Source organism: Muscardinus avellanarius, assembly GCF_963383645.1.
Source record: "Muscardinus avellanarius genome assembly, chromosome: X".
In the NCBI taxonomy this organism is placed as follows: domain Eukaryota; kingdom Metazoa; phylum Chordata; class Mammalia; order Rodentia; family Gliridae; genus Muscardinus; species Muscardinus avellanarius.
In genome coordinates this window covers 33,951,736-34,023,824 of record NC_137792.1, presented here as the reverse complement: position 1 = coordinate 34,023,824, position 72,089 = coordinate 33,951,736, and the positions used below count along the sequence as shown (strand labels likewise).

Genomic DNA, 72,089 nt, shown 5'->3' with positions numbered 1-72,089 from the left:
ACACGTCTAGAGAGTTGCGCATAGTTCTGATGGGCCAGCTGAGTCACGTGGTGGATCGGAGGCACTGATGTTTTATAGGCATGCCAATTTTCTCGCGATATCTGTAGTCTCGCGATCTCAAGTATGTCTCGTGGCACCTGTAGTCTCACGATATCTCCACTTCTGGCTTCCAGGGTTCTGCCTCCTATTCCCGCTGTGAGGTCACTTGGGGGAGGGAAGGGACCCGACTTATCATCTACCTGTAAGGATTAACTAGGTGGTGGGAGGTGAGGACACTAAGAGTCCTTTGGAAAAGTGTATCTCTCCCTGCTTGATCACAAGATTTTGGGACACATGCCTTAGAATTTGTTTCTTTTTCAGGCTTCCATCCTCATGGCAAAAGGACACAATTGTAGAGAGGCAGGGAGATAGAAGGCTCCTGCCCTCTCACTGATTAACTACGGCTATTCATTCAAGAAGAGGCAGAGGCAGAGGCAGAGGTAGGAGAGATAAGGAGCCCAAGGCAGCTTTTACTTGGAGCAAAATATTGAAGACAAACTTCCAGAAAGAGCTTTGAACTCCATTTGTGGGATTTAGAGTTAAATAATAAAGGTAAAGCTTGACATTGGCCACAAAAATGCCATATGACACATTTAATGCTTTCATGTCTTAAATAGAAAAAGTCTGGAAGCATAGGAATCAAACTCGTAACAGCTGTTGCAGCTAAGGCACAAAGTTTATATGTATTCAATATAGTTAGAAGATACATATCAAATAGACTTGATATATTACTTGTATAATTTATATATAATATACTAAATATAATATTTAGTTTTAGCAGGTATTTATGTATCTATATGTATTTAATAGACATATATTTAAATAGCTTAGCTTAAAATGTTATTTAAAGTGACTATGTTTATATATTTTTTGTGTGTGGTACTAGGGATTGAATTCAGGACATTTCTACTTCTAAGCTACATTCCTAGGCCTGTTTACTTTTTTTTCTTTTTTTGCAGTGCTGAGGATAGAACCCAGGGGAATTCTACCTCTGAGCTACACCCTCAGACCTATTTTTTATTCTTAAACAGGGTCTCACTAACTTGCAAAGGGCCTCACTAAGTAGCTGAGGTTGTCTGAGAACCTTGATTCCCTTTATCAGCCTCCCAAATGCTGGGATTACAAGTGTGTGTCACCACACCCAGCATTATTTTTTTTAATTATTTTTTTTTCAGGTATGGTGATGGAACCCAGGGGCATTCAACCTCCGAGCTACACCCCCTCCCCTATTTTTTATTCTTTTTTTTGGGGAGGTGGTACTGGGGTTGCTGGAAGCCCTTCTACCTCTGGGCTACACTCCCAGACCTATTTTTACATTTTTATGTGGAAACAGGGTCTCCTAAACCAGCGCGTGCGGCTGGCTTCGAACCTGCGCGATCCTCCTGTCTCCGCCTCCCAAGCGCCGGGATTACAAGCCTGCGCCACCATGCCCGGCTTTTATTCTTTATTTTGAAACTGGGTCTCACTGAGTTGCAGAGGGCCTCACTAAGTAGCTGAGGCTGTCTGTGAACCGCGATCCTCCAGTCTCTGCCTCCCGAATGCTGGGATTACAAGTGTAAGCCACCACGTCCGGCTCTTTTTTAAAATTTTAAACGGGGTTTTGCTAAGTTACTGAGGTCCTCAATAAGTTGCTGATGCCGGCCTTGAACCTGTGATCCTTCTGTCTCATCCTTTCAAGTACTGGGATTATAGGAGTGTGGCACCACACACAGCTAAAGAGTGACTATATTTTATAAAGCATATTAGTCAGAATAGGCTGGTTATAAGGACTGAAGTAAGAACCCCAAGTCGCAGTGGCCTAACACAAGGAAATCCTGTTTCTCACAGTCACCCAGATAGCCAGCAAGGCTATCAGAGGCTTCAGCATGTTATATCCACACTGCCTCAAATATGTGGCCTCCTTTGTCCCTCAACAAAAGAAGAAAAATCACATCTGGACTGTTCATCTCCTCAGCCCAGGAATGGCTCCTCCCCTCACAGATCAGAACTACTTGCATGGCTTAACCTAGTTACAAGGGGCTGGATAATGTACAGCAGAAAATGGACTATTTCATGAACATTAGTGGCCCATGAGGCTGCTTTTTGAATAGATAGATAGATAGATAGATAGATAGATAGATAGATGATGACAGATAGATTCACTGCAGTATTTGGTGCCATTGTATCTAATCTGCCAAATTGTTTTTCTCAGAGGTGATTATTTGAGAACGGGGTCTATATTACTAGAAAGCTAAAGTAATAATAGCACTCAGAATAAGGGTTTATGCAGAGTAAACATTGGACTACCACATATCTAGAACATTACCCACAGGCAAAGCATTGTGTTGTTAATTGGGCTCCTTAGGAAACAAATCTGAGGTGAAATTTATTGTGTAGGCTGCCTGTTAAGCACCCTTGGGACTAACATCTGCTGGAGTAAGGAGGGGTCCACAACTCAAGATTGACCGGCTTTGGCTAACCTCAATGGGGCACTTCAGAGATAAACTGTATCCTTTTAAAAGCTGCCAGCCTCGTATTTCTTAAGAGATATGGGCTTCCCTAGGAAGGGTGTGACCTTAGTAAATATATATGAAATTTGTTCATCTGCTCTTGGCAGCTGGGGCAATAGGTCCTTTACCAAAGAGGGATGTAGAGAGCACATCACAGTGTCCACCACACATTGCAAAATCCATCTCGTAGCTTGAGACTAGACATTCTCTGTACATTGAAGCATGGTTGCTATTGTTCTCTCCATAAGCATAAACATTATGGGACTTCTAGGAACATTCACATTACTTCAATTCTTTTTTTTTTTTTTTGCTTTTTTTAAGCTAAAAAGCCAATCCAATGGCTACTCATCACCTCCATTTTTTTTTTTTTTTTTTGTCTCGGTACTGGGGATAGAACCCAGGGGCATTCTACCTCTGAGCTACACCCCCAACCCTATTTTTTATTCTTCTTTTTGAAACAGGGTCTCACTGAGTTGCAAAGGGCATCACTAAGTAGTAGCTGAGGCTGTCCACAAACCTCACTCCTCCTGTATCAGCCTCCCAAATCCTGGGATTACAAATGTATGCCACCACGCCCGGCTCTCCATTTTTTTTAATATGCAAAAAGATGAAGTCTCAAAGATGAAGCTTCGGCAAATGAAATTATGTACATAATAGCTCTGTGGTTGCATATTCTAAATAACCCTAATCAGGGGCCGTTAAGTGAGTGTTAAGAGACTTCTGCCTCTGGGATTGATTTTCATCAACTGATTTATTTAAAGCAGAACAAAGCCATGGGAAAAGACTTTGAACACTATCAGTAACTGATTGGGTCCAGACATAGACTGAGATATCTGAAATGAACATTAATAAGTTACTCTGAAAGCTAGGCATGGTGGTGTACACTTGTAATCCCAGTACTTGGTAGACTGAGACAGAAGGATCACAGGTTTGAGGCCAGCCTCAGCAACTTATCAAGGCCCTCAGCAACTTAGACCTTGTTTCAAAATAAAAAATAAATCCAGACTGAGAATGCAGCTCAAAGGTAGAATGCCCCTGGGTTCAATCTCCAATCTCTCTTCTCCTCCTCTTCTCCTCCTCTTCCTCCTCCTCCTCCTCCTCCTCCTCCTCCTCCTCCTCCTCCTCCTTCTTCTTCTTCTTCTTCTTCTTCTTCTTCTTCTTCCTCTCTCTCTCTCTCTCTCTCTCTCTCTCTCTCACACACACACACACACACACACACACACACACACACACACACACTGACCCCAAGTTCCCTTTTTTGAGGTACTGGAGATGGAACCCAGGGCCATTCTACCTCTGACCTATACCCTCAGCACTATATTTTATTCTTTATTTTGAAACGGGTCTCACTGAGTTGCAAAAGGCACCCCAAGTTCCTTTAAAGGTAACTATTTCAAAGAAAGAAAGGGTTTCTTTGAAGAAAGATTTGTTATATCTGGAGAGGATGGCTGGCAAAGCTACAGTGTGATGGCTGTTACTCCCAGCCCTCTGTGCCCAAGTACACTAATGTTCTACTGTGGGGAGAAAGGTTGTTTATATATAAAGCCAAAGGACTGACCACCATGGCGACTGAGGGATCTCTGAGATGGCCCTGGTCTAAAAGCCTCTAACACAGAGCTCACACTACATTTCTTTCATTAATGCCATACCCATGCCAAGCTGAGGTCCTGGCACTTGCTGTGAGGAGAGCTAGCACCACAGGAGAATCCATGCGGAACAGGAAATGAGTATGGTGCTGTCACTGAGTTCTGGTACCTGTCCCAATTTGCCAAAGCAATTAATTGAGACAAGCCTTTGGGAAAAAGAAATGTATTGATTTGCTAGCAAATCGGAGAAACCAGTGAACTTAAGGGTTTAGGAAAAAGCCTTGGATTCTTGTCATGCTGGTGTCTTATCAGAGGGGACACAATTCATGTTTAAGTCTTGAGTCAGTTCTTATTCATATCCATAGGTGCCAGGTCTCTTTCCATCAGTAAACAGATAAGAACACATTATTGGTTAACAGAGGATGAAGAAAAGGGAGAGGACAAGGAAGAAAAATGTTAACTTTGAAACAGGCAACGTTTTAGCTTCCAGGGTCAGAAGCAGGCCCCTGTTACAGTGCTGTCCAATCAGATTCTAAGCTTGAAGAAACTACAGTGCCCAAGTACACATATTCCATTTGTAGATAACTGTAAGAATGAAATTAAGCCAGGAGTGGTGTCACACACCTGTAATTCCAGCACTTGGGAGGCTGAGACAAGAGGATTGCAAGTTTGAGACCAACCTCAGCAATTTAGCAAGACTCTCAGCTACCTAGTGAGAACTGTTTCAAAACAAAAAAATAAAAAAGGGTTTAGGGATGTAGGTCAGAGGTAGAGTGACCCTGGGTTCAATCCTCACTACCACAAATAAATAAAATAAAAAGTACTGGGGGTGTAGTTCAGAGGTAGAATGTCCCTGTATTTAACCCTAAGTACCACAAAAAGAAAAAAATATTGTTCTTTTTCTTCCGACTTCTGTGTGTTATTTTCCAAACAGATGGTAAGTTGTTTGGATCCAGTTAAATAAATGGAACTGTTAGGTATTTATTTTTGCTTCGGGGTACCATGAAAAAAGTACTAAGAGACTAAGACTCTGAATTCTGGGAGCCAGGAGAATGCAAGAGATTTAAGCAGTTCTTGAGCCCTGGTTGGTTTTGCTAACTCATGCGGGGATGTGAGCAAATGGGGCAGAGCAGGTTGATCAGAGTGTGTATAGTACACCATTATCCTTCTTCAGGGACTTTCAGGCCATCCTTTTTGGGATCCATTGAGACACAAGAGATGCTCTGAATTTTTGTTACTTGCCAGGAGACAAAGGCAACAGTATAAAGTCCACAAAGAGAAGCCTTAAACAACTCAGGTCCCCAAAGAGATTAGGGTGAAGTGGGGCTGCCATGGAGATCCCAGAATATAAAGAGAGGATTTGCAATGGTTATTCTCCCTAACTAAAAACATATGGGTACCACTAGAGAAAGATACAGCAATAATTGGCAATCTTGCTTAATAATAGCAATCACAAGTCTAATAAAAATCTTACTTTCTCACAAGAAGAAAAAGTCATTCCCTAAAAGTTACCAGAAAGTCAAGCTTCCATGGGAAATTTTCAAAACACCCTCCCAAAATACTTACTTTTCTGCATCTAAAATAGGATGTAAAATGTAGAATGAGATTTTTGCCACAGGGCCATGAGGTTCCCTAGGTTCTTGTCTCCCCCAAAGAATATTTCACTCAGGGGATACAGAACAGGTATGTAAGGCTTTATTGGGTAAATTCCACTGGAGGGTCACAGAGCTCGCTAGTCTGAGAGCAAAGAAGAGAAGGGTCCCAATATGCAGCATGGTAAGTCTCTCATACTGCCCAGAAATTCTACCCCTTCTCATTCATAGTAATTTGGGGCAATTGTAATTTGGATTTCGGGCCATGGCTTAGTGCAACTGGGCACTGGGCACTATTAAGTCATGTGGAAAATTTAAAGCTACAATGTAGTAGGCTGGAAGTTTCTGGCCACAGCTGGGTGGGGCAATGACTGTCCCATTTTTCCCCCTTGTTCTGTTCATAGCTAGCTACTAGCTACCTAAAAATTTCATTTTTGTCCTGCATTAAAGGAGCCAAATGTCAAGAGCTGCACTAAATTATAACTAATGTGTATGAATGGGGGAAAGCATTTTAACATAAGAGAATTATCCATTTCCTGTTTGATGAGAATTTATATTTTAGGGCTTGAGTAATGGGTGAAGAGAACAAAGAAAAAGTGCTTGAATAAGTTTAATTGATTTACAGTAAAAAGGTTATAGAATCATCAACTGATCTTTGACAAAGGGGAAAATTCAATACAATGGATCAAATATAGTCTTTCAACAAATGGTGCTGAAAACAACTGGAAATCCACATGCAAAATAGTGACTCTAGGCATGTATTTTACACTCTTCACAAAATTCACTAAAAATGGATCAGAGACCTAAATGTAAAATGTGAAACTATAAAACCTCTAGAAGATAATATAGGAGAAAATCTAGCTGACTTTGGCTTTGGTGATGAATTATAGAAAGAATACCAAAGGCTTAATCCCTAAAAAAAAAAAAATGAAGCTGGGCATGGTGGCAAAATAAACGTTTAACAATCCACTTCCTCTGGACTAACCTGGGGGAAGGGGCCTTATAAAGTCCCGATAAAAACCAGGATTAGGACTCTGTGAGGTCCAAGGAGATCATGAAGATCTGAGTGGGGTGTGTTCCTCCCCGTATCGGTCAGTGCTTAGGGAAGCCGGACAATTAATAGTCAGCACCCAGTGAGAAAACCAACAGGTTTTGGAGCCTTTTGGGATCAAGGGAGACTCACCAAAACAGCTGATGGTGGATGCGAGGCCAAGAGATTTACTTAGGCAACAGGGTCGAAAGGAGAAGCAGTCAGAGAGCAAGAGTGTGGCCGTGCTTGGGGTTAAATACAGTTTTAGGCTGAGTTGGTGCTTTGCCACTGACTAACTGGACTGGATGTCGCGTCCCATTGGAGGGTCATATGGCCTTTGAAATTAATGGTTGACAGAAATGGTGTGCGAGCAGTTTGTTCGGCTTCTGGGAAGGGGTTGGACCTTTCCAGGAAACCAAAACTAAGTATGGGGGCAGGTATGAGATGGCAGAGCTCGGCCCAGGTAGATGCTCCCTTAGAAAACCGATCTGACCCGTCTATCATTCCCTCCTCTTTTATATTGTGGGGGAATCAGGTGCCGTATCATTCTGACTACTTCCTGCTGTCACAGGGGGTGGCAGATTATAGGGGGAAGGTGGAGGAACAGGTGGACTTGGTTCTAGAGAGAGAAGGATTCCCAAAAACCCGGCACCAAATGCGTAGATTTCGGCTGGAGTGAAGTCCATTAGGGTGCCTTGCAGCCACAGGTCCACCAGCGTGGTTGTCCAGTCTGCAGCTACAGCAGAGGGTGGGATGAGCCAGCTGTCCCTGCACAGTGCATCCAGGAATAAGCACCATCTTTTATACAGCATTTTGTTGGTAAATACTATTAGGGAAGTGAAAGGAAAATTATTATATCCAGCAAAAAATACCAAGGAAAAGGGAACAAATGAGGATGTAACAGACTGACAGTAGGAGGCGTTCTGTTTTGTTTTTTTCCAGTCCTGTGGGCTGGCAGCACTTAGTCCAACAGAGAAGACAAGAATTAGGGGGATGTAAAGCCCCAAGATCCAGGGGTCAGAGCACTGTAAAGAATAGGTCAATACAGGACCCATGAATGCTGTATCCCAACCTGAGAGAAGGAAAAGAGGAACGGAGTGGGTGTAGCTTGGACATCCACCAAGGGTCAGGCAGTCTAAATAGGGTGTCCATTGATAGGATTGTCCTGAACTGAGCAGGTGCTTGTGGCTGGCAGTAGCTGGTACTCCCTGAGGAGAAGCTGGTTGAAAGTTTAGTTAGACATTTTATTTATTTGATTCTGCATAAATTTTAAAAGACAGAGGAGAAACATGCAAATGGAAAAACCCCCAACTAGAGGGCCCAGGATTGGTAAGAGCTAAGTTAGAATTGGGTGATTGAGGGTTTTCCATATACTGGAACCAGATACCCAGGAAGCCTCGAGAAGTCTTTTCCTTATTTGCTGGAGGTTTTTAACGTTGGTCTCTACTACCTGTGACTCGTTGATATAACAACAGTGTTCCTAAAGAAAAATGCAGGTTCTGCCTTTTTCAACTGTCAGTAAGTCAAGGGCTCTTCAGTTTGGGAGGGTGACCCCAGTTAGGAATGTAATTTGACACTGAAGAGTGACTAGAGATTGGGCAGTTTCCTCAATCGCGTTTTGCATTCTGGCCTGAAAGGTCTGAAGCTGTGAAACACTATATCCCAGGGAGTTCGCTCCCAGCCCAGTGCCCAGGAGGGTGTTCCCCAGTATGACAGAGAGGAAGACCACTCTTTTTTGTTGGGAGGAAAAAGCGAAAAGGGGGTCTGTCGAGCTGAATATGCTTGTCGTCCCTCAGTGAAAGAGAACAAGACAAGTTGTGGAACCAAGGCTGTAGGGACAGGGCATATGGGGAGAGTCATTCATGTTTTTATAGAGAGTACCATTGCAGCATAGAAGATGGCGTCTGGAGTTGGGGGGTAGGGAGGCAAATGTGTCTGATTGTAAATATGTGAGTGATTAAGGGAGGTCGCATAGCAGAGGGGAAAGATATCAGTGGAACATAGCGGAACACTGGGAATTGAAAATATGTTTGTTTTGTCTTGTGAGTCTAATGTGGGTGGCTTTGGTTTTGGTAAGTTGGTAAGGAGGGGAGGAGGACTGCAACTAAGGGGGGCTGTTCCATGTTGGCAAAAAGAAAGCAATCAGTAGAAGGGATGTGAGAAGAGTTTAAAAGATGAAGGCCCTGTCTAAGAAAGGAAAACCAAGTGAGGAGAGTAGGGGCTGAATTGGTTTGTGAGTGAAGGACCTGTTCCTCCTGTGAAATTTTAGTAATAATCTGGTTAAAAGACTGCTGGGGGTTAGATCAGCCGGTGTTTGAGGTGTCCATGGCTGTCCAAGAGGCTTCGGCAGATGTTTATCTGGGATATTATCTGGAGCATCATCTGGACCTTGACAGCTTTAAGTCTGTGAGAAACAAAACACGGCCCAAAAAGTAGGAGCCATGTCACCCATAAGGGATCACATAGATTTTTAGGCAGCTGTGATGAACTGGGATAGCTAAATTGACTGGTATTTTGTCTAATACCTATTTATACATTTTAGCATTTGGGAAGCACAAATATAGCATTACAGTTACACAAGAGTTAACTTTTACTTTAGAAGTGAAATTTAGATAACCATAGAAAACAAACAGTAGAAAACACAGGGAATTATCTTAATAGAACCTCACTGTAAACCTTTTGAATAATCTTTAAATATAACCATCTTTATCACATGCAGTATTTTTATAAACTTTATCCTACACAATCATTCTTTTAATATGCTCAACCCTCTACAACTTGCTTTTAGCCTTCTGATATTATCCTATTTCTTCCTATTTTATATGGGACAATCTTAGGATAAACTTTTTTTCTTTACCATGCAAGACACTTTACTTTTTTCCTTTCTTTTTATCCTTTTTTACCAAAAAATTTTATACTCATATACCTTTTTTACATCTCTCTCTCATTCCTACATACTTGTTTCTTCCTGCTATAATTTTCTGATGAATAAGCAGGTATAAGCTACACATGAAGGCCCTTCCACACTCATTACACATGTAGGGAAGATCTTTGCTGTGAATCCTCTGGTGAACGATGAGGTAGAAGAACTGGCTGAAGGATTTGCCACACTCACTGCACTTAAAGGTTTTTTTTTAGCCTTAGACAATAGTTAATGAAACAACATAAGAGTATACTGATGCAAGAAAATAAAATTTTTACCCCACTAAGATGTTAACCAATCATTTTTGCAAAGGGGGACATCCACCAAGGTAATTTAGATGAACTAGAGGTGGATAGTACACAAATTTTTTTTAGCTTTTTTTTTTTTGGTGGTACTGGGGTTCCTGGAAGCCCTTCTACCTCCTGGCTACACTCCCAGACCTATTTTATACTTTTTTATTTTTGGAAACAGGGTCTCTGAAGCCAGCGCGGCTGGCTTCGAACCTGCGCGATCCTCCTGTCTCCACCTCCCAAGCGCGGGGATTACAAGCGTACACCACCATGCCCAGCGAGTACACAAATTTAACAGGTACTTTTAAACTTATTCTGAATAATACCTTCAAATCCTTTAAATGCTCACAGGAATAGTGTTTACAGGGCTTGTCAGCATCTGAAGGCTTACTCCAGAATTTAGGGCCTTGATCCTGCAAAGTCTCCAAGAGGGACAGTTTTAATTTTAGACATATAAATACAGGAATTGTATCCCTGTAGTTAAAAAAAAACTGTAGGAGTGTTAAATTGGAAAGGACTCTTCCACTTTGGGAGAAGCTGATCTAAGGAAGAATTCCATTTTAGGTTTTGAGAAAGATGATCACTTGGTTATACTTTTGCCACATAGGTTAATGGGGAATATGCTTAACCAGATCTCCAAAGTATTTAAAGGAGGTAGCCTGTCTTTTTTATTATAACCTCCTGAAGGCTCACTACTGCATAGCCTGATTTTTCCTCACTTATGTAGCTGCTCTCATTAGCAACCCAATTTTTTTTTTTTTGGTGGTACTGGGGGTTTCTGGAAACCCTTCTACCTCCGGGCTATACTCCCAGACCTATTTTTATATTTTTTATTTGGAAACAGGGTCTCTTAAACCAGCGCGGCTGGCCTTGAACCTGCGTAATCCTCCTGTCTTTGCCTCCCAAGTGCGGGGATTACAAGCGTGCGCCACCACGCCCGGCTAGCAACCCATTTTATATCAGGGTTAGTTAGAGGCTGATCATCAGGATCAGCACTGCTAGCATACAAGAGTGGACTAAGCTACTTACAGGTTTAAGACATTACAAATTTATTTGGCCTTAGGGTGCTGTCAACCCCAGGCACAATGTAGGTCTCTTTAGAAAAGAACTCTAGGATAGACAAAGCAAGCAGAGAACTAAGCCCTGTATCTTAAAAAAAAAAAAAATCAATACTTTGCCTGTCACCTCAAGAGTCACCAGGCCTCTTTATTGCAATATCCAGCTGGTTGGAGGGCTGGTCAGAGGGGGCCTTGCCAAGCCTTGGGCATCCTCAGTCTTTTTTTTTTTTGGTGTTACTGGGGGTGGAACCCAGAGGCTTTCTACCTCTGGGCTATACTCCCAGACCTTTTTTATATTTTGTTTGGAAACAGGGTCTCACTAAGTTGCTGAGAGCCTCACTAAGTAGCTGAGGCTGGCTTCGAACCCGTGCGATCCTACTGTCTCAGCCTTCCAAGTGTGGGGATTACAAGCGTGTGCCACCACGCCCAGCGGGCATCCTCAGTCTTTAGTCTTTGAGGGCAGCCATGATGGGAGTAGATGACCTCACTTCCCTTCATAGGTAAGGACAACATGCTGTTTAATGTTTTCTTTTTGTAGAGGTGGCACAGCTCAGGTGCAGATGGACTCCACTTAGGGTAGTCCTTGATACATGCCCAGGCACTTTGCAACAGTACCAGGCCTCTAGATCCTTTCCCTCTCTATAGAATAAGCCTTTGGTATCTCTAAGGGGTCAGGGACTTATTACCCAATGCCAGAGCTATTAAATAGGCTTGTCCCTGTGTCTGTATTTGTCTCCCCTGGTGTTTAATTTTGCCTACTTCATCTCTGTTGTTGAGAAATCCCAAAGGCCAAACTTAAAAGCTGATTAATGGGAGCTTGAGTCCCAGAGATACAACAGGTTATATATCTCATTTTTTGTTAGATCAAACATTAATAAGTTTTGAAATATATTAATATATTCATCAGAGTTTTTTGAAAATTGATCCATTTTTTTTGGTGGTACTGGGGTTCCTGGAAGCCCTTCTACCTCCGGGCTACACTCCCAGACCTATCTTTACATTTTTATTTGGAAACAGGGTCTCCTAAGCCAGCGCGCGGGGCTGCCTTCGAACCTGCGCGATCCTCCTGTTTCTGCCTCCCAAGCGCGGGGATTACAAGTGTGCGCCACCACGCCTGGCGAAAATTGATCCATTTTTTAAACTGGCCTATCTCTGGTAGTCCATTCATCAATTTTTTACTGGATTATACTGGTAACTATAACTATAGTAAGCTAATAGTATTGACAAAAATCAGATAGCTCTAGATTTTTATAATTTTAGAGGACAGCATTAATAATAAAAAACTTGTTACCTGACAGATGATTGTATTTTTTATACAATAACAAGACATTTACTCAGTCAGGACAAACAGATGTAACAGGTCTTAATGCTGAATCTTTGAATCAAAATGACAAAAAAATCTTATTGGTCAGCTCACATACAAATATAAAATCCATACACCTTTAACTTATAACTTCTTAACTCTTCTGACACATTTAGATAAATCTAGATATACAGCACATTTAGTTTTTAGATATAGATACATTTATGGTCACAGGTATATATATTATATTTGGCTATTGATGCTTAGCTGCTTATTTAGACACAATTTGTTTACTTAAATTTGCCTAATTTACCCATTTTAATAGTCAGTCAGTAGCTTAAACCATCATTTAAACAAAATAAATCCTCAAAATGAACATTACAATTTAAACATTTACTAGGAAGACAATATAGTAATTGCCTTAGCCCGAGGAAAACAAAATATGCTAATTTTAGTGGCATTTTTTTCTGTTTTGATTTTACCAACAAACTTAAGCCACATGAACTAAGATGTAATAAGAATAAGCTTTTATACATAGGCAAAACAACAAAATCCTTTCTTTACCTCTAAGCTGTCAGCTGAGAGCTGCAGCCAGTATTGACCTTAGTCAGCTAAAAGTTGGCTGCTAGCCCAGCTGAACTCCAAATGTTAAAACACAAACACCCACACTTAAAAAAGTATTATATAGATTTTTACAAAAGTTTAGGCTAAAGTTAAAAGATAAAAAAGCAAGCTGTATTAACCCAATATTAAGTACTAATTATACAAAAGAGTTATAACCCAAAGCCTCCATACTTTAAAGGACTACATTCCTGTGTTTTTATCATTATAAGTCAAGCTTTTGAAATAATAAACAGCTTTTAGCAGATAGAGATGGAAAAAGGCTAAAAATTCAACAAGGACACAGGTGGACAGTACATGTCCCAAACTTCAAAGTGGGCATGTACCATGTAACCCCTGACCCTGTTAACCAAGTAGCATGTCTTTATCATTTATCCAACACAAGAGGCAAAAAGAATTGGCGGGCCTGAAGCTGCATTTGGGAAAAGAAAAACTATTAGCTAAGCAGGATGAGAGAGGGTAGATAATTAGCTAAGAACAAGAACCCACTCGACATCTCAAATCATTACAAAAACCCTATCTCATTTTACTATTATTATGATTATGATTATTATTTATTATTATTTTGTGGTACTGGGGTTCCTGGAAACCCCTTTACTTCCTGGCTACACTCCCAGACCTATTTTTTTATATTTTTATTTGGAAACAGGGGCTCTTAAGCCAGGGCGGCTGGCTTCGAACCTGCGTGATCCTCCTGTCTCTGCCTCCCAAGCACGGGGATTACAAGCGTGTGCCACCACACCCAGCGTCTATCTCATTTTTTTAGTAATTTGAATCTTATAACCTCATAAATATAAAAATATGATAGCAAATAGTATAAGAAGCAGTATGAACAATTTTTATATAATTTGTAAATCTCTCTTTTGTAATTTTAAGGACATTTTCTAGCTGAGATTGTAGAAAGGAAAAGGCCTGAACATAGGGAATCTCTGTCCATTTTGCTGATTGCTTACAGAAGGTATATAGGTCCCTGAGAAGAGCAGGACTGAGAGACCCATATTCGAGCCACTTATTTTGGTATCTAAGGAGTAGGTGGGCCAGTCCTGAGTACAAAGTTTAATGAGTCGTTAGAGTTTAATATCAGGAGTAAGGCTGAGGATGTTTAAATTGCTGAGGAGGCACTTTAAAGGGGAGTCAGCTGGGAGAGAGGAAGAAGTACCCATGATAAGGATTACGTGTCCGTGGAGGCATCCCCCCAGGAAAGGGTACGACAGATCTGGGACCCGAAGAGCCCAGTCGTCACTGAGGTCTAACGTGTGAGTGTCCACAGTGGACCAGAGGTCCCAGTGGACTGGAGGACAATGGGTCACCAAGCGCTTGGATTTTAGGTTCCAGTGGACCAGCAGAAAGGGAGGACCCAAGTCCGAAGAGGGAGAAAGGGTTTTCCATGCTCATGGCCTAGATAAGGAAAGGGAAGAATAGAATAGGGAGTTTAACCTGTAAATGACCATAAACAATAAACATTTAATGATCCACTTCCTCTGGACTAACCTGGGGAAAAGGGGCCTTATAAAGTCCTGATAAAAACCAGGATTAGGACTGTGTGAGGTCCAACACGATCATGAAGATCTGAGTGGGGTGTGTTAGGGAAGCTGGACGATTAATGGTCAGCACCCAGCAAGACACCCAACAGGTTTGGGAGCCTTTTGGAATCAAGGAAGATTCACCAAAACAGCTGATGGTGGATGCAAGGCAGGTGATCAAAATAATGGGTGAAGGCTGTGGTGTCCCAGTGAGTTATGTCCTCTGGCTCAGAGTGGGGTCCCACCCAAGGGTGGGGGGCACCCGATCCAAGTCACAGCACCAATGAAAGGCAAAGACTACATCGAAGACGACCATACAGCCACGAGATTTATTCAGGCATCAGGGTCTAAAGGAGAAGCAGTCAGAGAGCAAGAGTGTGACCATGCTTGGGGTTAAACAGTTTTAGGCTGAGTTGGCGCTTTGTCATTGGCTAACTGGACCAGATGTTGTGCCCCATTGGAGGGTCATATGGCCTTTAAACTCATTGGTTGACAGAAATGGTGCGTGGGAAGTTTGTTTGGCTTCTGGGAAGGGGTTGGACCTTTCCAGGAAACCAAAACTAAGTATGGGGGACAGGGATGGGGTGGCAGAGCTCATCCCTGGGTGGGAGCTCCCTTAAAGAACTGATATGACCCGTCTATCAGGTTCCATCTCAGTACCACAAAAAAGTTAAATGATTTAAATCCCTTTCTAGATTATATGTCAAAAATATATATTACTACTCTGCTGGGCATGGTGGTACACACTTGTAATCCCAGCATTCGGGAGGCTGAGACTGGAAGATCGTGGTTTGCAGACAGCCTCAGCTAGTTAGTGAGGCGCTCTGCAACTCAGTGAGACCTGGTTTCAAAATAAAGAATAAAAAATAGGGCAGGGGGTGTAGCTTGGAGGTCGAATGCCCCTGGGTTTCAGCCCCAGACCTGCAAAAAAAAAAAAAAAAAAAAAAAAAAAAAATATATATATATATATATATATATATATATATATAACCACTCTGATGCAAGTAAGTTCAATATGGCTTCTTGTTATATGTATAAATGTCTAATTTGACATTAGCAGGTGTCATGTGCTTAGGTTATCTTACATAAATTAAAAGCATTATTGGAATTATTAGCCACTTTCTAAAATTATTCTTATAAAGTCTACATTCTTATCTAATTCAGCCTTTCAAAGCCCATCTGAAATGATGAAATGACAGGGTTTTTTTGTGGGGAGTACTGGGGCTGGAACCCAGGGGTTTCTACCTCCAGGCTACACCCCCAGACCTAATTTTTTATTTGGAAACAGGGTCTTGCTAAGTTGCTGAGGGCCTCACTAACTTGCTGAGGCTTTCTGTGAACCTGTGATCTTCCTGTCTCAACCTCCCAAATACTGGAATTACAAGCATGTGCCACTACACCTGGCCCTTTTCTTCTTTTTTTTCCCCAGCAGTACTGGAGATTGAACCCAGGGGCATTCTACCTCTGAGCTACACCCCCCCCCCCCAGCCCGATTTTTCATTCTTTAATTTGAAACAGGATCTCACTAAATTGCAGCTGAGGCTAGCCTTGAACCTGTGATCTTCCTTTCTCAGCTTCCCAAGTACTGGAATTCCAAGCATGTGCCACCGCCCCCCAGGTGTAATGACAGGTTTTTTTGTTTGTTTTTGTTTGTTTGTTTGTTTGCTTTTGGTGGTACTGGGGGTGGAACACAGAGGCTCTCTACCTCCGGGCTATACTCCCAGACCTATTTTATATTTTATTTGGAAACAGGGTCTCACTAAGTTGCTGAGAGCCTCACTCAGTAGCTGAGGCTGGCTTCAAACCTGTGCGATCATCCTGACTCAGCCTCCCAAGCGTGGAGATTACAAGTGTGCGCCACCACACCTGGCTAAATGACAGTTTTTAAAGGTATTTTTTTCATTTAAAATATCGGTGAATAGAGTTGGTGTGATATATCTATATCTCTCTCCACACACACACACACACACACACACACACACACACACACACTGTTTTTTCTGTGTGGTTAATATCTTGATAACAATGAACACACCTACTGCCCAGATTTAGTTTATAGAGATTGTACCTCACTAAAAAGTACCAAAGATCCTTGGAGAAGATTCTAAGCTAGAATAGGGAAAGTCCTGTGTACAGGGAAAGTCTTAGAATATCTTATGTCACAAAATATAAAAGTACTCAAAACTGTTGAAGTCATGCCCCCCCCAAAATGTCAGAAGCCATCTTAAATGGGCTCTACTTGCTCAACATGGGACAATTTCAAGTATCAAAATGAATAATGAAGCCAGGCATGGAGATGCATGCCTGTGATCCCATACTTGGGAGGGCAAAACAGGAGAAGTGCAGGTTAGAAGCCAATCTCAGCAACTTAGTGAGACCCTCAGCAACTTAGCAAAACCCTGCTTCAAAAATAAAAATAAAAAGGGCTGGGCGTGGGAGGTAAAATTCACCTGGGTTCAGTCCCCAGTACATCTCACACATACACACACACACAAAGAATAGTGGCTGGAATAGATTATGCTAAATTCAAAAATAATTCAAACCAATGCTGCTACTAGAAAAAAAAATAAGGGAGAGGGGTAAAAGCAAAAGTTAACAGAGGAACAGCATCTAATTTATGTAGGATTGTTAGAATTTAAAAAGGAACATTTTGCAATCACTGTGGTAATAAGTAATTCAGGCCAGAATCATTAATAGATATAAAATCGTTGAGAAAAATGTTGTCAAGAAAGAATATTTTCACACTGACTCAAAGTATCACTGGTTATAATTATGAATTCTAAAGAGGAAAAAATACCTTTATAATGGAGAGGTTTGGTAGATACCACGTCAAAGGCCCAATATTAATGTCACCAACAATGGATAAAACTCATCTCATGAGCCCTCTGATGTGATGTACTGAGGACAGAGAATTTGCATAAAATATTCCTGTGGAAAGAAAAAGAAAGATACTTTCATTAGGAAATTATCAGACAAATCAAATTCAGGCATATTATGTTAAATAGCTCACCTGGACTCTTCAAAATGTCAATGTCATGAAAGGTAAAAAAAAAAATTCAAGGATTATCTTGAAGAGAAAGAGACATGACAACTAAATGCAGTATGTAATCATTAACCGGATCTTAGATTTTAGTATATAGGGCCCTATTGTTATCAGTTATTCTTGTTATAAGAATACAGATATGGAATGTATATTTGATAAAACTTTAACATGAATACTAGTACTTGAGAGGCTGAAACAGGAGGACTGCAGGTTTGAGGCCAGCCTCTGCCACTTAGAAAGACCCTTTTTCAAAATAAAAAGTAAATAGGGGTAGGAGTGTAGCTCAGAGGTAGAATGCCTCTGGTTCAATACACAGTACCACAGTACTAAAAAAAAAAAAAGAGTTTAGCATCAATGATAAATTTCCTAAGTGTGATAAATGCATTACAGTTATATAGAAGAATGTCTTTTTTTAGAAAATATGTTTGGAATATATATGGGTGAACTGTCAACATGTCTGGAACTTATATTTAAATCACTTGCAAGCTGGGCATGTGGTACATGCTTGGAATCCCAGTACTTGGGAGGCTGAGACAGGAGGATCGCAGGTCTGTGGCCAGCCTCAGCTATTGAGACTCTCTGCAACTTACTGAGACCCTATTTCAAAATAAAGAATAAAAAATAGAGCTGAGAGTATAGCTCAGAGTTATAATGACCCTGGGTTCCATCCCCAGTACTGCCAAAGTAAATAAATAAATAAATCACTTGCATCCTTCACAGAAAAATGTATTTACATTTATACAAGGACACATTTTAAAAGATGGAATATAAATTTAAAGGGTAATAATTCATTGTACTATTTTGACAACTTTTATATAGGATTAATTTTTTTTTTAAATGTAAGAAACCAGGTGCAGTGGTACATGCCTATAATCCCAGTACTTGGGAGGCCGAGACAGGCTGATCGCAGCTTCAAGGCTAGCCTCAGTATGCAGTAAGGCTCTCCTCAACCAAGTGAGACCCTGTTTCAAAATAACAAAATAAAACAGGGCTTTGGCTATAACTCAGAGGTAGAATGTCACTGGGTTCAGTCCTCAGTACTTAAAGAAAAAGGAAGAAAAAGAAGACAACTATAAAAATACAACAAAATAAAAAGATGCTGCTGGGCACGGTGGCTCATGCCTATAATCCTAGTATTTGGGAGGCTGAGACAGGAGGATTGCAGGTTCAAGGACAGCCTCAGCAACTTAGCAAGACCCTGTTTCAAAATAAAAAATAAAATAGGGCTGAGGGTGTATCTCAGAGGCAGAGTGCTCCTGGGTTCCATTCCCGGTTCCAAAAACATAAAAAATAAAAAATAAAATTCAGAGCCAAAGATAGAAATGCCAAAGGCAAGGTTATAATGGGCAGTGTCAGGCGTAGGGACGGAGAGTCCAGATCTGAGCCTTCTCATGGCTCTGTTCCTAGAAGTGCAGCTGGCCTCTTAAGAACATTCGATTGTGTACTGAATGCTCTTCAAGTCAGGAACTAGACATGCTTTCATAATGCTAGGCTCATAAGCTCCTGACCTGTGTCACAGGAAAAGCACATATGAGAAATTCAAATGCTCACAATAGAAACTGTTTCATGTCTTCTTTTCTATAGACATGGTCTTCAGACCCTTCTTGTTGGAGAGCTGATGAATTTGATTTTCCTTGGCCCAAGGTTTGTTATAGGAACCATAGACTTTAAGGACAGTTAGATTCTATTTCCCCCAGACATTTCAAAATGCATTCTTGAAATTTAGAGACAAAATTTCTTACATAGTTTTCAAGGTTTCCTTCCACCAATATCTACTTAACCTTTTTTTTTCTTTGTGTTACTGGGGATTGAACTCAGGGGCATTCTCCTGCTGAGCTACACTCCCCGCCCTATTTTTTATTCTTTATTTTAAAACACATTCTTGCTAGGTTGTTGAGAGTCTCACTACTTGCTACGGCTGACCTTGAACCTGCGATCCTTCTGTCTCAGCCTCCCAAGTACTGGGGTTACAGACGTGCACCACTATGCCCAGCCTGAACTTTCTTTTTCTGGGGCATATTCTGCATCAGACTCTTTTCTCTTTCCTCGTGGCTTTTCTTCATTCCGGTGACCTACTGGAATGCCACTGTCGTGTATATGTGTCCCCCGTGAGCGTGTGCGTACTCATTTCTCCTTCTTTTGTTCATGTCATTCATTATAGCTATTGATGTTGGTCACTTTATTTGTAATGATAATTTTACAAATGTTTAAGTAGCTTGAGCACTTGTACTCTAAAGGGTGAGAAAGTCTAACAGGAACAAGAGAAACAATGTCTCAGAGAGCTAGGTTAGGGAAGAAGGTAAACTCGGGCCTGTGATCTCTTCATAAAATTTATTTTATTTTTATATATTATATATATTCAAGATGTAGCACATGATACTTTGATATACAAGTACATGGTGATCTCAGGTTTTCCAGTGGTTCTGGATTATTTTGTCTTGGTACTGGAGATTGAACGCAGGGGCATTCTACCTTTGAGTTACACCCCCAGCCTTACTTTTTATTTATTGTTTGTTTGGAAACAGAGTCTCATCAGGCTGGTAAGAGTTTTGCTAAATCCCTGATGCTGGTCTCGAACTAGCAACTATAGGAGTGAGCCACCACTTTAACTACTTTATTTATTTATTTATTTAGTGGTACTGGGGATTGAACCCAGGGACAGTTTACCTCTGAGCTATACCCCCAGCCCTATTTTTTATTCTTTATTTTGAAACAGGGCCTCACTAAGTAGCAGAGGCTGGCCTTGAGTCTGCGATTCTCCTGTCTCAGCCTCCCAAGTACTAGGATTACAGGCCTGTGCCACCACGCTTGGCTTTGATTACTTTAAATATCCTTTTGAGTGTTTTGGACTCTACTACCTTAAAAGTGATATGTTTTGTTTCCTGTTGGTTTGCTTATTTATTTGTTTGTGGTATTGAGAATTGAACCCAAGGTCATTCTACCTCCGAGCTACATCCCCCAGCCTTTGTTTTATATTTAATTTGGAAATAGAATCTGATTACGTTGCCCAAGCTGGCCTTGAACCTGTGATCCTCCTGTCTCAGCCCACAAGCACTGGAATTACAGGAGCACACCGCCATGCCCAGCTCCTGGTATTTTTTAAGTTATCTTGACTGGTTTTTCTTTTTTGCCCAATTATAAAACAATCATCCTCTTACCCTTAAAATGCATACTTTCTAAAAATCAGACCAAAGAAGGATAGTCCAGAAGAGGTACTATAATGTGAATTAATGCTAGAGCAAGTAGAAGGAAATTTCAGTAAGTCAGGAGAATCACAGGTTCTAGGCCAGCCTCAGCAGCTTAAAAAGGCTAAAAAGTCCTGGGGGTGTAGCTCAGAGGAAGAATGTCCCTGGACTGAACACCTAGCACCACGCGCGCACACACACACACACACACACACACACAGAACTGTATGCACACAAGTGTCAATAATACTGTATGTTAATTAGAAGGAAAACAATCACTGACCTATTGGATCAGTTCATCTGTCACAAGGGAGATCAAAGATTGCCTTTTTCCTAATATACAGAAATCAAGAAATCTTTAAAATGATGTCTTCTATCTTACTTACACACTGTTTCCTACAGTAAGTCCCTAGCCTTGTGTGACAGAGAACGACTTCAGTTGTAACTTATCAGGTCATAATGGTGACAAGCTTTCTTGGAGGACAGGAAAGGCACGTGCTGATTTTTCTCTGTCACAAAGCAAAATGTATTGATTCCTTACAAGAATATCCATTTTATTAGCTGACCACTCAACATTCAAGCTCAAAGCAGTATGTGAGTTACAGCCTGTTAATAGCAGCCCAATCTGTATTGTTTTTTAATAAATCACCCTTGTGAGCATCAGGAATTGTAACTCGTGTTGTAAAGAATATGCCCTTTCTTAGGTTTTCCAAACTGGAGATGAGAATATGACATTCAGTCGAGTGCTCTGGAGAACAAGGTCACTGTGCCACAACAGCTTCACTTTTCCCTAGGACTTGGTGACTGTCAGAGAGAATATTCAGCATATTGTATAAATAGCATCGAGAAAACTGTCTTCTTTGGTCTTGCCAGATGAATACAATTTCAGTACTTCTCTAAAAGTAGTCTTTTTTCATGGTATTGGGGACTGACCTCAGGAGCTACACCCCCAGCCCTATTTCATTTTATTTGTTTGTTTTGAGACAGGGTTGCACTAAGTTGCTGAGGGTCTCATTAAATTTCTAAGGCTGGCCTTGAACCTGCGATCCTCCCATCTCAGCCTCCCAAGTACTGGGATTACAGGCGTGCACCACCATGCCTGGTTCCATCCTGAAAATAGTCTTTCAGAAATTAAAAATAGCCAGGTGTGGTGGTCCACACTTGCAATCCCCGCGCTTGGGAGGCTGAGACAGGAGGATTGCACAGGTTTGAAGCCAGCCTCAGCTATTTAGTGAGGCTCTCAGCAACTTAGTGAGACCCTGTCTCAAAGAATAAGCTGGGCATGGTGGCGCACGCTTGTAATCCCCGCGCTCGGGAGGCTGAGACAGGAGGATCGCACAGGTTCAAAGCCAGCCTCAGCTACTGAGTGAGGCTCTCAGCAACTTAGTGAGACCCTGTTTCCAAATAAAGTATAAAACAGGTCTGGGAGTATAGCCTGGAGGTAGAAAAGCCCCTGAGTTCCAGTACCACCAAAAATTTTTGTACATATTTAATTTTTAGTAGTGTTTCTCATGGTGGTGGGTTGGAGATCCACCTCAGGGTTGGAGATGCTTTAGGGCATTGTGTGGCCTAATACCAGAATCGACGCCCCGGTGAGCCCTGTGCAAAACAATACGAACCTTTAAGCTAGGCAGTCTCACAGACTCTACTTACCACATACACGCTTCAGGGAAACGCGTAATGGAAATTCTCTTCATTTTACTCTGGATACAAAGGGATTTAAAAAAGAAGCATAGCCGGGCGTGGTGGCGCACGCTTGTAATCCCCGCGCTTGGGAGGCAGAGACAGGAGGATCGCGCAGGTTCGAAGCCAGCCGCGCTGGTTTAGGAGACCCTGTTTCCAAAAATAAAATAGGTCTGGGAGTGTAGCCCGGATATAGACGGGCTTCCAGGAACCCCAGTACCACCAAAAAAATAAAAAATAAAAAAATAATAAAAAAAAATAAAAAAGAAGCATAAAACATAAAGCATACAAAGGCAGTATATTTCTGTCCCCACAGGGTACTGTTATGCTAGTGGCTAGCTTGGCATTTCTGTGTTTTGTTTTGTGTGTATGAGCGCGCGTGCGTGTACGTGTGTGTGTGTGTGTGTGTGTGTGTGTGTGTGTGTGTGTAATTGATACTAGGGATTGAACCCAGGGGTATTCTGCCTCTGAGCTGCCCCCCTAGCATTTTTTATTTTGAAACAGGGTGCTGATGGCCTCAAATCTGTGATCCTCCTCTCTCAGCCTCTCAAGTACTGGAATTACAGTAGTGTGCTACTCTACCTCAATCTCCTTATACTTTCTTTTTCTTTCTTTCTTTCTTTCTTTCTTTCTTTCTTTCTTTCTCTCTCTCTCTCTCTGTCTTTCTCTCTCTCTCTTCTCTGTCTCTGTCTCTGTCTCTCTCTCTCTCTCCCTCTCTTTCTTTCTTCTTTTTTTTGGTACTGGGGATAGAACCCAGGGGCATTCTACCTCTGAGCTACTCCCCCAGCCCTATTTTTTATTTTGAAATAGGGTCTCACTGAGTTGCTGAGGACCTCACTAAGTAGCTGAGGCTGGTTTTAAACCTGCGATCCTCCAGTCTTGGCCTCTCAAGTACTAGGATTAAAGCATGTTTCCACGCCCAGCTCTATTTCTTTAAGCACTATTGCTTGTCATTGTCCCCAAGTGCTGCTGCACACTCTGTGCTTATATGACAGACCTTCTACTGCTTGTGTCCATAAAAAAAGTGTTCATGCAGCAAAAATGTATTGAACATCTACCATGTGCTAGGTAACAGTTGTGTGAGACATAAGAAAATAAAACAAAAGTCCCAGCCCTCACAGAGCTTACATTCTTGGGTAGGGAAACAGACGATAAACAAAAAGGTAATAAATAAGTAAATTATATCACATGTTAGACACACTGGATTGCTTAAGGTAACTGGTTAGCTACCTTCGCTAAGTTACCAATAAATGACTCGCCCTCCCTCTTTCCCATCACCAATTTCCCCCTGGACTGGATGATTCCATCAGTATATCTACAAAGAGGCTATTATCTCTCTAATCTTAAAAGGAAGCCCTCTCTTGATTCATTTTGTTCTCATTACTGTAGCCAGGGCGATCCTATTAAAATGCCAAGTCAAATAAGGACACTCCTGCGAAGCTTCCAGTATCTCTCCCTCTTGGAGTCCAGTGCGACCTCACAGTGTTCTGGGTGTCATTTACCCACAAGTACCGCTCTGACCTCGTCACTCCAACCACACTGGCCTATTTGTTTTTCAGCCACCACATCAGACAAGCTCTTGGCTCGAGATTTTAGCATTTACTTTTCCCTCTGCCTGAAATTCTCTTTCCTTAGGCACTCTTACTTCCTTCAGATTTTACCTCATGTCCCCTTCAGTTTTGTTTTGTTTGCATTAGTATGGGGATTGGACCCAGAGGCATTCTACCTCAGAGCTTCACTCCCAGCTCTATTTTATGTTTGGTTTTGAAACGGGGGTCTCACTAAGTCGCAGAGGGTCACATTAAATTGCTGAGGCTGAGCCGGGCGTGGTGGCGCACCTTTGTAATCCCAGCATTCTGGAGGCTGAGACAGGAGGATCATGCAGGTTTGAAGCCAGCCTCAACTACTTAGTGAGGCCCTTTGCAACTCAGTGAGACCCTATTTAAAAAAAATAAAGAATAAAAAATAGGGCTGGGGGTATTGTTCGGAGATATAATACCCCCAAGTTCCATCCCCAGTACCGCTAAATAAATAAAATTTCTGAGGCTGGCTGTGAATCTGCCATCCTCCTGTCTCAGCCTCCCAAGTACTGAGATTACAAGTGTGCACCACTATACCCAGCTTAATGTCCTCTCTGAATGTCCACATCATCACTACAACTAACTCTGCCCCAAACACCTATGTCACATCCACCTTCCTTACTTTATTTTGTTCTTTTTTTTTTTTTTTTTAGTACTGGGGATTGAACCCAGGGGCATTCTAACTCTGAACTACACCTACAGCCCTATTTTTTCATTCTTTATTTTGAAACAGGGTCTCACTAAGTTTTGGAGGGCCTAAGTAGCTGGGGCTTTAAGCCTGTGATCCTCCTGTCTCAGCCTCACAAATACTGGGATTACAAGTGTAGGCCACCACACCTGGCTATTTTGTTCTCTTAAGTACTTAGCAGTACAACTGAGTAGCTGAGGCTGGCCTTGAACCTGCAATCCTCCTGTTTTAGCCTCCCAAGTACAGGGATTACAAATGTTCCCCACGACGCCTGGCTTTATTTTTATTTTGAAACAGAGTTGTTGTTGTTGTTGTTTTTTAACAGTACTGAGGATTGAACCCAGGGGCATTCTACCTCTGAGCGTCACCCCTAGCCCTATTTTTTATTCTTTATTTTGAAACAGGGTCTCAACGAGCTACAAAGGGCATCACAAAGTAGCTGAGGCTGCTGAGAATCACGATCTTCCTGTCTTAGCCTCCCAAAGGCTGGGATTACAAATGTGAGTCACTACGCCCAGCTTTTGAAACAGGGTCTTAATAGGGGTTTCAGTGGGTTGATGAGAGTCTCACTACTTGCTGAGGCTGTCCTTGTACCTGTGATCCGCCTATGTCAGCCTCCCAAGTACTAGGATTACAGGCATGTGCCACCATGCCCGACTCCCAGTAAGGTTTTGTTTTTTGTTTTTGTGATACTGGGAATGGAACTCAGAAGCATTCTACCTCTGGGTTCTACCCTCAGCCCTATTCTATTTCTTATTTTGAAATAGGGTCTTGCTAAGTTACTGCTGGCCCCCAACCTACAATCCTCCTGTCTCACCCTCCCAATGCTGGGATTACAAATGTGTGTCACCATGCCTAGCTTCAGTAACTATTTTATTTAATTTTTTATGGAACTAAAGATTGAGTCCAGGCTGGGCGTGGTGCCGCACGCTTGTAATCCCAGCGCTTGGGAGGCTGAGACAAGAGGATCACACAGGTTGGAAGCCAGACTCAGCTATTGAGTGAGGCTCTCAGCAACTTAGTGAGACCCTGTTTCCAAATAAAATATAAAATAGGTCTGGGAGTATAGCCCGGAGGTAGAAAGCCTCTGGGTTCCACCCCCAGTACCACAAAAATAAATAAAGATTGAGTCCAGGGGTATCCTATTTCTGAGCTACACCTCCAGCTTGATTGTTTAATATTTTATTTGGAAACAGGGTTTCACTAAGTTGCAGAGGGCCTCACTAAGTTGCTGAGGCTGGCTGCAAACTTCCTGTGTCAGTCTCCCAAGTACTGGGATAACAAGCATGGACCACCATGTCCAGCTGTCAGGAAGCATTTGAAATGAATCATGTTGCGTACTTTGCATTTCATCGGGTAACTGTTGGCTGAATCTTATGCTATTTTATATTATCTTTTTTTTTTTGCAGTACTGGAGATGGAACCCAGAGGCATTCTAACTCTGAGCCACATCCCCAGCCCTATTTTTTATTCTTTATTTTGAAATAGGGTCTCACTGAGCTGCAAAGGGTCTCACTAAGTAGCCGAGGCTGTCCGCAAACCACGATTCTCCTATCTTAGCCTCCCAAATGTGGGATTACAAGCATGCCCCACCATGCCTGTCTCAGCTCTATTTTTTATTCTTTATTTTGAAACAGGGTCTCACTGAGTTGCAAAGGGCCTCCTCACTAAGTAGCCGAGGCTGTCTACGAACTGCAATCCTCCCGTCTCAGCTTCCCGAATGCTGGGATTACGAGTGTGTGCCATCACGCCTGGCTTATATTATTTTATAATAGTGATATTATTTTATAAGAATGATATACAGATACAAATTTTCCCCTATTTGAGTCTCCTAATTGAGAGATGACAAATCAATTAAATCCTACATCACAACTGTGATCCATGGAGTGACTCCTTAGCGCTGGGCAGAGAAGTTTTTTTTTTTGTTTTGTTTTGTTTTGTTTTGTGGTGCTGGGGATGGAACCCAGAGGCTTTTTACCTTCAGGTTACACTCCCAGACCTATTTTATATTTTATTTGGAAGCAGGGTCTCACTAAGTTGCTGAGAGCCTCACTAAGTAGCTGAGGCTGGCTTCGAACCTGTGCAATCCTCCTGTCTCAGCCTCCCAAGCGCAGGGATTATAAGTATGCACCACCACGCCCGGCCAGAGATTTTAATACCAAATCTGGGCTTAAAGGAAAAGAATGCTGTGATCCATTAGTGATATCTGCCAGGGACACAGGAGAGGAAGGGGGGGTACGTGTACCAATATATTGTTACCCTGACTAACTGTTTCAACTCAGCGATGAATTTCATCTCTTCATGTTTCAAAAATAGTGGGGAGAAGCTCACTTTACCTGCTGGCTCAGACACAAACCATATTTCAAAATGAATACCATTAACATTAATGAATTCCACTGACTCGTGATATAGCTCAAGAAATGGGGTGATGTTATGGTTTGGATTTAGAATGTTCCCCTAGACCTCACGAAGACAAGGCAGCTATGTTAGAGATGGGGCTTGGTTGCTGAGGAGGGGTCCCTGGGGTGTGGCTTTGGGGATGATATGTCATTCCCCCTCCCTTGCTCTCTCTCCTGCTTCTAGCCTCTATGATGTGAGAGCAGAGCCCTTGTTTGTGTTTTCTCTCTCTCTCTCTCTCTCTCTCTCTCTCTCTCTCTCTCTCTCTCTCTCCCTCTCTCCCTCCCTCTCCCTCTCCCTCCCTCTCCCTCTCCCTCTCATGCCATGAGTGCTGCACATGTAACCTGGTTTGACATGGACTGAATCCCTGAAATCTCCAAAATTGTGAGCAAATAAATATTTCTTCCTCTAAAAAAATAGTGATATTCACTGGGAAAATACTTTCAACAAGACTTTCTTCCACATCCTTTGAATACTTTTTTTTCTTTTCTTTTGTACTGGGAATAGAACCCAAGGGCATTCTACCTCTTAGCTATACCCTTAGCCTGATTTTACTTTTTATTTTTTTATAGTGGCTAAGATGCTGAGGTTGGCCTCAAACCTGCAATCCTCCTCAGTCTCCCAAATATTGGGATTATAATCATGTGCCACCATGCTTAGCAACTGCAGACTTTTCGTACAATCAATAGGTATAATTCTAAACAATGAAAGATAGTACTGTTTTTTGAATCCCTGTTCAATGTCTTCATAAGAGTTGTGAACATGGGACCCTCTTTCCTCAGAGCGTAAATCTTGAGGAGACAGGGTTTTGTTGTTTTGTTCTTAGGTTTGTATGCTTCTTCCTCCACTCAGGAATTCTCTTGTGATCTCTTTCATTTCTTGCTTTATTCAATCTTGCACCCCTTTCTCTAAAAAACTGGGGAGACTGATATACAGGAAAGTTAATCTTTTACTATAATTATAGACTCAAGTAAGAAATTACATATATATTATATATAATACAAAAATATATTTATAAAATATAAATATATAATATAAAAATTATATATATATATTTGCTATTTGCTGTACTGGGTATGGAACCCAGGGGCATTCTACCTCCGATCTACACCCCCAGCCCTATTTTTTATTCTTTTATTTTGAAACCGGGTCTCACTGAGCTGCAGAGGGCCTCACTAAGTAGCTGAGGCTGTCCACAAACCGCGATCCTCCAGTCTCAGCCTCCCGAATGCTGGGATTACAAGCGTGCACCACCATGCCTGGCTAAAATATATTTTAGACAGATATTATTAGACATAGTTTTATTCATCAAGTTCTGGTTACTGTAAATCTCTCTCTCTCGACCACATGTACACAGTGCATTGGTAGGATGAATAAAGAAGTAGGGAAAGCTTCTGAAATTACTCTTTGTATTCTTCAAACACCAGAGTTACTGGATGGTATCCACGAGGCACTTGCTAGTAATTTTAACTTGGATTGTTAAGTTTTTTGGACATTATTATGCCACAACATGTTGTAAAACTTTTTTTTTTGGTGCTGTGGATTGAACCTAGGGTGTTTTACCTTTGAGCTATACCCCAGCCCTGTTTTATGTTGAAAGAGTATCTCGCTAAGTTTCTGAGGTTGGCCTGGAACCTGATATCCTCCTACTTCAGCCTTCATAATACCAGGATTACAGGTTTGCACTACTACACAAAACTTCCTGAATAAAACTTCTAAATTAATCTTCCCATAATTGTGAAGCATATCCACCTATGGGATTAATTAGTATATACTAACGGTATAGTATTTAATTAGTGTATACTAGGGAGTCTGAAAAACATTCCAAATTGGGTTTATTTAAATATTAAGATTTGCTTTCCAATGTATGTTCATTAAAATATTTTGCAAATGTGAAGCTGGGCATGGTGGTGCACACTTGTAATCCCAGTACTTGGGAGGCTGAGACAGGAGGATCACAGGTTCGAAGCCAGCCTCAGCAGTTTAGTGAGGCTCTCAGCAACTTAGTGAGTCCCTGTTTCCAAATAAAATATAATATAGGTCTGGAGGGGGAGGGGTAGCCTGGAGGTAGAAGACTCCTGGGTTCCATGCCCAGTACTATGTAAAAAAATATATTTTGCATGCCGGGCGTGGTGGCACATGCTTGTAATCTCTGCGCTTGGGAGGTGGAGACAGGAAGATCACTCGGGTTCGAAGCCAGCCACGCTGGCTAAGAGACTGTTTCCAAATAAAAAAGTATAAAAATACGTCTGGGAGTGTAGCCCGGAAGTAAAAGGGTTTCCAGGAACCCCAGTACCACCCCCCCCAAAAAATATATATATATATAATGTGTATATTTTTTCTATGGATCCTAAATAAAATATAATGGCTAGAGGAATATATCCTCTACATTTTATTGTGGAGACTTAGTACTCAAGATGATACTTTTTGTTTATCCTTGTATTTTTTATTATTTATAGGGTTGTTTTTTTTTTTTTAGTTATTGTCAAAGCAGGGTGTGCTGGCACACATCTGTAATTTTAGTACCTGGGAGACAGAGACAGGAGGATTGCAGGTTCAAAGCCAGCCTCAGCAACTTAGTGAGACCTTGTTTCAAAATAATAAAAAAATAGGGCTAGGGTGTAGCTCAGAGGTAGAACACCCCTGTGTTCAATCCCCAGGATCATACAGAAAGAAAAAGTTAATGTCAGCTAATGAATTTGAGTTACACTTCCACATTTGGACATCATTAAATTACTAAGTGTACTAGGGAGTTTTAATGCTTAAAATGCTGCATTTGGAGATTTAAAGACAAAAGCATAAAGTTATTTGTGGGGGAATGTTATAAAATGACTGCAATAAAAGTCTTGGGATAAGAATAGTGTATGTGGAGGAGGCTTTGAAATATCCAGAAGACCAACATTTTACTTTTGAGAATGGAAATTCCCCATTTTAGTCACTGAGAGTTCTAATCACAGAGCATGCCAGATTTTTTAATGTTTATTTTAAAAACTGTAGCCAAGCCAAGCTTGGTGGCATTTGCCCGTAATCCCAATACTTGGGAGGCTGAGACAGAGCACAGGGTGGAAGCCAGCCTCAGAAACTTAGCAAGGTCCTCAGCAATTTAGTAAACCCTATTTCTAAATAAAAAAGATAAGCTAGATGTGATGGTGCATGCCTGTAATCTCAGTGCTTGGGGGGCTAAAACAGGAGGATTGCAGGTTTAAAGCCTTTACTTAGCAAGTTCTCAGCAATTTAGCAAGTCTCTCAGAAATTTAGGGCGATCCTGTTCCAAATAAAAAGTAAAAGAGGTGTAGCTCAGAGGTAGAATGCCCCTGGATTCAGCTCCTGGCAACACTAATAATAATAATAATAATAATAATAATAATAATAATGTCTGGGAATGTAGCCTGGAGGTAGAATGTCCCTGGGTTCAATCCCCCAGTATTGAAAAAATTGTGTCTATATATTTTCTTTCTTATAAATTATCTTAAGGTATAGCTACTTATAAATTATCTTAAGGTATAGCTATTTATAAGTATTTGCCTAAAGCCTGTAGATTATTTTTACTGTTTTCAAATGTTTTAGACTTTATTAACTTTTTTTATTTTTGTATTTGGGGATTGAACCCAGAGGCATTCTACCTCTGGACTATATCCCCCAGCCCTTTTTACTTTTTATTTTGTTTATTATTATTATTATTATTATTATTATTATTATTATTATTATTATTATGTGGTACTGGGGTTCCTGGAAACCCTCCTACCTCCAGGCTACACTCCCAGACCTATTTTATACTTTTTGTTTGGAAACAGGGTCTCTTTTAAGCCAGGGCAGCTGGCTTCGAACCTGCGCGAGCCTCCTGTCTCCACCTCCCAAGCACAGGGATTACAAGCGTGCGCCACCACGCCCGGCTTTACTTTTTATTTTGAAACAGAGTCTTAGTATGTTGCTGAGGGCTTTGCTAAGCTGCTGAGCCTGACCTTGAACCTGTGATCCTCCTGCCTCGACCTCCCAAGTACTGGTATTATAGGCTTGCACCACCACACCTGCCTTAAATAACTTTTTGAGCAACACTTGTACTCAGGTGTGAGCATTCATTTATTTTGTCTACTAGTGGCAGTCGTGAGTAAAATGCACTCTCAAGGTCTGGCTCCTCGGATAAGAATCTACTGTAATAACAGGTGTCATTATCCCACCATGAGAAGAACCTCAAGCATCTTTATTTGAAGGATTCAAATTCCATCTGTTGCAATCTCAGTGCATGCCTGTAATCTCAGTGCTTGGGAGGCTAAAACAGGAGGCCTGCAGGTTCAAAGCCAGCCTCATTAATCTTCCTTCACCACCCTCAATTAGCTGCATGCATATGGTTCCAGGTTCCCTAATGTAACTAAATTTTCAAGGTTTTAAAAAGTAGCAAGGCAAGCTGGGCATGGTGGCACACACTTGTAATCCCAGTAGGTGGGAGGCTGAGACAGGAGGATCGCAGGTTTGTGACCCCCTTCAGCTACTTAGTGAGGCCCTCTGAAACTTAGTGAGAACCTGTTTCAAAATAAAGAATAATTAAAAAAATAAAAATAGGGCTTGGGTGTGTGGCTCTGATGTAAAATGCCCCTGGGTTCCATTCCTAGCACCACACACACACACACACACACACACACACACACACACACACAGCAAGGCAAAGTATGTGTGTACTTTGTGATGCTGTGCTAGTGGAGCTAGTGCAGGTGGAGAGCATCACTTTTTTGTTGTCTACTTCCTGTCTATTCCCAATTATTTCGCCACCTAGTACACAGACGATGTGGACCAACAAAAGGAATTATAACAGCTGGATGTGGTAGCACACACCTATAAACCCAGTCCTTGGGAGGCTGAGACAGGAGGATCACAGATTTGAGGCCAGCCTCAGCAATTTAGCGAGACCCTCAGCATCTTAGAGAGACTCTATTTAAATTTAAAAGGGGGGAGGGGCAGAAGGTATAGCTCAGACTTAGAATGCCCTGTATTCAATCTCCAGTGCCAAAAAGCCAAGAAAAAAAGTGATTGACACACACACACGCTTACACACATGTGCACACACAACTGTCAGTCCTAGAGTTAAGGTCCTTCACTTTTGCTCTTTGGTTTCCGATTTTCATGTTCAGGTTATTCAACTGTTCGCTTTTAAAGTAGGGCTTACCTTTACAACAAGTAGATGATAAATTATCCCTCTCCAAAAACCAAACATGAGCAAGTAGGAACAAGCCGGTGACAGCTCCAATACCTACAATATCAGCAAGTGTGCAGAGGAAAGGTCACCTACCTACAGCTACCTAGTGGCGTATGTGCAGAGAAAAGGTTAAAGAGGCAACAGGGCAGCTCACTGGCCTGGGACAGCAAAATAACCAACAGGTGCCGACAGAAAGCTCAGAAGTATGAAGTGAGAACAGGAGCTAAGGTGTGCCGCTCCACTGGTCTGCAAAAAGGCCTACGAGCTCAAACAGCCTGGGCCATAGGAGTCTCGATCTAATCAGCCAAAGCATCCTTTAATAAAGAGCCACACCGAGGAGATCTGCTAACTAACCTACGCTGAACAGGAGAGTGACAGAGGTAAAGGAATAGTCAGGTCCAGAAAATAGAGGGGCAGGAACAGAGTCCAGAGATCTCAGAGTAAAACTGGTCCCTTGGTCGATGGGCCACAACTATATATTGGGTATTTAATAAAAGAGCTTATGATTGTAAAAATATATGTTTTGTAGCTCAGAAACATCTCTTAAGGACCTGAGAGCCATCAAAAGACCAAGACTGCTGCCGGACGCACGCTTGTCATCCCTGCGCTTGGGAGGCGGAGACAGGAGGATGGCGCAGGTTCGAAGCCAGCCACGCGCGCTGGCTTAGGAGACCCTGTTTCCAAATAAAAAAGTATAAAATAGGTCTGGGAGTGTAGCCCAGAGGCAGAAGGGTTTCCAGGAACCCCAGTACCACCAAAAAAAAAAAAGACCAAGACTGCTCTGGGCAGTGGCACACGCCTGTAATCCCAGTACTTGGGAGGCTGAGACAGGAGGACTGCAGGTTCAAAGTCAGCCTCGGCTACTTAGTGAGACCTTCAGAAACTTAGCAAGGCCCTGTTAAATTTTTATAAAAGGCTAGACTATGTTTATTGCAGTACAATTCACAATAGCCAAATTATGGAACCAATCTAGATCTCTGTCAACTGATGAATGAATAACAAAAATATGTTTTTATACAGAGTGGAATTCTGCTCAGCCATAAAGAAAAACAAAATTATGCCATTTGCAGGAAAATGGATGGAAATAAGGAATATTATGCTAAGAGAGATCAGTCAGCCTCAGAAAGGCAAAGACAGAAATGTTCTCTCTCATACGTGGAACCTAGAGATAAAATAGGAATCAAAAGGGACTTCAGATAAATGAGGAGAGAGACCAATAGACTAGTAGAAAGGGATTTGGGGAGAGAAGTGGGGAGAGAAAAAGGAAGAACTTGATGGATGAAACAGTACAAATGATGCTGTACCCATGTAAGCAGATCTTGTTACCAATATCACTATTATGTATAGGGAGGAGTGGGGAGTGTGGGGTGGGACCTGAGAAGAAATTCACTAAGATCTATGTGCATGTTCTTTGTAGGATGTGAACCTCACTATGATGTGTAATCACAATGCACCAGTAAAAAATATTTTAAAAAAGAACAAAAGACAAACAAGCAAACAAAAAGGGCTGGGAGTATACCTGGGAGGTAGAATGCCCCTGGATTCAATCCTCAGTACTGAAACAAACAAACAAACAAACAAACAAACAAAGACCTCAGTCTTCAAGATTCCACTGGAGGACAGAATCTTGACTTTGATAACTATTAGCCAACAAACGCAGCCTACCTCATCTAATTTTTATTTATTTTTATTTATTTTTTGCAGGACTGGGGATGGAACCCAGAGGCATTCTACTGCAGAGCTACACCCCCAGCCCTGTTTTTTATTCTTTATTTTGAAACAGGGTCTCACTAAGTTGCAGAGGGCCTCACTAAGTACTTGAGGCTGGTTTCAAACCTGTGATCCTCCTATCTCAGCCTCCCAAGTACTGGGATTACAAGCACGCACCCCATGCCCAGCTCTGGCCTCCTCTCATTGATATTAACCAACCCTTTGTACTTTTGCTTCTCTGACTCTGAGCCCCTGTGCTCCCCTAGATACTTGCTTTAATTTGGCTTTAAAGATTCTGGAGGTCACATAACTGAGCCACATATTAGTCTCCCTTTAGCCTTAGTATAGATCATACTTCTGAGTGTGGGCTATGATAAAAATAGTTGCTTAGGTTACTTTTCAAGGACTTGAAAGCCATTTTTGTTGAAACCACTGACTCTTCACTTGGACCTGCTCAAGCATCGGATAAGTGATCTTTTTTTATGGGGGTACTGGGGATTGAACTCAGGCATTCTACCTCCAAGTTATACCCCCAGTTTGACTTTAATTCTTATTTAGAAACAGGGTCATACCAAGTTGAGAAGGGCCTCACTAAGTTGCAGAAGCTGGCTTCAAACCTCTGGTCTTCCTGTCTCAGTCTCATAAGTACTTGGATTACAAGTGTGTGCCACCATGCTCAGCTATGAGTGATCTTTTGACATCAAGAGACTGAAAACTTCACCCTCTGATCATGCTAACACCACCATTTTCTGAACAAGTGTCCCATGAAAAGCCATTAAGATGGACTATATATGCACAGACCACTGGCTACTTCCCCTCCAATCACCTTTGTCCACGCCTAAACCACTCTGCTTCTTTATTCCATAAATATTCCCAAAGGGGAGGCAGGTTTGAGACTGAAGTCACCTACTTCCAAGCTCAGCCAGCTTTCAAATAAACTCTTCTTGCAAAACCGGTTGGTTCAACAATTGACGTACTGTGTGGTAGGCAAAATGGGCCTAGTCTGATGACAAGAAAATAAGGCACCACATTTTTGAACACTTCAAAAAAGAATAGGAAATGGATGGAACTGGAGAATATTATGCTAAGTGAGATTAGTCAGTTACAAAAAGTGAAAAATTGGATGTTTTCCTTCATGTGGAAGCTAGGGAGAAACTGGGACACAGGAGAGACTCCAGAAAAAGGAGAAGAAAACTTAGACAGTCTTACTAAGTTGTGAAGGGCCTCATTGAGTAGCTGAGACTGGCTGTGAACCTGCGATCCTCCTGTCTCAACCTCCCAAGTATTGGGATTACAAGTATGTGCCATCATAGCCAGCAGAAGGGAATTTCTTAACCCTGAAAAGCACATCTATAAAAATCCTATGGTTAACATCATACTTAATGGTGAGAGACTAGATGTTTTCCTCCAGGACTGAGAATGGCCAGTACAATTCAACATTGTACTGGACATTCTAGCTAATATAATCAGGCAGGAAGAATAAAAGGCATATAGATTGTAAAGAAGTAAAACTGTCTTCATTTGCAGATGATATAATCCTGTATATATAGAATCCTAAGGAATTCACACACATAAACCAAACTATTAGAATTAATAAACAGTATCAGCCAAGTTACAGAATTTTAAGTCAGTATACAGAAATCATCTACATTAACTGTTCATGAGTAATGGAAAATCCAAAAGACAAATTAAGAAAACAATATGATTCAGAGTAGCATTATTTTAAGAATGTATTTAACAAAGTGTAAGATATGTACACTGAGATTTTAAAAAGATTGATATGGAAAATTAAACATGATCTAAATAATTGGAGAGATATCCCATGTTCATGGATTGAAAACTCAGTATTATTAGGGTGATTCTCCTCAAACTGATCTATAGATAAACACAATATATATATTAAAATTCCAACACAGGCTAGGCTCAGTGGCACTTACCTGTAATCCCAGTACTTTGGAGACAGAGAGGTGGATTCCAAGTTCAAGGCCTTAGCAAGATCCTCAGCAATTAAGAATTTAGTGATACCCTATTTCAAAGTAAAAACTAAAATAGGGCTGGAGTTGTAGCTTCAAGGTAGAATGCCCCGGTGTCCAATATCGAGGACAAAAAAAAATTCCAACAGTTTTTGTGTGTGTATAAATTGTCAGCCTTATTATTAGAAGATAATTCTCCATGAATATTTAACAGTTCTGCACAGTATAGGGTTTCTGCACAAAAAAAAACATGTTTGAGCAAGAAAGGTCTTAGAAGCTAGAGATTTGGAGATATATCTTCTCCAAAGATGTTTCTCTACATTTCAAGGAAATAAACCTAGAGATTTCCCATTCTCCTCTCCAGAAAAGATTTGTCTACATTCCAGAGTAAACAGGAAGGAGGTAATTCATATTCTCTCATTCATATTTATTCCCTCTTTCTCTCTCTTTCTTGGAGTTTCTATCAGCATTCTCACTTCTATGACTCCCCAAACAACTGAAAATACAATTAAGAAGAAGGAAGATTTACTTGCTCATCGTTCTGAAGATTTCAGGGGTTTAGTCCTTCTTAGGCTGGGTGAAATCTGTGGAGCTTAGATGGCAGCGAGAAGCAGAGAGAGAAGAGAACATGGGTTCTGCTCTCACATCATGGAGGCTAGAAGCAGAGAAAGCAAGCAAGGGAGTTCAAGGGCACAAGCACAATTCCCAAGGCCACATTCCCAGGGACCCACCTCCTTTAGGCACATCCCACCTGCCTCGACTACCACCCGATTTATCCATTGATGAGATTACAGTCTTCATGACATCAACTTTGAATGTTAACACATGAGCTCTTTTAGGGTGCATTCTATATCTAAACCATAACAAAGACTATAGGCAGATGTGTCAGTGAAACTTATGTAAGCTCAGAGTCTACTGATGTGGCGGGGGGATCCTCTCCTGTGGTGAAAACCACTGATGTACAGGTAAACATCTAGCCCTCCTTTATATTGCCCTGTGGCAAATTGGGGTGTGAGAAATGGATGCAAGATACTACTCTGGGTTCTGCTTTTTCCATAAGTAATAACCCATCTGTGTCCCTGACATAGGAGTATCTTTTCTTACTATATGTATGTGAAACTGTGACAGGCTAACTTGTTAGATCATAAATAGGGTAAAATCTTAGACCCTCCATAGTTTCTGACTTCACACTGGTCCTAAAATTAGACGAAATAGCCCTAGTATATTCAAAATAATCTTGAAAATGAAGGAAAACTTTCACTTCTCAATTTCCAGACTTATTTTTTCTTTTTGGTACTGAGGATTGAACCCAGGAACACTTTACCTCTGAGCTACACTCCCAGACCTATTTTCTGGTTTTTATTTTAAAACAGGGTCTTACTAAATTGAGGGTCTCACTTAAGTTTAGTTGTCAATAATACAGTTTGATGCTGGCATAAAGATAGATACATATATCAATAGAACAGAATAGAGAGCCCAGAAATAAACCATTATATTTATAGTCAATCTATTTTTGACAAAGGTGCCAAGGTATGTTAATGGGGAAAGGACAGATAGACTTTTCAACAAATGGTGCTGGGAATATTAAATATCTACATGTCCACTATACTTGAAAATTAACTTGAATTGTATCAGATACTTAAATGTAAAAGCTAAATCTATAAAACTTGTAACCAAAAACAGAGCAAGATGGAAGAATAAAGTTCTCCTGCTTGTGTACCACCCACAACAAGAAATCTGCAAGTGAGGTAGTGCACACCCGTAATCCCAGTGCTTGAGAGCCTGAGACCAGCAGATCACAAATCAGAGACCAGCTGAAGCAACTTAGGGAGACTCTGAGCAATCTAGCAAGACCCTGTTTCAAAACAAAAAAAATAAAAAGGGCTGGGGGTGTAGCTCAGAAGTAGAGCTGAGTTCAATCCTCTGGATTCAATCCCCAGTAACACACACACACACACACACACACACACACACACACACACACACACACACACACACAGGAATTCTGCACCCATCCATGAGCAATTATTAGTGGGAGCCTTGGGATTAACATAGGAGGCTGTGAAATCTGAGTGAAACCCAAGTCCTAGGAGGATCAGTTTGAAAGTGCAGATTGTACCTAGGTTTTAGGCCAGCTGTTCATTGTCACAGCTTCAGAACCAGAAACAGACCCATTCCCTAAAGGGCTCAGCTATAACCCTATTTGGCCTTGAGCCTGCTATGGAAAACATCAAGTAGTACTGGAGGAATCATGCACATTAGTGACTTGGCAGGCAGGCCAGCAAATATCAGTCTAAGAAGTGGACCAGAAAGCGATCCTGTAACTCAGCTCCAGCCTCCCTCAGCTGTGGTCCCAGATTAGTACTACTCAGCACTTGGACTGGGAGAGACACTTGCTTATCTGCACCACCAGGCAGGCTTGCTGGCCTCCATCCACAGCAGATCCTCAAGGGGTCCTGTCTCAGTTCCAATCCCTCTACACCACAGCATGGGAATAATCCTACCCACACAGAGAACTGCTGAGAGAACAGCCCATGTGAGCCACCAGGACAGGCTTGCTGGCCTCCATGTCCCACCTTAGAGTCTGAAGGGGCCCAGAAACTTGACTCCAGCCCTTCTCAGCTACAAATCTGTGCACAATCCCCCAAGGCACAGGGAATTACTGGGAGATGCATCTGCTTGTCTGGGTCACTGAGTCAGGTTTGCCGGCCTGCATCCCACAGCACATCCTTTTTTGGGAGGTTTGTGATTATTGATTCGGCCTAGTAGTAGTTATAGGTCTCTTCTGATATTTTTGTTTCTTCATAATTCAGCTGGAAGGTTTCTAGGATTTCTAGGATTTTATCTATGTCTTCTAGGTTATCTAATTTATTGAGATGTTTACTCATAGCACTCTCTTATGGTCCCTTGTATTTCTGTGGCATCAGCTGTAACCTCTCTTTTACTTCTGAATTTGTGTTTTCTCTCTTCTTTTAATCTTGCTAAAAAGTTTGCTGATTTTGTTTCTTTTTAATGAACCAGCGCTCAATTTTATTGATCTTTTCTATCAGTGTGTGTGTGTGTTGCTGGGGATTGAAGCCTGGAATATTCTACATCTGAGTTACAACCCAGCTCTATTTTTTTTTTTTTTTAGTTTGGAAACAGGGTCTCAATAAGTTGCTAAGAGTCTCACCAATTTGCTGAAGTTGGGTTCAAGCCTGCAATCCTCCTGTCTCAGGTTCCCAGGTACTGGGATTACAAGCATGCGCTACCACACCTGGCTAGCTTTCTAGTCTTCATTTCATTTTTTCTGTTCTGATCTCTATTATCTCCTTCTTTGTGCTGACTTTGGGCTTATTTTGTTCATCTTTTTCTGTTTTTTTGAAGTATAATTTGTGTGTGTGTGTGTGTGTGTGTGTGTGTGTGTGTGTATGGTACTATGGATTGAACTCAGCGGCATTCTACCTCCAAGCTACATCCCCAGCCCTGTGTGTGTGTGTGTGTGTGTGTGTGTGTGTGTCTGTCTGTCTGTCTGTCTGTCTGTGTGGTGCTAGGGATGGAGCCAGGGGCATTCTACCTCTGAGCTGCATCTCCAGCCCTATTATATATATATATATATATATATATATATATATATATATATTTTTTTTTTTTTTGGTGGTACTGGGGTTCCTGGAAGTCCTACCTCCAGGCTACACTCCCAGACCTATTTTATACTTTTTTATTTGGAACAAGGTCTCTTAAGCCAGCGCGGCTAGCTTCAAACCTGCGGGGATTACAAGCATGCACCACCATGCCCGGCTTTTTTTTTTTTTTTTTTTTTTGCAGGTCTGGGGATGGAACCCAGGGGCATTTGACCTCCGAGCTACACCCCCTGCCCTATTTTTTATTCTTTATTTTGAAACCGGGTCTCACTGAGTTGCAGAGGACCTCACTAAGTAGCTGAGGCTGTCTGCGAACCGCGATCCTCCAGGTCTCAGCCTCCCGAATGCTGGGATTACAAGCGTGCGCCACCACGCCCGGCTAATGCCCGGCTTTATATTCTTTTTGTTTTTCCTTTTTTTTTGTGCGTGTGTGTGTTACTGGGGTTCCTGGAAGCCCTTCTACCTCTGGGCTACACTCCCAGACTTATTTTATACTTTTTTTATTTTTGGAAACAGGGTCTCTTAAACCAGCGTGGCTGGCTTCGAACCTGTGCAATCCTCCTGTCTCTTCCTCCCAAATGTGGGGATTACAAGTGTGCGCCACCATGCCTGGCATATATTCTTTATTTTTGAAACAGGATCTCACTAAGTTGCGGAGAGCCTCAATAGGTAGCTGAGGCTGGCCAAGAACCCAGATCCTCCTGTCTCAGTCTCCCATATACTAGGATTACAAGCGTGCATCACCACGCCGGGCTTCCAGCCCTATTTTTTATTTTTATTTTGAAACTAGGTCTTGCTCAGGCTATCATCGAATTTGCAATCCTCTTGTATCAGCCTTCCAAGTACTGGGATTACAAGCAGATACCATCACACCCAGCCTTAATACTTAATACTGGGTTTTAATATGCAGTATCTCTGATCTTTTTTTTTTTTTTTTTTGTGGTACTGAGGATGGAACCCAGGGGCATTCTACCTCTGAGCTACATACCCCAGCCCTATTTTTTATTCTTTATTTTGAAACAGGGTCTCACTGAATTGCATAGGGCCTCACTAAGTAGCAACCATGATCCTCCTGTTTCAGCCTCCCAAATGCTGGGATGACAAGCATGTGTCATCATGCCCAGCTCTTAACTCTTTATTTTGAAATAGGGTCTCACTAAATTGCAGAGGGCCTCACTAAGTAGCTGAGGCTGGCCGTGAAGCTATGATCCTCCTGTCTCAGCCTCCCAAGTGCTGGGGTTACAAGTGTGTGCCACCATACCTGGCTTCTCTTGTGTTTTGATGTAGGCACTTATTGCTATAAACTTCCACCTTAGAGATGCTTCTGCTGAACCTCATAGGTTTTGGTATGCTATATTTTCATTTTAATTTGTCTCAGGATTTTTCATTACTTAATCATCACATGATGTAAACACATATTAAATATCACATTGTAAGCCGGGCATGGTAGTGCACACTTGTAATCCTAGCATTCAGGAGGCTGAGACAGGAGGATGGTGGTTCGTGGACAGCCTCTGCTATGTAGGCCCTTTGCAACTCAGTGAGACCCTGTTTCAAAATAAAGAATAAAAAACAATAGGGCTGGGAGTGTAGATTGGAGGTAGAATGCCCTTGGGTTCCATCCCAGTACCACACACAAAAAATCACATTGTACTCGATAAATATGTACAAGTATTTTTCAATTTAAAAAGAGGAGCAGAGCATGGTGGCGCACACCTATAATCCCTGTACTTGGGAGGCTGAAACAGGAGGATTGCAGGTTTGGGGATAGTCTCAGCAAGTAGTGAGAGTCTCATCAACCTAATGGGACCCTGTTTCAAAGTAAAGAATAAAAAATAGAACTAGGAGTGTAGCTCGGTGATAAAATGTCCCTGAGCTCACTGTTCAGTATTAAAGAATAAATAAAGCCAGGTGTGGTGGCGCATGCTTGTAATCCCAGCATTTAGGAGGCTGAGACAGGAGGATCGTGGTTTGTGGCCAGCCTCAGCTACTTAGTGAGGCCCTTTGCAACTCAGGGAGACCCTGTTTCCAAATAATAATAATAATAATAATAATAATAATAATAATAATAATAAAAAGGCTGGGGATATAGCTCAGAGGTAGAATGCCCCTGGTTTCCATCCTCAGTACCACAAAAAAGCAAATAAATAAATAAATACATAAATAAATAAACAAATAAATAAATAAATAAAAATAAATTAGAGCCTGGGGTGTAGCTAGGAGGTAGAATGCCCCAGGTCCAATCCCCAGTACCACAATAAGTAAACAAATAAAATAAAAGAGAATATATTACAGGCCTTGGTTTGGAAAATATTTCTTAGATGTAACCTAACCTCAAAAACATGGTACATTAAAGAAGTTAATAAATTAAATTATCATTAAAATTCAAGGGAGTGGGGACAGAAGCTGGGGAAGCTCACTCACTAAGTACTGTGTAAATGTCCCCATCACTCTAAACTTCATTATGATGTGAGACTAAATGCACTAACAAAGCTATATTTAAAAAATAAAATTCAAAACCTGATGTGGTGGTACACACCTGTAATCTCAGTACTTGGGAGTCTGAGAAAGGGGATTGAGGGTTCCAGGTCAGCCTCAGCAATTTAACAAGGCATTCAACAATTTAGCAAATCCCTGCTTCCAAATAAAAAGTAAAATAGAGTTGGGAGTAAGGCTCAGAGGTAGAATGGCCCTGGGTTCAATCCCTAGCACCACACAAAAAATAAAATAATAAAATTCAAAACTTTAAACTTCAAAGACACTGCTTAGAAAATAAAAAGCCAGAAACTGTGAGAAAATCTTTGCAAATGGGACATTTAGATACAAAACATATATCCAGAATATAGAAAGAGTTTTTACAAACTCAGTAAGAAAAAATAGAACAAAACTTAGATTTAGTCTTTCTTCTTTTCTTTCTTTTCTTTCTTTCTTTCTCTTTTCTCTCTCTCTCTCTCTCTCTCTCTCTCTCTCTCTCTCTCTCTCCCTCCCTCCCTCCCTCCCTCCCCCTTTTTTGGGCAGAACTGGGTTGAACCCAGAGGTATTCTACTTCTGAGCTATACCCCCAGCCCTAGTTTTTATTCTTAATTTTGAAACAGGGTCTCTTTAAGTTGCGGAGGGCCTCACTATTTAGCTGAGGTTGGCTTCGAACCTGTGATCCTTCTGTCTCAGCCTCCCAGTAGTCTCCATTTCTTAATGGGGTGACACTAAAAACATGTATGTGTATGTATACAAACACACACACTTTCAAGGAGGAAAGAGTTAAATGAATTGGCCTGTAATTCATTCAGTCCCTTTACATGGGGATACCCCCAGTGGGAAGAAAATAATGAATATTTATAATGATATTTTACTAATAATTAGTATTTGTTTCAACTTATCTTAATTTGTGCTTTCTATTTTCCATTCTTTTCCTTCTCATTTTATGCCAACTATTGGATTGTGTTTTGTCCCTCTTTCCCTCTTGTGGTTTAAAGCTATATAAAACATTTGTACTTTTGTAGCAGTCATTTCTCTTTTTTCCTTCTAGTCATTTATCTTAAAATGTTAACATTCTTGGTTTGAAGTCTACAGTTAATCTATATCTTTATTGTCTTCCTGGAAAATGCATGAATCTTAAAATATTTTACCTCCAAACAGGTGTGGTGGCACATTCCTATAATCCCAATACTAGGAGGCTGAGACAGGAGGATTGCAAGTTCTAAGCCAACCTCAGCAATTTAGCAAGGCTCTCAGCAACCTAGAAAGACCCTGTTTTCAAATAAAAGTAAAATAGAGCTGGAGGTTTTGCTTGGAGGTAGAATGCTGGTTTCAACCCCCAGTACAACAAACACACACACACACACACACACACACACACACACACATACACAATTCTACCTCCAATTTCTCCTTCCAAGTTTACATGTTATTGGTAATATTTTAATTCTACCTTATTTTTAATATACTCAAATTAATCATTGTTGTCATTTTGTTGTATTTTTACAGTAGACAGCAAAATTTAGATTTATTGAAACTTAGGTTATCTGCATACTTACCAATTTTCCCCACATCTTTACCAATTTATTTGCTTGGCATTGCTTCTTATATCCTACACTGTCCTTCAGGATCCAAAATATGTCTTTCTAAAGTGAATCCTTTAACGGTCGTTAAGGGTGACAGTTTGAGTGATAAGTGTCTTCAGTCTTTGTCTAGAAAAATTTTGCCTTTATTTTGCCTTTCTTTGAATACAAAATTTAGTCCCATGGTGTGGTGGCTATGAAAATATGCCACTCAGATCTCTTGCTACAGGGAGCATAATTGACAGATGGCCTCGGCTGCTGCACTCTGAATTTATCACAGCGTTAGCATGGAGACCACACTTCACAAAGGCTGCTCTCAGCCAGTGACTAAGCACGGCAGAATAATAAGGCAGATCCATTCCTGTAAGACATGTGACTCGGCTGATGGCTACTTGTGCTTGAGGACGCCATATCAGCCTGGCCGAACCTTTTTGGGAGCTGCACTGCAGCCTTAAAATCTACCTATGCAACCCTCCTTTCTTGGGGATGCAACTGCAGTGTTGTCTGAAAGACTTCCCACCTCCTGAGGCTCCTCCCCCTTTTGCCCTCAGACATGTCCCTAATTAATCCTTTTTCAAAATTTATTTTTATTTCATTTTTGCTAGCTGAAGATTGAACCCAGGGGCATTCTACTTCCAAGTTACACTCCCAGCCTTATTTTATTTTTTATTTGGAAACAGGGTTTTGCTAAGTTGCTGAGGCTGATCTCGAACCTGTGATCCTCCTGCCTCAGCCTCCCAAGTACTGGGATTATAGGTGTGTGCCATCACACCCAGCTCATAATCAGTCCTTGAATGTCCCATCCCATGTTGTCTTCTGCTTCTTAGAGGTCTCAGACTAACATATATTTCACAAATAAAATCAATATAAAATGTACACAGTAATAAAAGCCTCTGTCTCACCCTTGCCTATACGTATCATTTCCCCCAACCAAGACCACATTCAAACAGATATACTACTTTTTAATCAATTTATTTTTGTAAGTCCTTTGAATTTGTTATGGACATGTAATAAGACATGAGGCTGGCTTTGAACTTGTGATCCTCCTGACAGCCTCCCAAGTACTAGGGAAAAAAATTATATATATATATATATATATATAAACATACTTGTAATTCCAGGAGGATCGCGGTTCATGGATAGCCTCAGCTACTTAGTGAGGCCCTTTGCAACTCAGTGAGACCCTGTTTAAAAATAAAGAATAAAAAAATAGGGCTAGGAATGTAGCTTGGAGGTAGAATGCCCCTGGGTTCCATCCCCAGTACCACAAAAAACAAAAACAAAAACCACAAATTTAAAAAAGTAGGAATGTAGTTCAGAGGTAGGATACCCCTGGGTTCAATCACCAGTACCTCCACACACAATTCAGTCAGAGAAATACAAGTCAAGACTACATTGAGATTTCATCTCAGTCCAGTTACAATGGCAATCATCAAGAATATAAACCATAGTAAATGTTGGCAAGGATATGGGAATAAAGGAATGCTTATTTTTGGTAGGACTATAAATTAGCACAACCATTATGAAGATCTATATGGTGGTTCCTCAAAAGTCTAGGCATGGAACCATCATATTATCCAGCTAAACCACTCCTTGCTAGCTTTCCACAATTGGAGTCAGACCTGTGACTGATGAGCCAGGCATGGTGACACACACCTCTCATCCCAGTACTTGAGAGGCTGAGAAAGGAAGATCACAAGTTCAAGGACAGCCTCAGCAGCTTAGGGAGGTCCTCAGCAATTTAGCAAGATTCTATTTCAAAACTTAAAAAATAAAAAAGGGACCCAGGCGTGGTGGCACACACTTGTAATCCCAGAATTTGGGAAGCTGAGACAGGAAGATCACGGTTCACAGTCAGCCTCAGCTACTTAGTGAGGCCCTTTGCAACTCAGTGAGACCCTGTTTCAAAATAAAGAATAAAAAATAGGGCTAGGGGTGTAGCTTGGAGGTAGAATGCCTTTAGAATTCAATCCTCTAGTACCACACGCATACACATAAAAAAATTGGAGTCAGGATAGTGACATATACATACCCATATTTATGGCAGCACAATTCACAGTAGCCAAGTTAACTTAGATGTCCATCAGCAGATGAATGGGTAAAGTAAATGTAGTAATGTGGTTTATATACACAATGGAGTTTTACTTAGCCATAAAGAAGAACAAAATTATGACATTTGGAGGAAAAGGGATGAAACTAGATAACATCATGGTAAGTGAGAACAGCCATACTCAGAAAACTAAGGGCTGAGTGCTCTCTTTTATATGTGGAAGCTAGAGAGAGAAAAAGAAAAGAAAAGAAAAGAAAAGAGGATCTTGTGAAATTTAGGAGACCAGTAGAGTAGAGGAAGAGAATTAGGGGAGGGAGGAAGGCAAGGAAAGGGGAGATAGGAGAAAGAAAACAGGCCAAATTAATAGTATGTGTGAGCCGGGTGTGGTGGCTCTTGCTTGTAATCCCAGCATTTGCGAGGCTGAGATCTGAGGACTAGGGTTCCTGAACAGCCTCAGCTACTTAGGCCCTCTACAACTTAGTGGGACCCTGTTTCAAAATATAGAATAAAAAATTGGACAGGGGGTGTAGCATAGGAGGTTGAATGCCTCTGGGTTCCATCCCCAGACCTGCAAAAAAATTAAAAACCAGCATGTGCATATGTGAATGCATCATTTGGAATCTCACCATCATGTTCATTCACAGTACACCAATAAAGTTATTTTATCATCTTTTATATGCAAGTTCAATGCAATTGGGGTTTTTTGCATATATTTTTGCCAGGTTATATCAATTAGGTTCCAGTCAGAAGACAGCAACCATACCAGCAATCTGAACATAATTAATACAAAGAACTATTGACTAGTTAAAGGTGATCACTAAAAGGATGAAAGAAAACTCTGAGGAACAGAGGAATGGCATTGCAAGGAGCAGCTACTAGCTGTAGAGCTGAGGGCACAAATCCACAGAAAGCAAACACTTGAGCTTACTGTCCCTTTGGCAGGCCCCCTCTGAGATTCAGATCAGGCTAGACAGGGTGTGGTTGCAGCCGGTTAGAGGGTGGCCAAGTCCTCTGAGGTCCAACGGGGCAGAGCTGAGCTTCAAAAGTCAGGCCAAGTCTGGAGAACAGGGAGCTGCAGGCTAGGGTGCTGGTGAGCGGGGGCTGCCTGTTTCGATGCATTCCCTTGATCGTTTCTACACGGCTGGCAAGGATGACACCTGCTGGGATTCGGGTGAACACTGCTGAATGGCGGGTGTCACTCAGTCTCCTGCATACCACTGGCAGCTGTACCATTAGATTTCAGGAAAAGGAAACAAACCAGACAGGAAAGAAAAGCCAGTGCCTCTGTCAGGCTTTGCACTGTTCCTCCAGCACCCTCACCTGACAAAGCTTGACATTGCGCTGTCTGGCAAAGGAGAAATGTTCTAAAAGGCCCAATGTCACAAAGAGAGAAAAGAAGAGTGGATTTGGAGCTGTGAGGCAGCAAGCTGATAATTGGCATATCAGGTTCTCGACGAGGTATCACAATAGACAGGGTGTGTGTGGAGGGTGAGATACTGGGGATTGAATTGAGCCAAGGAGTATTCTACCTCTGAGCTACATCCTCTGCCCCTTTTTATTTTTATTTTTTGAAACAGGGGCTTGCTAGGTTGCTGAGAGTCTCACTAAATTGCTGAGGCTGACCTCGAATTTGCAATCTTCCTGTCTCAGCCTACCAAGTACTGGGATTACAGGCATGTGCCACCACATTCAGCTCTAGGATTTTTTTTCTCAGTACTGGTGATGGAGCCCAGGGGCATTCTACCTCTGAGCTACATACCCAGCCCGATTTTTTATTCTTTATTTTGAAACAAGGTCTCACTGAGTTGCAAAGGGCCTCACTAAGTAATAGCTGAGGCTGTGCATGAACCACAATCCTGTCTCGGCCTTCCAAATGCTGGGATTACATGCATGTTACACCTAATCTAGAATCAATTTTTTGTGTGTGTGGTACTGGTGATGGAACCCAGGGGCATTCTACCTCTGAGCTACACCCCCAGCCCTATTTTTTCTTTTAATTTTGAAACAAGGTCCCACGGAGTTGCAAGAGGCCTCACAATGTTTAATGTTGACTTTATTTTGGGATTATCAAACTGAATGAGTAGTATAAAAATCTGACTTTCAAGCCCAGAAGAAGTATATCTCTGAGATTTTTAATTTGGGAAGAGATTCCTTCCCCTTAAAGCTTCTCATATTCTATTGCCTGCTTATAAAGGAGACTGCACTCCTATGTGATATTATTATATAGCCACAGTAATATCTATGTAAAAATATTTATGTTTTATTATTGAAAGAGCTTTGCTGCAAATTAATTCAGAAAACTGAAATTTACTTAAACTCTCTCATTGCTAGTAATTCTGAATTCGTTACACGGAATAAAAATCCACAGACAGAATAACAAGAGTATCTCAAAGAGACAAGCACACAATTGGGCATAGTGGTGGTGCACACTTGTAATTCCAGTACTTGGGAGGCTGAAACAGGAGGATCACAGGTTTGAAGCCAGCCTCAGCAACTTAGTAAGGCCTTCAGCAACCTAGTGAGACACTGATTCATAATAAAAAAATAAAATAGGGCTGGAAGTATAGGTCAGAAGTAGAATGCTACTGGGTTCAATCCTTAACACACAGAAGAAAGAAAAAAAACAGAAAAGAAAAGGAAAGAAAAGAAAAGAAAGAAAGAAGGAAGAAAAGTACACAACCAAGAAAGAAAGTTAGTATACTCCTGAAATGGAAAAAACAGTTAACATAGCAAACTGAAGAAAAATTTAAAATTAAGTATAATAACCTCAGGAATATTCCGGAGAAAAGTATAGGAGACCGATATAACTAGAGCCTTTAGAACTGAAATTAACTATATGATCATTGAAATTTAAAAGAAATTCAAGAGATGAGCTGAGCCGGACATAGTGGTAGACACTTGTATTCCCAGTACTTGGGAGGATTGCAGGTTCTTAGCCAGCCTCAGCTACTCAGTGAGGCCCTCTGCAACTTAGTGAGAACTTGTTTCAAAATAAAGAATAAACTGTGGTGGTGAACACTTGTAATCTCTGCGCTTGGAAGGCTGAGACAGGAGGATCCCACAGGTTCGAATCCAGCCTCAGCTACTTAGAGAGGGTCTCAGAAACTTAGTGAGACCCTGTTTCCAAATAAAATATAAAATAGGGCTGGGGGTGTGGCCTGGAGGTAGAATGCCTCTGGGTTCTATCCCCAATACTGCAAAATAAAGAAAAAAAGAAAAAAAAGAAAGAATAAAAAATAGGGCTGGGGATGTAGCTTGGAGGTAGAATGCCCTAGGTTGTATCCCCTGTACTACAAAGAGAGAGGGTCGGGGAAGGGAAGGGAAGGGAGGGGAGGGGAAGGGAGGGGAGGGGAAGGGAAGGGAAGGGAAGGGAAGGGAAGGGAAGAGAGATGAAGAGACAGAGAAAGAGAGAGAGGGAGGGAGGGAGGGAGAGAGAGAGAAGATATGAGCTGAAAAGAATAATGAATGCATCTAAAAATCATGTTAAAATATTTACTGACTAGTGTATGGCACAGGCATCAAGCAATCAGAATATATTCCTAACTAATAAGACTTAGAACAGAATGTCTAACAACGTATACCAGCTTAATCTCACCCATAATTACAAATGGGGACTGAGCCAGGAGCATAGTACATAGGTGCAAAAAAATGAAAAGTAAAAGACATGAAAGATAGATCTACAAGTTTAAATACCCATCTGATAATAACTCTTTATGGATAAAATATAGATAATGGAAAGGAGAAAATAAAAAATTATAGTATGTTATTGCAGCTCAAGAATACATTAGTCTTCAGGCTACTCAGGTCTACAAACTGCACAGAATTATTGTTATATACATATATATGTGTGTATATGTATGTATGTATGTATGTGTGTGTGTATATATATATATATATATTTTTTTTTTTTTTGCGGTACTGGGGATGGAACCCAGGGGCATTTGACCTCCAAGCTACACCCCTGGCCCTATTTTTCATTCTTTATTTTGAAACAGGGACTCACTGAGTTGCAAAGGACCTCACTAAGTAGTAGCTGAGGCTGTGATCCAACCACAATCCTCCTGTCTCAGCCTCCCATATGCTGGGATTACAAGTGTGCACCACCACACCCAGCGGAATTATCGTTATTTTTTACAAAATCCCTCACCTATTTATTTTATGGTGAAATTTTAGATTTTATAAAGAAAATCTCAATAGCATTAAGAGGATAAATAAACTGATTATCTAGAAATGAATGATCATGACACTGGCAATAATGGATTATATCAGACAATATTATCTTTTAAAATTTTAATCATTTTGCTGTTATAAAATTGCACAAATAGATGTATAATAAAACATTTGAAGTTATATAAGTCTTTAACAATAAACATTGGGGTGTTGTTTTGTGTGGTACTGAGGATTGAACCCAGGGACATTCTACCTCCAAGCTACACCCACAGCCCTATTTTTTATTCTTTATTTTTGAAACAGGGCCTCACTAAGTAGCTGAGGCTGGCCTTGAACCTGGGGATCCTCTTGTGTGTCAGCCTCCCAAGTACTGGGATTGCAAGCTTGCGCCACCATGCCGGGCTCACTGGAGCAGAGAGTGGTGGTGCACGCTTGTAATCCCAGCATTTGGGAGGCTGAGACAGGAGGATTGTGGTTCGTGGACAGCCTCAGCTACTTAGTGAGGCCCTTTGCAACTCAGTGAGGCCCAGTTTCAAAAAATAAAAAGATAGGGCTGGGGTAGGGTTGATGGTATGATGACCCTGGGTTCCATCCCCAGTACCACAAAAAAATAAAAAATAAAAAATAAATAAAAGAATAAAAAATAGGGCTGGGGGTGTAGCTCGGAGGTAGAATGCCCTGGGTTCCGTCCCCAGTACTACAAAATAAAATAAAACAAAACAAAACAAAACAAAATGACGTGCTTGTAAAATTGAACCACATGTTACTTGCCAATATTATGTTTGTAGCTGGATGTGGTGGCGCATGCCTGTAATCCCAGGATTTGGGAGGCTGACACAGGAGGATGGCAGGTTTGAGGCCAGCACCAACAACTTAAGAGTCTCAACAACCTAGCAAGATCCTGTTTCAAAACAAAAAATAAGAGGGGCTAGAGGTGTAGCTCTGAGGTAGAATGCCCCTGAGTTCTATCTCCAGTACCACACACACATACAAAAGTTTGTTCTTGGTAGAATCATCTTTATTTTTTCCGTACATCCCAATTATAACCCCTGGCCATATTGATTTCTGTAATAGAAAACTGAGCTCAAAGAAAGCTCAGGTCTTCCTTAAAAGAACCAAGACTCTTGTGGGAGTCAATAAATTTCTTTCCAGCAATGTCTGAGCTTCATCGATATCATATTCAAGCTTTATATTATCCCCCAACCGTAGACACAATTTATCAGTAGGAGGAACCAAAGCTTTGCAGTACAAATTATCTGCCAATAAGAATCTGGACTCCAGTGAATTGGTGGACTCCTTTTTTCTTTTCCATGAATATTAGAATTTCCAAAGTCTGCTTAATTTCGGGAATCTGACCATTTATCCTCTTTTTCTTTTACGCAAGTTTGGGTTCTGTAAACCTATACTGGTACTGTTCATCCAGCTTCTTAGTATTGTATCTGCAAACTCATTCCCAGGATGTCTCATGAAGGAACCTACATCACAAATGCAGCCTCAGGAATCCCCAGGAGAAGCTGCCACCATTCCCTGCAGACAGTCCTGTGCCACAAATGTCCTTAGAAGCCACCATCTTGAGAAAGCCAGCTGGCAACTCAGGAGATAATATCTTGAAAAATCTGAGGGAAAATTATTTTGGTCCTAGAATTCTATACCCAGCCTCACTAGCATTCAACCTTGAGAGTGAAATGAAAACATTTTCATTTGTTTGGCACCTCTCAGCTGTTTTTCCCAAATACTGACAATTGCAAAATTATTCAGTGCTTAGATATGTAAACTATTTTTGAGTTATTTGAAGATATAGTATGGCAATATAAATATGAATCAAGAAGGAAGAAAAATAAAACAAATCTAAGTAAATATTGTTGCATACTATAAAAAGATACCAGCTGGGCATGGTGGTGCACACTTGTAATCCCAGTACTTGGGAGGCTGAGACAGGAGGATCACAAGTTCTAGGATAGCCTCAGCAAGTAGTGAGACTCTCATCATCCTAGTGAGACCCTGTTTTCAAATAAAAATAAAATATAAGGCCAGGGGTGTAGCTTGGAGGTAGAATGCCCCTTGGGTTCAATCCCCACTGATACACACACACACACACACACACACACACACACACACAGAGCCAACAGTCTAAATTCCAAGGCTATCCCAAATAGCTTGCTCAAATAAATAAGAATTTGAACCCAATCTGATATCTAATCTCTTATGTACTGTTTGCTGCCATATGATAGAACCTTCACTTTACTCATCTATTTGTAACTGTCTTGAGCACCTCTGAATTCTAAGGGGTGGGAGAGTAAAGTAGGGGAAAAGGCTAGAGGTGAGCAAGATACTCTTCCAACATTAACTGCCCACTTGCAGCCAATGAGTATGGAGAAAAAAGTATGGCATAGTGTTAAGTGAATGGATTTTGGCACCAGAGCTGGGGTTGAATCTTCACTCTGGCCCTTACTGTGTGCTCTTAAACAAATGAAAAATTTCACGTTTTGTTTCAGCAACCACACAGTGGGAACAACAATAGTGCTATCTCATTGGGTGGCTGTGAGGATTGAGATATCCTATATAGAGCACTCAAGCTATCGCTATTTGAGACAATAATGTGCCTTGGAGATCAGTGATAGTTTCCATTTGGGGAGATTAGGGAATACTTCATGGAAGAGATAATACTTGAGCTAAGTTGTGAAGCATGAATGAAATGTTTGATATGCCAAAATGGAGAAAGAGGTCCATTATGGCTGAGCTAATAGCACAAGCAAATGCATGGAAGTGAGAAATCAAATTAAGTAAGATAATACAGTATACTACAGGAAATATTCATCAATAAAGCTTGAATGGTAGCTTTGATTTTTTATTTTGGCAAAATAATGAAAGAAGGCTTTTTTGGTTTTTGGTGGTACTGGGGATTGAGCCCAGGGGCATCTACCTCCAAGCTACACCCTCAGCCCTATGTTTTTATTCCTTATTTTGAAACAGGATCTCACTGAGTTGCAGAGGGCCTCACTAAGTAGCTGAGGCTGCCCTCAGAACTGCAATCCTCCTGTCTCAGCCTCCCAAATACTGGGATTACAAGTGTGTGCCACCATGCCTGGCCATGAAGGAAGGTTTTGAACTGCCCATAAACAGAACTACTTTAATTTCCTTCCTAATTTTGCTGCCCTGTGTCCCACTGAATAGATCTGAATACCAAAAAATTTGCACGTGTTTCCCATGTGTTGGTTGGCTAACATAAGGTCTGCTTCCTGTGTGCTTTCACCCTTGTCTTGTCTCCATGAAAGGAGCCACAAAAAATTTCATTTCCCAGCTTCCCTTGCATCCAGTAGTAGCCATGTTTCACTGTTTCTGACTAATGACCAATAAGCAGAAATCTGTTGGAGAGCTTCTGGGAGAGTTTTGCTTTTGAAAGTACAAATACATGGGACCATTTATTTCCCTCTACTACACTGTAGCAACCATCTTGTGACCATGAAGTTATGGAGCAGAGGAGCCTGATACAGTTGAGACACTGAAACAACACCCCAGCAGCCACACTCTCCAGACACCTTGATTCGTGAGAAAAGTGAACCCTTGTCCATTGGTAGTCAAATTTTCTGATACTGTGGCCCAAATAATTCCTAATGGGTACAATGGGAGATTGTTTCAAGCTTTGAGAATGTCAAAAAATAAAGCTGGCCTAGTTTTTACTGAAGCCATATTTCATTCATTCTTCTATTCCTGAGTCAGAACCAACAATCCTAATGATTGTGACACACAATCTGGTATTTGGTTGAGGTCAGTATAGGACTGGGAAGATCTATAAATGGGCTGCGACAACTACATACCAGAGACAGATGAGCTAAGTTTCAGTGACTCTGCTCATCAATACAGGTTTCTGCATAGTCTCTTAAATATATTTATTTGTTCTATCTCAGACTGTTCTGTGGTCAAAGATAAAATGCCTTGACATTAAATCACACTGTCAAGCCGGGTGTGGTGGCACACGCTTGTATTCCCTGCGCTTGGGAGGCTGAGACAGGAGGATCCTATGGGTTCGAAGCCAGCCTCAGCTACTTAGTGAGGCTCTCAGCAACTTAGTGAGACCCTGTTTCTAATAAAATATTTTTAAAAAGGTCTGGGAGTATAGCCCAGAGGTAGAAAGCCTCTGGGTTCCACCCCCAGTACCACCAAAATAAATAAATAAGCTGGGCGTGGTGGCGCACACTTGTAATCCCCGCGCTTGGGAGGCTGAGACAGGAGGATCGTGCAGGTTCGAAGCCAGCCTCAGCTTGCTTAAGAGACCCTGTCTCCAAATAAAATATAAAATAGGTATGAGAGTGTAGCCCAGAGGTAGAGGGCCCCTGGGTTCCATCCCCAGTACCACCAAAAAAAATAATAATTAAATGCAATGTATATAAAGAAGAAATAACTGAATGATACAGAAATTCAGCATGACAGAACTGTTACTTTGCTGCCAAATATAAGGCAATGTAGTTTAACTTTTTTCCAGTGAAAAACTGTTATATGATGGTTTCAAGGGATGATAAATGCTTAACCCAATATCAGATTTCAAGGTGTAGATTCATTCATGTTTATTTTTCTATGTTGTTGGCCCTCAAAGTTGAGTAATTTGGATTCAATGTAATCTTGGTTCCAATATGACAGATACATTTCTGGTTGGCTTAACAAAAGAGAGAGAGAGAGAGAGAGAGAGAGAGAGAGAGAGAGAGAGAGAGAGAGAGCACTCTGAAACCTTAAGCAAATATACACAAATAAAATTACTGAAGAATTGAAATTCTTAAAATATTTGGACCTTTAGTTTGGTGAATATGCTATTCTACTACCTGTCTATCAACAGTACCTAATTTAGCAATCTTTTGATAACACTCAAAGTTAGTAATTTTGGTATCCTTCATAAGTATCAAAGCAAAACTCAATGTTATAATTAATATTTTCTTAAGGATCACTGTTTTCTAAGCTTTACTTTTTAACTTAAAGTTTGGGGTTTTCTTCTCTTTGGGTTCATTTTATCTTATTCAAGTATCTCTAGAAATAATAAGCTAAATAATTTGGAAGTAAAAATGAATTCTATACAAATCTCTTCACTAGTTTATAGGAGAGGCGGTCCACCATGGATTCCAAGCTTCCTTGGATGACCTCGCTAAGTGTGCCAATACTAAGGCCTAACCAGCCACTGATACTGAATAGTTTCCAGAGAATCACATATATAATTAGGCTGGCTAAGACCAAAATATGACCACAGTGTGACTGTTTGCTCCCTAGGAAAGGAGGACTGCCTTGTTAAAAGCTTGCTATACAGCTCTTGGCCCTGGGTTCTTCACGTGTGGCGAAATCCTATGTGTACCTTTTGAATCACCTCGTGAGACTTATGGCCATTGGACCTGGAATTACCTTGCTGATGCTCTTAAGAGTTTTCTGTGCTATAATCGCCTGTCTTATTCTATATCTCATTGTCTATTTTTTTGGAATGCATGAAAGTGGGAGATTTATTCTTTACTAGCCTAATTGGCCTAAGACTACCAGAGACAAACTTGTTTTATAACAAAATCCAGTTCATTGACTGACCACAATGAGGGAGATGACATAAGAGGAACCATGAGGCATCTTACCAAATGAAGGAAAAGAATAGAATCATTATAGATTTTAGGGGAAGGGTTGAGTATTTGTGAAATTTAAATGCATCAGTGTTTTGGTAGGCTTAAAGCAAGGCTGAGTGTAAAGCATTGTAAACATTGGCTCTAAACTGCCAAGTGGACCCTTGGAGTCCTTAGAATCTACAAAATTAGAATGTATGTGGAATACTGAATCAAGAACCCCAATCTGGAGTTCTGTACATAGGGTGGAAATCATGGCTGCTTCTCTATGTCAAAGTAACTTAGGTCTGTTAGGCAAGAATATGGTATTTTATTCTTAATGATAATTTCAAACAGCAAAGTTACTAAGAGTCTATGATTTTATTTTATTTTATTTTTGAGGTCCTGGAGATTGAACCCAGGGGCATTCTACCTTTGAGCTACACCCCCAGGCCTATTTATTATTATTTTTTATTCTTTATTTTGAAATAGAGTCTCACTAGGTTGCTGAGGGCCTCACTAAGAAGCTGAGGCTGGCTGAGAACCTGCAATTCTCCTGTCTCAGCCTCCCAAGTACTGGGATAACAAGCATGTGTCACCATGCCTGGCTCTTGTCTATGGTTTTAGAGAACAAAGTTTCTCAGTCAGTATGACAGCAGTGGTCACCCAGAGGTGTAGTCACTAGGACACTCTATAGCTGCAGCATGTACTTCAGAGAAATATTATATCTTGTTAACAGGTGACTTTGTATACCATTCCAGCCTAACGAATGGCTGAATAGATTTCTACTTTCTCACTCTAAGCTAACTTTACTTTCTCAGCCCCTTCTTTTGGCCAAGGGATATGAAATTTAGCCCAAAGGACATTTTTTTGTGAAATACAGATCTGTACTACTGTCTGAGTTCCATTGACTAGAATGCTGGTTAGACTGTTGGATTAAAGACAACCCTCCATGTCCCTTTCATTGTAAGAAGAACTGTTGAGTTGATTTATGTGATAATGACTGAATAGTAGTAGCATATATGACTATGAAGATGAAACATTTGAACACTACAACACAGATAAATAAAACATTATTTTATAATCAGACTTTGTAGTATATAAGTTAGGAGCCAAGTGTATCTAAAAAACCAGTTTTCATTCTTAATCTGAAGAGGCTAGACTCAGATATGGTGGTATTAGCTAAAATCTACCTTTTCAAAGAAATTTCCTTGTCACTAATAAAGTCACTTAGAATAAGTTCAGTTCTGTAAGAAACCAGTTGGGCTTATAACAAGGAATCTGTATAAAGGAAGTTGGGTAGAAAGTGAATACAAACTCAACAGTTGATTTAGTTGTATTTTTTAGACAAATAATGAGCAAATTGTAGTCAGTTTATATCAATGAGCAATTAAGACTGTAACGAACAACATTAAGAATAGGACTACGTGCTGGGCTTAGTGACACAAGCCTATAATACTAGTACTTGGGAGGCTGGGACAAAAGGATGACAGATTCGAGATCAACCTCAGCAACTTATTTCGAAACAGTTTCAAAATAAAGAATAAAGAACAGAGCTGGGATGTAGCTCAAAGGTAGACTACCCCTAGGTTACACCCCCAGTACCACAAAAAAAATAATCTTTTGTGGTACTGGGGATAGAACCCAAGGGTATTCTCTATTATTTTTTGTTGTTGTACTGGGGGGTGGACCCCAGGGGCATTCCACCTCAGAGCTACACCCCCAGCCCTTTTTATTTTTTATTTTGAAACAGGGTCTCACTAAGTTGTAGAGGGCCTCACTAAGTAGCTGAGGTTGGCCGCAAACTGCCATCCTCCTGTCTGAGCCTTCCAAGCACTGGGATTACAAAAGCATGTGTCACCACACTCAGCTCAAAAAAAAAAAACATTAAAAAAAGGAATAGGACCAGAGACACAGTTAAGGAAGTCAACAACCTTAAATTGTAAAGATGGCAAAAAATCTTGAGAGTGGTGAGTGAAAACTATCTACACTTCATGCTGTCATTTGCTTCTGATTTTGAAGGGTTTAGAAAAATCTTTAACTTGAGGTCTCTAGGTGATAGTCTTCTAGTGATTTAAGGGTGGTTTATACATCTTTGAGAGACCTGGGTCAATATCCTGGGACTATTATTGTTGTGTTAGCTAATAGTACCTGATAAGACCACCTCAGTGTGTATGTTTGAGAGAGAGAGAGAGAGAGAAGGAAAGAGAGAGAGTCTGACTCTGTGGCAGGGGCATTCTATCTCTGAGCTATACATTGAACCCTACTTTTTTAAACAGGATCTCACTAAATTGCTGAGGGCCTTGATAAGTTGCTGAGGTTGGTCTCAAACCTGTGATCCTCCTGTCTCAGCCCTCCAAGTACTGGAATTACAGGCATGCACCACTACACCTGGCTGGACCTTCTCATCAAAGTTAGAGGGAAGTGGATCTGTGATATTTCTCTAGAGGATAGTCTCTGTGTTTTATATTATGACAAGGCTGCTTTAAAGCAGTTTCTCAGTCCTAATCACTGCTGACATTTTGGACCAGATAATTCTTTGTTCAGGTGAAAAGGGAGCTTTATATATATTTTTTTATAGTGAATTCAATAAAACCTTTATAGGAGAACTAATCCCAATACTACTCAAACTATTTCGGGAAATAGAAAAAACCGGGACTCTCCCAAATACATTCTATGAAGCCAACATCACACTAATACCCAAATCGAATAAAGACAGTTCAAGGAAGGAAAACTACAGGCCTATATCTCTGATGAACTTGGATGCAAAACTATTAAACAAAATACTAGCAACACGCATTCAAAACCACATCAAGAAAATCATCCACCATGACCAGGTAGGGTTCATCCCAGGGATGCAAGGCTGGTTCAATATACGAAAAACAACCCATGTAATTCATCATATAAACAGAATCAAAGACAAAAACCACATGATCATCTCAATAGATGCTGAAAAAGCATTTGATAAAATTCAACATCCATTTATGATAAAAACACTGCAGAGAATTGGAATAGAAGGAACATATCTCAACATTATTAAGGCAATCTACAACAAGGCCACTGCCAACATCATATTAAATGGGGAAAAACTTCAAGAATTCCCCCTAAAAACTGGAACGAGACAAGGATGTCCACTATCACCACTTCTCTTCAATATAGTACTAGAGACTCTAGCCAGAGCAATAAGGCAAGAAAAGGAAATCAAAGGAGTACAAATAGGAAAAGAAGAACTTAAGCTTTCACTATTTGCAGATGACATGATACTATATTTAGAAAACCCAACAAACTCAACCAAAAGGCTTATAGAACTGATCAACAAATTCAGCAAGGTATCTGGATACAAAATAAATCTTAAAAAATCAGAAGCTTTCCTGTACACCAACCATAAATCCACTGAAAAAGAAATTCAGAAAACACTTCCACTCAGGATCTCCCACAAAAAAATAAAATACCTAGGAATAAACTTGACCAAGGAAGTAAAAGACCTCTACAAAGAAAATTATAAAACACTGAAAAAAGAAATCGAAAAAGATCTTAGAAGATGGAAAGACCTTCCATGTTCATGGATTGGCAGAATTAATATTAAAATGGCCATCCTCCCAAAAGTGATCTACAGATTTAATGCAATGCCCATTAAACTACCAAGATCATTCCTCACAGACACAGAAAAATCAGTCCTTAAATTTATCTGGAATAACAAAAAGCCCAGAATAGCCAAGGTAGTTCTCAGCAACAAAAACCACGCAGGAGGAATCACAATACCTGACTTTAAACTATACTACAAAGCCATTGTAATAAAAACAGCATGGTACTGGCAAAAGAACAGATATATAGACCAATGGAGCAGAATAGAAGACCCAGAAACAAGTCCACACACTTTCAGCCAATTGATTTTTGACAAAGGGGCCAAAAACATACACTGGAAAAAAGATATCCTCTTCAACAAATGGTGTTGGCAAAACTGGTTAACCATATGCAGAAAATTGGATGTTAATCCCACTTTTTCACCCTGTACAAAAGTCAACTCACGATGGATCAAAGACTTGGAAATTAAACCAGAGACCTTGAAGCTCCTTGAAGAGGGCATAGGTCCAACACTACAACACATAGGCACAGACAAACATTTCCTCAACAAGACCCCAAAGGCACAACAAATTAAAAGGAGAATCAATACATGGGATTGCATGAAACTGAAGAGCTTCTGTTCAGCAAAGGAAACTATCAAGAACCTCAATCGAGAGCCAACAGAATGGGAGAAGATTTTTGCCACCTACACCACTGATAGAGGACTAATATCTAGAATATACAGAGAACTCAAGAAACTCAACACTAAGAAAACAAAGCATCCAATAACAAAATGGGCAAATGAACTAAATAGACACTTCACAAAAGAAGAAATTCAAATGGCCAATAAATGCATGAAAAAATGCTCAACATCACTGGCAATCAGAGAGATGCAAATCAAAACTACCCTGAGATTTCACCTAACTCCAACTAGAATGGCCATCATTCAAAACACAAACAACAACAGATGCTGGCGAGGATGTGGAGAAGTGGGAACTCTAAGACATTGTTGGTGGGATTGCAAATTAGTGCAACCACTTTGGAAAACAGTATGGAGAATCCTCAGAAGAATGGGAACAAATCTTCCATTTGATCCAGCAATACCACTGTTGGGTATCTACCCAAAAGAAAAGAAACCAAACTACCAAACTAATGCATGTGTATCTATGTTCATAGCTGCACAATTCACCATAGCCAAACTATGGAACCAGCCAAGATGTCCATCAACAGATGAATGGATTACAAAACTATGGGATATGTACACAATGGAATTTTACTCAGCCATCAAAAAAAACTCAATTACATCATTTTCAGGGAAATGGATGGAACTGGAGGACATTATGCTAAGTGAGATTAGTCAGGCACAAAAAATAAGAAATCAGATGCTTTCCCTAATATGTGAGAGTTAGGGAGAAATGGGTCATAGGAGGAACTCTTGGAAGAGGATCAGTTTCTTTTAACTCTGTTTACATTGTCTTTGGATATAAAATATTTTTTTTTATTTTTTAGGGAGTTTATTTACTCTTTTGTTGCCTGTGCCATTGAAATCATATCCAAGAAATCACTTCCAATTTCAATTTTGTGAGGTTTTATGACCCAGATTTTCTTCTAAAAGATTATAGTATTAAGATTTATATTTAGGTCTTTTATCTATTTTGAGTTAATATTTGTATATGTGTTAGGTAAGGGTCCAATTTTATTCTTTTTCATTTATTATTATTTTTCAACAATATTTAGTTAAAAGACTAGTATTTCCTCCACCAAAAGTTCATGGAAACCTTGTCAAAAATAACTTGACAATGTATGGAAGAATTTATCTCTAGGCTTTTATTTAGCTCCAATGGTTTATATATCTGCCTTTAGAACAGTACTACACTGTTTCAATTATTGTAGCTTTATATGGTTTGAAATCAGAAAATATACATCTTCTAGCTTTGTTCTTCTTTGAGACTGTTTTGGGTATCTAGAGTCCATATTCCATATCAGGATAGATTTTTTCTGAAAAATAAATAAATAAATGTATGATAGTTTCACCTAAAAAAAAAAAAAGAAAAAAATATTCTCTGGTAAGAAAGAAAGCAAAAAGAAATATTGAAATGTTATCTTTAAGTCATCAAAAGTTTGGTACCAGACAAATGAAACTGTTATGTGAGATTATCAATGTTAATATTGTATAAATTGCTATAATACTAGATGTCAACCAGTAAGCCAAGCGTGGGAAGGAGGGATGGGGAGGGAATGGGGTGGGGATCGTGGTAGGGGCTAACTGGGCGAGATGTGCATGTATGTCTACAAAAGTATTTTCTTTATACCACTATGATGTATGAATACATTGCACCAATAAAAAATAAATAAAAAAAAAAGATTAATCCCAGCCGGGTGTGGTGGCACACACTTGTAATCCCAGCATTCAGGAGGCTGAGATCAGAGGATCGTGGTTTGCGGATAGCCTCAGCTACTTAGTGAGGCCCTCTGCAACTTAGTGAGACCCTGTTTCAAAATAAAGAATAAAAAATAGGGCTGGGGATGTAGCTTGGAGGTTGAATGCCACTGGGTTCCATCCCCAGACCCACACAAAGAAAGATTTATCCCTATATTTTATTTTAAAACTATAAAAGTTGTAGCTCTTAAAATTAGGTCTTTGACCCATTTTGTACATGGTGTAAGGTAAAGGTCCAATTTCACTCTTTTACATGTGAATATCCAATTTTTCAACACCATTTTGAAAGATAATTTCCCCCCAGTGAATAGTCTTGGCATTCTTGTCAAAACCCAACTGGCTAAAAAGGTATGTGAAAAGATTCTCGATATCACTAATCATCAAGAAAATGCAAATTTCTGGGCATGGTGGTGCATGCTTTTAATCCTAGTACTTGGGAGGCTGAGACTGGAGTGTCACACAGGTTCGAAGCCAGACTCAACTACTTAGTGAGGCTCTCAGCAAATTTGTGAGACCCTGTTTCCAAATAAAATATAAAATAGGTCTGGGAGTATAGCCCGGGGGTAGAAAGCCCCTGGGGTTCCATCCCCCCAGTGCAATAAAAAAGGAAAGAAAATGCAAATTAAAACCATGATGATATATCACTTCACTCTAGTTAGAATGGCAATTACTAAAAAGACAAATGGTAACAAATAGCAAAGGTCTGGAAATAGTATGGAAGTTTTTTAAAAAATTAAAAATAGACCTACTACATGATCTGGCAATCCCGCTACTGGGTATATATCCAAAGGAAATGAAATCACTATATCAAAGAGATGTCTGCGCTCTTATGTTTATTTCAGCACTATTCATGATAACCAAGAAATGGAATCAACCTAAGTGCTCATCTACTGGTAAATTTATAAAGAAAATATGGTGTATATACACATAACAGAATATTATTCAGCATAAAAAGATGAAATCTTACCATGTGACATGGATGAAACTGAAAGATACTAAGTGAAATCATCCAGATGAGGATCACATAATTTCACTCACAAGTAGAATATAAAATGTAGAAACTGATAATAGAATAGTGGTAAACAGAGGCTGAGAAGTGTAGGAGGAGGGAGAGATGGGGAAAGGTTGATCAATGGGTATTAAATTACAGCCAGGAGAAATAAGTTCTCCTGTTCTATTGCATAGCAAGTAACTACAGATAATGGTACTATTTACAAAAAGTTAGAAAAAGGATATTGAGTAATTTTTTACCAGAATATTTATTATTACTCACATGCCTTTGATCCCAGTACTTGGGATGCTAAGACAGGAGGATTGCACAGGTTTGAAGCCAGTCTCAGCTTATTAGTGAGGCTCTCAGGAACTTAGTGAGACCCTGTTTCCAAATAAAATATAAAATAGGTCTGGAAGTAGAGCCCGGAGGTAGAAGGCCCCTGGATTTCATCTCCAGCACCCCCCCCCCAAAAAAAAGAGGATCACAGTTTTGAAGCCAATGCATAATAACTTAGCAAGATCCAATTTAAAAATAAAAAAATAAAACAGGGCTGAGGCTGTAGTTCAGAGGTAGAATGCTCCTGAGTTCAATCCTCAGGACCACACACAAAAAAATGTATAATTTTTATGTATCAATTAAAAAAATCAGTTACACAGATAAATGGATTTCTTTTTTAACTTATTTTATTGGTGCATTGTAATCATACACCATTATGAAATACAGAATGATAGAGACATACATGCACACATCACTCATTTAGCCCTTCCCCAATTCCCACCTTCTTCCCTCCCCCTTCCCTCCTTCTCAAGTTCCGCTTAGTGATTGACTGATATGTTTGTAAATGTACCTAATGCACATGAGGGTGTTCCTTCTTCCCCCCTCCTATCTCCGTTAGTTGGGTCACTTTTTGTGTGTGTGTGTGTGTGTGTCTGGGTATGGAACCCAGGAGCATTCTACCTCTGAGCTACACCACCTGCCCTATTCTGTATTCTTTATTTTGAGACAGGGTCTCACTAAGTTGCAAAGGGCCTCATTAAGTAGCTGAGGCTGTCTGCAAACTGCAATCCTCCAGTCCCAGCCTCCGGAATGCTGGGATTACAAGCGTGCACCACCACGCCCAGCTTAGGTCACCTTTACTCATCTAAGGTTTTTCCTTCTTTGTCTAGGCATTTTTCTGAACATGCATTATGTCCTGGACATGAATGTGGCTTTCCTGTTCCTAGGTATATGTGGGAGCTTTAAAAGTCGCTTATTCCCAGCTGAGTATGGTGGTACCCATTTATAATTCCAGTACTTGAGAGCCTGAGACAGGAGGATAGCAGACTGGAGGACAGCCTTAGCAACTTGGCAAGGCCCTCAACAACTTAATGAGATCCTGTTTCAAAAATAAAAAGCAAAGCCGGGTGTGGTGGCGCACGCTTGTAATCCCCACGCTTGGGAGGCTGAGACAGGAGGATCGCACAGGTTCAAAGCCAGCCTCAGCTACTTAGTGAGGCTCTCAGCAACTTAGTGAGACTCTGTTTCCAAATAAAGTATAAAATACGTCTCAGAGCATAGCCCAGAGGTAGAAAGCCTCTGGGTTCCACCCCCTGTACCACCAAAAATAAAAATAAATAAATAAATAAAAAGCAAAGCCGGGCGTGGTGGTGCACGCTTGTAATCCCGCACTTGGGAGGCTGAGACAGGAGGATCACACAGGTTCAAAACCAGCCTCAGCTACTTAGTGAGGCTCTCAGCAACTTAGTGAGACCCTGTTTCCAAATACATTAGAAAATAGGTCTGGGAGTGTAGCCTGGAGGTAGAAAAGCCCCCAGGTTCTACCCTCAGTACCACAAGAATAAAATGAAAGAAAGAAAAAGTAAAAAGGGCTGGGGTGTTACTCAGAGGTTAGAATGCCCTGGGTTCAATTCCCAGTACCAAAGCCTTATTCCTCCACATATCTCCTTTCTCATTCTCAGTTTGTTCCTTCCCCAGGCCTTGTGTACTATTTATTGTCCCAGTCGTTATCCCTTGCTACAGACTACTATAGTCAATACCTGTGCTTCTGAATGCTTTTGACAGAAGTTGCTCAAGGAGCCACCCAGGTCTGGGAACACTGAATGGAACAGGTAAGCCTTGTGCCAGTGCTAGAGGGAAACAATGGATACATATAAACAACCCATAACCACAGAGGGCTTGAGAAGATGGTTCATCTTGCTCTTTTTTGGCACTAATTAGTAACCTGAAAGAGGAGTGTGGGCTGTCATCTTCATGGCTGCCACCAATCACAGGTGAGGGGGATTGTAGATGGGTGCCCTCTCTTACCTCAATGCTTTTGTCTTCTCTAAGCCTTTCTATGGTTGTTATGTTTGACTAGATTCTAAAGTTCTGCAAAAGCTGATTGTGACAATTTTTGTCAGCTCTTTAGTTGGTTTATTCTATAATTTTTTGTGATAAAATTTGTTTCCTAATATATTTTCAGATGCCAGGTGTGATGGTGCACATCCGTAATCCCAGTACTTGGTAGGCTGAGACAGAAGGATCGCAGGTTCGTGACTAGCCTCAGCAACTTACACTCAGCAACCTATCAAGACCTTGTTTCAAAACAAAAAATAGAGCTGAGCTGGGTTGTATCTCAGAGGTAGAATGCCCCTGGGTTCTATCCCTAGTACCTCACACACACACACCCCCACACACCCCCACACACCCCCACACCCACCCACCCCCACACACACACTTACTTTCATTTGAATGTGGTTGGACATAAATACCTAGCTATATAAAGACAGAATAAAATGAGCTGGGCATGGTGGCACACATCTGTAATCCCAGTATTTAGGAGAGTGAGACAGGAGGATCACAGGTTTAAGGCTAGCCTCAGCAACTTTGCAAGGTCTTCTGTAATTTAGTGAGATTCTCTTTCAAAATAAAATAGGGTTGGAGTATAGCTCAGAGGTAGAACACCCTGAGTTCAATCTCCAGTACCAAAAAAATGATACAATAAAATGAGATGCTATATTTTCTTTGCATATTATATATATTGAATTTTCTATTTTAAATATAATACATTCGATAAATGTATTATATTTCTATTTTCTAGTCTATTCTCATAATTTCCTTAAGTAACAAATAATATCCATAGTTTGTATTTGTATTTTATGTAATTATTATACCATATATAGTCTTGATAATTATTATTATATGTGGCTGGGGATTGGCTCCAGAGGCATTCTGCTTCCAAGCTTCAGCCCTTTTAATTTTTTATTTTGAAACAGGGGCTGGCTAAAATGCTGAGGGCCTCACTAAAGTCACTAAGGCTGGCCTCAAACCTTCGATTCTCCTGTCTTGGCCTCTCAGATACTGGGATTATAGATGTGTGCCACCACACATGGCAGTCTTGATTTTTTTCTTTGTGGTACTGAGTGAGTATGGAACTCAGGGGCATTCTACTTCTGAGCTACACCCCCAGCCCTATTTTTTTTTATTTTGGTACTGGAGATTAAACCCAGAGGCATTCTACTTCCAAGCTACACCCCTAGCTCTACTTTATTTATTTTGAAACAGGGTCTTGCTAGGTTAATGAGAGTCTCACCATTAGCTGAGCCTGTTCTCAAACCTGTGATCCTGTCTCAGCCTCCCAAGTACTAGGATTATAAGTGTGTACCACCACACCCAGTGTTTGAAATATTGTAAAAGAAACTCCTGGTACTTTATTCTATTTAAATACATGTAAGTCTATCTTAATCCTATAAAAGTTAATGCAATATAAATAGAATTACAGCATATAAATGAAGAAATACACTTGTCCCATTCATTCATCAAAGTCATAGCTAAGCACTATGCTAGGTATTGGGGATATCAGAAAGATAACCACAAGAGAATAGAAGAGAGGAAGTTCATAGATTATTAGGTGACTAAATACTAAACTTATCACTCCTAAATGATAATAAGTTAATATTTATACATCACTTACTATTTTAAGTTCATTGCAAATCTTAACTCTCATTCTTCAAGATTACCCTTTGAAGCTGGGTATGGTGATACAGCCTGTAAATTTTTTTTTTTTTTTTTTTTTGCGGGTCTGGGGATGGGACCCAGGGGCGTTCAACCTCCGAGCTACACCCCCTGCCCTATTTTTTATTCTTTATTTTGAAACCGAGTCTCACTGAGTTGCAGAGAGCCTCACTAAGTAGCTGAGGCTGTCTGTGAACCACGATCCTCCTGACTCAGCCTCCTGAATGCTGGGATTACAAGTGTGCGCCACCACGCCCGGCTAGCCTGTAATCTTAGTACTTGAAAGGCTGAAGCAGGAGGATCTCAAATTCAAAGACAACCTGGGAAAAGTAGTGAGACCCTGTCTCAAATAAAAAATAAAAAGGGAGGCTGAGACAGGAGGATAGCATGTTCAAGGACAGCTTCAGCAAGTAGTGAGACTCTCATCAACCTAGTGAGACACTGCTTAAAAAAATAGGGCTGGGGTATAGCTTGCAGGTAGAATGCCCCTGGGTTCAATTTCCAGTACCAAATAAATAAATATACAAACAAACAGGGTTGATAGTGTTTCTTGGAGGTAGAATGCCCTGGGTTCAATTTCCAGTACCAAAAATATAAATAAAATATAATAAAAGTGGGGCAGGTGGCACATGCCTGTAAACCCAGTCCTTGGGAGGATGAGACAAGAGAATTACAGGTTTGAGGACAGCTTTAGCAAGTAGTGAGATTCTCATCAACCTAGCGAAACCTGTTCCAAATAAAAATAAATAAATAAAAATAGTGCTGGGGGAGTAGCTCAGAGGTAGAATGATGTCTCTGGGTTCAATCTCCAGAACCAAAATAAAGAAATAAATGAATATCATCTTTTTTGGGTATATACAATTATTATAGGTGAAACTGAAACCCAAAGAAGTGAGGTATCTTGCTGAAAAAGAGTTCAGAGTATGTGGCTGAGCTAGGATTTGAATCTAAGGATTCTTAAGTCAGAGGCTGTGCTCTCAGGGAAAACAAGAGGAGACCTACTTTATTATTATGGCAAAACAATACTATATGTTCATTAAACCATCCCATTTCCTTTGTAAACACATGGATTATTTCTCACCTCTCTACCCTTAAAATGATCCATGTAACTAATTCCAGTTAATGGAATATATATCTATATCCTCAGGTTTAACCAATATTGTCATATTTCCTTTATGTTTTTCTTTAAGAAATTCATTAGGTATAACTAATCGCTGTCAATAAAGTATTACCTCATCCCTTACCCCTCCCTAGAAGTAACTACAATCTTGTGTGTGTGTGTGTGTGTGTGTGTGTGTGTGTGTGTGTGTAACCCAGGGGCTTTCTACCCCCAGGCGATTTTATATTTTATTTGGAAACAGGGTCTCACTAAATTGCTGAGAGCCTCACTAAGTAGCTGAGGCTGGCTTCAAACCTGCAAGATCCTCCTCTCTCAGCCTCCCAAGTACTGGGATTATAAGCGTGCGCCACCACGCCCGGCTAGTAACTATGATCTTGAAGCGTGGTGTGTGTGGTCTCATCTACATTTTTACTTTTACTATAATATATTAAATTATACAGAATTATTTTGTGTGCTGTGAAAATGGACAGAAGTGGTATCACAAAAAGACTGCAGCATGTTTTCATCCAATATATTTTTAGATGTATCCATGTTGGTAAATGTAGTTCTAATTAATTTGAAAACTGTGTGTGTGTGTGTGTGTGTGTGTGTGTGTGTGTGTGTGATACTGGGGATTAAACCCAGAGGGATTCTACCTTCAAGCTACACCCCCAGCCCGATTTGATTTCTTATTTGGAAATAGGGTCTTACTAGGTTGATGAGAGTCTCACCACTTGCTGAGGCTTTCCTCGAACCTGCCATCCTCCTGTCCTAGCCTTCCAAGAATAGGGATTATAGGTGTGCACCACCATGCCCGTAAGTATTTGAACACTAACTTAAAAATAAAGCATTTAATTATCCATTCTCCTACGGACACAGTTAAGATTGTGTGTGTGTGTGTGTGTGTGTGTGTGTGTGTGTGTGTGTGTGTATTCCTTCTACAAACAAGACTGCAATAAACTTGCTTGTATATATCGAATATACTCAGGAAAGACTTTCTGAAGATTTTCTCACTTAAGCTGATACCTGAAAGGCAAAAGCCATCCATGTAAAGAGCCAGGAAACAAGATTTTCCAGTATCTGGAATGCTGGACAGGCCCTAAGGTGAGAGGGAATTGCAGGAGTAGACTCAGTGAGCTGATAGAGAAAAGTGGCAGGGACAGGGGAAAATGGATTAGGAACAGAAGATTACAGAAGGGTGACTCTGCTAATGGCTTTAGAGGCCACAGTTAAGAAGTTTGGATTTTTTTCTAAATGCAAAGCTATTAAAGTGTTCCATTCCATTTTTTTCTAGGTTGGTCAGACCATGCCCACAACATTGGGAAACCTTCCTTCAACTTTACTATGAATGTAGGATCCAGTATCTGTTGAAGGAATGCATTTACTGCTTTTGCACTCCGTTTTGGAGGAATTCATTGCAATCTATTATAAAAAGAAAAATAATACTTTCAACTCCTTTCCTACCCTTTTGTGTCTGAGCAGCATTTTTATATATGAAAATGAAACCACATGTATCCCAATTTCATTTTTTTATCGCAAAGACTTAAAAGGAAATGCTTTCCTTCTCCATACTCTGCAATCAATTTGTTGTTCCTTTTGTTAAAATCCAGTTGACTTCCTGAAAGATTCAAAGTGCTTAGGTTGATTTAAGAGCTAGAAACTATCATGCTGCTAGTCATGAAACTATCTGAACTACAAAATGTGAATGAAAAAGTGTGCAATTCTATCACAGTGCCAAACATAGTACTACAGACTTTAAAATAATAAGTTATAAATTATTTCCAAAAGTGGTCTGAATATGGGCCAGGCTTATAGTAACTTAGCCAAACATTTTTTTCCTTTCTATTAATTTCTGTGTCTGCCAAGTGGCTATATTATAGTATCCAAGAGTTGGGAAATCCTTTCACTCAGGAGCCTTCATTTACCTTCTCTATCTGATCTCCAGAATTAGAGCAAAGCCCACAGTTCTATTCCTAAATTTTCACTCTTGTTTATTGCAGTCTTGTTTGTAGAAGAAAAAATAAATATATGAACAATCTTAACTGTGTCAGTAGAAGAATAGATAAGTGCTATATTTTTACCTAAGTGTTCAAATGAGCAAGGCGTGGTGACACATGCCTGTAAGCCCTCTACTTGGGAGGCTGAGATAGGAGGATTGCAGGTTTGAGGACAACTTCAGCAATTTAGCGAGGCCCTCAGCAACTTACTGAGACCCTGTATCAAAATACAAAGATAAAACAGGGCTGGGGGTATATCTCAGAGGTAAAATGCCCCTGAGTTCAATCTCCAGTACCACATATACACAAAAATAAATAAATAAATAAGTAAATAAATAAACAAGAATAAACCTAAGTTACATAGAATCTCAGTGTTAGAAAAGACTTTATGGACCATCCTGTATAACTATGTATCTTTTGACAACCAGGGATTTTAAACTGAAGTCAACATTGTTTTCAGAAATGAAATAAAACAAGTCAAAACTGCGAAAGAATCAGACCAATTCTACCTAACAAAAGTTTTGTTAGTTCCCCATGCAAATTTAAACCACAATGACTGAGAAAGGAGAATGAAAGGTTTGAGGCCAGTGCACAGTAACTTAGTGAAACCCTGTTTGGAAAATAAAAAGGGCTGGGGGTATAGCTCCATGGTATAATTCCCCTGGGTTCAATCTCCACTATCCCCTCCCCTAAATCCCAGCATGAGATAAAACCTTAATCTGCTAGAATGGCTATTATTGAAAAAAAGACAAAAAGAAAAGAAATGTTGGTAAGAATGTGGGGAAAAGGGAACTCTTGTATACTGTTGGTGGGAATGCAAATTAGTGTGGCCATTTTGCAAAACAACATGGAGATTTTTCAAGCAGCTAAAAAGTGGTGCAGTGGCATGCACTTGTGATCATGATACTTAGGAAGCTGAGACAGGAGGACTGCAGGTTCAAGGCCAGCCCTGGCAACTTGGCAAGACCCTGTTTCAAAATAAAAAATAAAGAGGACTGGGGAGGTAGCTCAGAGGTAGGAAGCTCCTGGATTCAATCTCTAGTACCAAAAAAAAAAAAAAAGAAAAAGAAAAAAAGAGAATTAGCATACGGATCTAACAATCTGGCTGGCTTCTGGGTATATATCCAAAGGAGCTGAAATTGGCATGCTGGAGATGCCTGCACTCCCATGTTTACTGCAACACTAGTCACAATAATCAAGATATAGAAACAATCTAAGTACCTATCATCAAAGGAATGAATATGTATGTTTTATATACACAGTGGAATACTATTTGGCTTTAAAAAAAGAAAGAAATGCTGCCACTTGTAATATATCTAAATCTAGAGGATATTATATTAAATGAAGTAAACCAGGCCCAGAAAGGCAAATGTCTCATGGTTTCACTCATATGTAGACTCCAGAAAGGTCAAACTCATTGATATAGAAAGTAGAATAATGGTTACCATAGGCTGAGGTCAGGGTTTGGTGGGCAGGGAAAGGAGAAATATTGCTTGAAGGGTACAAGTTTCAGTTAGACGGGAGGAATAAGTTCTGGTGGTCTATTGCATAGCACGGTGACTACAGTTAATAACAATATATACCTCAAAATTGTGGATTTGAAATGTGTTCACCATGAAAAGTAAGTAAGGAGATAGATATACTAACTAGCCTGATTTGTTCATTCCACAAGGTATGTACGAATTGAATTGCCACACTGTATCTTACAAAATACATACATTTATTTATTGACTGACTGATTTTTGTGGTGCTGGGGATGGAACCCAGAGGCTTTTTACCTTCCAGCTACATTCCCAGACCTATTTTATATTTTATTTGGAAACAGGGTGTCACTAAGTTGCTGAGAGCCTCACTAAGTAGTTGAGGCTAGCTTTGAACCTGTGCGATCCTCCCAAGTACTGGGATTACAAGTGTGCGCCACCACGCCCGGCTACATACAATTATTTAAAATAAAACTTTAGGCGGGCCTGGTGGTGCAGGCTTGTAATAGCAGCATCTGGGAGGCTGAGGTAGGAGGATCCGGGTTTGCGGACAACTTCAACTATTTAGTGAGGCCTTTTACAACTCAGTGAGACCATGTTTCAAAATAAAGAATAAGCACCTGGGCGTGGTGGCCCAGGCTTGTAATCCCTGCGCTTGGGAGGCAGAGACAGGAGGATCGCACAGGTTCGAAGCCAGTCGCCGCGCGTGCTGGCTTAAGAGACCCTGTTTCCAAATAAAAAGTATAAAATAGGTCTGGGAGTGTAGCCCGGAGGTAGAAGGGTTTCCAGGAACCCCAGTACCACACACACACAAAAAAAAGAATAAAAAAATAGGGCTGGGGGTGTAGCTCGGAGGTTGAATGAAATGCCCTTGGGTTCCATCCCCAGTACTGCAAAATAAATAAAATAAACAAAAAAAAATTCCAAAAAATTGTTTCCTAAGGGCAGCTTGCATAGGGATTAATGATAGTCCCTGCTCTCCAGCACCTTTAGGGGATATCAATAATTTTAAGGCATTTTCTTAAGTATCAAGATGTGCTTTAGGCTCACAAAGGAAAGAAGGGATTATACCTCAGAAGTTTCACCTTCAGAAGATAAGTGAAAGGCTTTCAAGAATGACTAAGAAGTCCCCTGCCTGCAGCAGGCTCA

General features: G+C 40.6%; 1 pseudogene across 1 annotated transcript; it reads right to left on the bottom strand.

Moving 5' to 3' along the window:
• Positions 1–46,922: 46,922 nt before the first annotated feature.
• LOC308278845 (prefoldin subunit 3-like) lies at positions 46,923–51,375 on the bottom strand (annotated as a pseudogene). Its single transcript has 2 exons — positions 50,797–51,375; positions 46,923–46,980 (listed from the first exon to the last, which is right to left on the bottom strand). The product of its transcript is annotated as a prefoldin subunit 3-like (transcript).
• Between the last annotated feature and the right edge of the window lie 20,714 nt (positions 51,376–72,089).